The 72089-nt window shown below is 38.7% G+C and overlaps 2 protein-coding genes and 1 pseudogene across 8 annotated transcripts; 2 read left to right on the plus strand and 1 right to left on the minus strand.

Annotated features, from left to right (window-relative positions):
- Positions 1-10271: 10271 nt before the first annotated feature.
- Positions 10272-25727, minus strand: LOC103720081 (annotated as a pseudogene).
- A 12136-nt stretch (positions 25728-37863) lies between these two features.
- On the plus strand, positions 37864-49112 carry LOC103720080. 5 transcript variants are annotated; one of them, XM_008809615.4, is made up of 7 exons: positions 37864-38099; positions 39483-39925; positions 40257-40442; positions 43685-43792; positions 45507-45710; positions 45790-47837; positions 48161-49112. In XM_008809615.4, exons 1-7 carry the CDS (start codon positions 38024-38026, stop codon positions 48693-48695), a joined length of 3600 nt encoding a protein of 1199 aa, XP_008807837.2. In that variant the 5' UTR covers positions 37864-38023; the 3' UTR covers positions 48696-49112. The 5 variants fall into 5 exon arrangements, with proteins under 5 accessions (XP_008807837.2, XP_026665406.2, XP_038972561.1 ...); XM_026809605.2 differs by having other exon boundaries at positions 45507-45626; XM_039116633.1 differs by lacking the exon at positions 37864-38099 and having other exon boundaries at positions 39587-39723; positions 39804-39925; positions 40049-40442.
- A 536-nt stretch (positions 49113-49648) lies between these two features.
- On the plus strand, positions 49649-53373 carry LOC103720079 (inositol polyphosphate multikinase beta-like). 3 transcript variants are annotated; one of them, XM_026809607.2, is made up of 2 exons: positions 49649-50740; positions 52816-53373. In XM_026809607.2, exon 1 carries the CDS (start codon positions 49837-49839, stop codon positions 50731-50733), a length of 897 nt encoding a protein of 298 aa, XP_026665408.2. In that variant the 5' UTR covers positions 49649-49836; the 3' UTR covers positions 50734-50740; positions 52816-53373. The 3 variants fall into 3 exon arrangements, with proteins under 3 accessions (XP_026665408.2, XP_038972563.1, XP_038972564.1); XM_039116635.1 differs by lacking the exon at positions 52816-53373 and adding an exon at positions 52473-52809; XM_039116636.1 differs by lacking the exon at positions 52816-53373 and adding an exon at positions 50899-52230.
- The last annotated feature ends 18716 nt before the right edge of the window (positions 53374-72089 follow it).

Consider the following 72089-nt stretch of genomic DNA (forward strand, 5'->3'; position numbering starts at 1 on the left):
TTTAGAGATTTTTAGAAATTAATTGTAAAATATTATCGTGCCACTGATTTAATATATGCACGTGATTTTGGATTACCAAGTCCCAGGAGCCCCAAAGAGGTGCTTAGATTGTCAGATCATTGATTTCCATGAGATAAGTAATATTTTCCTTTATATTAACTAATTATAATTAGTTAGAAATTTTCTTATCATTAAATGATACAAATTATGATGGAAAATTCAATTTTAATATTGAATGAAATCCCTGCAAATATGGTTAATTAATTGATAATAACAATTGAATTGTATGATGATACATGTTATAATTGAATTAGGCATGTAAAAGCTCGAAAATGGCATAATTGATTGTACATTTTAAAATAATTTAATAAAAAATATATAAATATATATTTATATATATTACCTGATTCTCAACCTTGCTGTGTATGGTCTGGACTTGATTGTATAGGGATCCCTGCCATGGGGGTGATCATGATGATACCCTGCCATAGGAATATAGTGCAGCAACCCCACCACGAGGGTAGTCATGGTGATACCTAAGCAGTAGGGATATAAATAGGCCGCAGTGAGGGCTGTAGAGCTAAAATCGATGGGATACTTAGGTTCAAGTATATAAATGTGAATATGATTATAATATTGGATACATATTGGACTCTAATATGCTGTATTGATTCCTTATATCGAAGTGATTGAAATGATTATTTGTAATTATGGTGTGTGGTTATTATTGATAATAAATGATCTAAACAGTCTTTATAATGATGTATCATATTCTATGTGATTTAACTGGATTGCACTATTAATACAGCTTAGACTAATTTTATAAAGTGTATTTGTTACTTACTGAGCCATAAAGCTCATAATCTTCACATCTACTTTTCAGATTTGGAGCTCGGAGATTAGACCTATGTTGGCATTTTGGAGAGATATTAGAGGCAGGTCGTTTTTGCAAATAGTGAAACTGGTTTGATCAGTATATGTACATTATAAGGTTTCTGGATGATGTATAAATAGCTTAAACACTGTAAGTTTGGGATTGCAAAAATTTAGAAGAAAAGACTCTCTGGTATGACTTATATGGCAAATATAATATATGTAAAATTTTGGGTCAATAAGATTAGTTATTTTGATATTCACTGCCTCCTGCATATGAATTGTATAATTTTTAGGTTATATTGGATTCATTGACGGGTATGTGTCGGCTGTTCACGCGCCTCGATTGGTGATTCTGGGGTTGGGGTCATGACAGTTAAAGTGGTATCAGAGCATAGGTTTAATTTATAAGGCTTTACCTAGGTTGTAGGACATGATTCATGCAGAGTGTAAGTGGGGTAGTCACTAGATGCTAGAATAAAAGTCCTATCTATTATATTATAAGTGGATAATAACGTTAGATCTTAGCTAATTGAAGTCATTATAAGGAACTTTTGGTTGTTGTTTCAGTGTGGATGGAGAATTGCACCTCGTCGTGTCAGGAAGATTGCCAACATTGTTGGTGACTCCCAAACTGGGGAATCTTCATACCAACAAACTGATAATAATAGTCAATAAGAGGGTACTAGAACTTTTATTGAGAATGCTCAGACTGAGCAACAACAGTCTGCAATGCTTAAGATCATGCAAATTGCAATGGGAATGATGAAGTAATGGCAGCTGCAATTTTGAGAACAACTAGAACAGCAGAAGTGGTTCCAATTGCAATAGTTGCACTTTCAACAACAAATGTTGCAATAATTTCTGCAACAACAACAGCAATTGCTACAGCAAAGGAAATCACAGGCATCTAGTGTTGGATCTCAATCTATGCATCTAGTGTTGGATCTCAATCTATGCAACATGCAGGGGAATTATTGAACTGTTGGAGGCCAAGAATTGGCTAAAGTAGATGGAAAAGGCATTTTCTGTCAACAAATGTCCAGAAGAAGATAAAGTAACCTATGCCTCCTATATGCTTGAGGGAGAAGCCTCTAATTGGTGGTGGATGGTATAGACTACACCTGCATTTGATACAAAGCTCTTCACGTAGAAGAAATTCTACAAAACATTTTATGAAAAATACTTTCCTTCCAGTATTGGAGCTTAGAAGGAGTAGGAGTTCACTGCTTTGAGGCAGAAGGGTATGACTGCAGTTCAGTATGAAGTAAAATTTAATGAGCTTGCCAAGTTTGCCCCCAAACTCGTAGAAGATGAGGAGTCTAGGGTCCACAAGTTTTAGATGGATTTAATGGCAGAAATTAGGAAGGGAGTAGCACCTTTCTTGTTGGCCACCTGCGCAGAAATTATGAATACAATATTGATGATAGAAAGAGAAATTAAGCAGAAACAGAGTGATAGAGAAGGTCGAAGAGGTTTAGGCTAGCAACGAGACAAAGTGGGCTAAATTCAACCTGGCATTCGAAGAAATCAATTAAGCAAGAGATAGTTAGACAACCGCAAGGGAGTTCAGATCGATGTTCTAGGTGTGGAAAGAATTATTTAGATAAGGATTGCCCTTTGAACACCGGTGCTTGCTTTAGATGTGGTCAAAAAGGTCATAAAATAACAGCTTGTCCAATGCCAGCTAAGAGCCAGACTTTCTAAGCACCTTCGATGCCCCGACCAGCTCAAGTATCAGCAAGCAGAACCCCTCCTACTGAACAAAGTAGAATAGGAAGCCAAAGACTTCAAACTCAGGGATGAGTGTATGCCATTACACAACAAGATGCTCATGCCTCTAATACAGTTGTGGCAGGCATCATTCAGTACTCAATAGTTATGCATATGCCTTGTTTGATCCTGGTGCCACTCATTCCTTCGTATCCACTACATTGGTTGAAAAACATGATATATTGTGTGAACCTTTAGAAATTGCATTATATGTTGAAACCCCGGTTCGAGACGTGTTAGTTACTAATTATTTTTGCATTACATTAGGAGATAAAGAGCAGGCAGCAGATTTGATAGTGTTAGAAATGAGAGACTTTGATATTATCCTAGGAATGGATTGTTTAGTTGCCTACCATGCCTCAGTTGACTGGCATAAGAAGATTGTAAACTTCTACGTTCTGGATCAGCCAGAGTTCAGTTTTATGGGAAGTACAGGAGCTGCTCCTCCATTGATAGTATCAACCTTGCAAGCTAGAAGAATGTTAAAGAAGGGTTGTAAAGGGTATCTAGCTAATATGAGGGATATGCAACAGGATGCACAAAAATTAGAAAGCATCCCTATTGTACATGAGTTCCTTGATGTCTTTCCAGAGAACTTGTCAGGATCACCACCAGATAGGGAGATTAAATTCTCCATTCATTTAGTACCAGGTACAAGGCCAATCTCTAAACCTCTGTACCGATTGGCTCCTATGGAGTTGAAGGAATTAAAAGAGCAGCTCCAAGAATTACTAGACACGGATTTTATTAGACCTAGTGTATCACCTTGGGGAGCTCGAGTTATATTTGTAAAGAAGAAAGATGGGAGCCTACAACTTTATATTGATTACAGAGAATTGAATAAGGTAATTGTTAAAAATAAGCACCCCTTACCTAGAACCGATGAACTGTTTGATCAGCTATAGGGAGCCCAAGTATTTTCTAAGACTAATCTTAGATCAGGTTATCAACTAAAAATTAAATTAGAAGATGTATCCAAAATTGCTTTTCAAACTCGTTATGGACATAATGAATTTTTGGTGGTGATGTCTGGATTAACTAATACTCTAGCTGCATATATGGATTTGATGAATGGAGTGTTTAAGCCTTTCTTGGACCAGTTTGTGGTAGTATTTATTGATGATAATTTGAGCTATGCAAAGAGCAAGGAGTAACATTAAGAGCATCTGAGATGTGTCCTTCAAATCTTAAGAGAAAAGAAGTTATTTTCTAAATTGAGCAAATATGAGTTCTAGTTAGATAGAGTAGCATTTCTTGGGCATGTGGTATCAAAAGAAGAAATTTCTATTCATCCTAAAAAGGTAGAAGTTCTTGTGAGTTGGAGTAGACCGACCAATGTTTTTGAAATCCGTAGTTTTCTGAGTCTAGCAGGATATTATAGAAGGTTTGTAGAAGGATTTCTAAAATTACTGTACCTTTGACCTGTTTGACTCAGAAAGGAGTTGGGTTTGAATGGTCTAAAGAATGTGAGAGATGTTTCGAAAAACTAAAAAGAAGATTGATATCAACCCCTATTAACTTTTGGGAGTGGAGGTTTTACCATATACAGTGATGCTTTTAAGAAGGGTTAAGGATGTGTTCTGATGCAGTATGATAAAGTTGTGGCATATGCATCCATGCAACTGAAACCTTGTGAATAGAATTATCCTACAGATGATTTGGAGTGAGCGGTAGTGATATTTGCACTTAAAATTTGGACGCACTATGTATATGGTGAACATTGTGAAATATTCATTAATCATAAAAGTCTAAAGTATATCTTCATCTAGAAAGAATTAAACGTGAGACAGAGGAGATGGCTAGAATTATTGAAAGATTATGACTTATCTATCAATTATCATCCAGAAAAAGCTAAGTAGCAGCTAACGCATTGATTAAAAAATCCTTAAGTAGGCATGGATCACTACAAAAAAAATATTTTGGTGGATCTAATAAAATTTAATATTGAAGTACAGAAGCATGAACTTGGGGCACAACTAACACATTTTAGAGTACACCCTAATATGATCGAAAGGATTAAAGCTACTTAAGATAGTGATTCAAAATTATAGAAAATTAGAGGAGAAATGGGTTTTGATAAACAGCCAGAATTTTAAGTTCATGAGGATGGATCCTTGAGGTTTAGGACCAAAGTATGTGTGCCTAATATTCCAAAATTGAAGAGGGAAATCTTGTAAGAGGCCCATAATATTATCTATACCGTACTTCCTGCCAGCACCAAAATATACGGGGATTTGAAGAAAATTTTTTGGTGGAATAATATGAAAAGAGAAATTGCATAATTTGTTGCACAATGTCGGACATGTCAGTTAGTGAAAGCTGAACATGGAGACTGGGAGGACCATTACAACCACTTCCCATCCCTAAGTGGAAATGGGAGCACATCACAATGAATTTTGTGATGCAATCTGGGTGATTGTCGATAGATTAACTAAATCAGCTCATTTCTTGGCATACCGAGTTGATCACACTCTTGAAAGGTTAGTTAAACTTGACATTGAAGAAATTGTGAGATTGCATGGTGTATCTGTTACTATTGTATCAGATAGGGATATTAGGTTTGTATCTCAGTTTTGGAAAAGTTGCATAAAGCCCTAGGAATGAAATTAAACTTTAGTATTGCCTTCCACCTACAGACAGACAGACAGACAGAAAGAATTATTCAAATATTAAAGGATATGTTAAGGACTTGTATCATTGATCCCAAGGATTCTTGGGAAGAATATTTATCTTTGGTGGAATTTACCTATAATAATAGCTATTAATCTAGTATACAGATTGCACCTTATGAGGCACTGTATTTAAGAAAATATAAATCACTGATATGTTGAGATGATGTGAGTAAGAAAAAAGTACTAGAATCTGAATTGGTACGGCAGACAGTAGAGAAGGTCTAGCTAATCGAGAGCATCTCCGTATAGCTCAAAGTAGACAAAAAAGTTATGCATATGTTAGGAGGCGACAACTAGAGTTCTAAATTGGTGTTCATGTATTTATGAAAGTATTGCTTACCAAAGAAATTGTAAGATTTGGGATTTGGGGTAAGTTGAGCCCTAGATATGTTGGTCCATTTGAAATATTGGAAAGGATTGGTGTAGTGGCTTACAGACTTGCTTTGCCCTCTGCACTGGCAAGAGAACATAATGTTTTTCATGTATCTATGTTGAGAAAATATGTACCATATCCCAATTATGTTGTAGTATATGAACCATTACAACTCAGAGAGGATCTAACCTATGAAGAGTATCTTATGCAAATTATAGATCGAAAGGATCAGGTATTACGGTGATGTGTTATACCATATGTTAAGGTGTAGGGGAGTAATCATTCAATACAAGAGGTCACTTGGGAGTTCGAAGAAGAAATGAGGCCAAAGTATTCTTAACCATTTGAGAACGAAATTTAATTAATTAAGAAACCTTAACTATTTGAGAACGAATGTTAATTTTGAGAACAAAATTTAATTAAGAAAGGGAGGATGTGAAACCTAGATTGTGGCTTAGCCCAAGTCCAGAGGCCCACCCTAGTGCCTTGTGGATAAATACGACAGAGAATAGGAGGGAGAAAACTCCTGTTTCTCCTCCTTCCACGCGATCACCCCCTCCTCTACCGAGCTCCCTTCCCCTGCCGCCTCCTTCTCCGGCATATCGCGCCGTTCGTCGTGACCTCCTCTTCCACCATCTTTCCCTCACTCTTGGTCTCTCACCTCTGCCCTCGCTCTCTCCTCCTCCTCCTCCTCCTCCTCCTCCTCTCTTGCTCACTCTCACCCGAACACTCTCTTTCCAACGCTCTCTCTCTTTCCCACCCCAACTCTCTCACCCCTGCTCTCTCTTCCGCATCCTCTCCCACATGGAACACTCTCTCTCTCTCTCTTTCCCCCACTCTCTCCATCCCTCTCTTCCTCTATCTCGATCCCTCTCCCTCTCTCTCTCCCTAAATCTCTTTCCACTTGCGTGAGTGTGCGTTAGAGGGCAAGGGGACTTTTCCTCTCAGTCTCTCTTGCACTTTTTCTCCCTCTCTGAACTAGACATGGTGCTAATTCTCACCTCCCTCCCTGTGACTAGATACGAGGAAGATACGAGGAAAGGTTAATGGCCCACATCCCATGTTTTGGTGATAATTAGGGTAAAACTGAGATTTTAGGATTTTCAAGATTTTAGGAAGAATATTGGACTTTTTGGATATTTTTAAAAAGTAATTTTAAAATATTTTCATGGCATTGGTTTGATACATACATGTGATTTTGGATTATTGGGTCTCGAGGGGCCTAAAGAGGTGCTTAAATTGTCAAGCCATTGGCATTAATGAGGTAAGTAACATTTTATTTTATATTAATTAATTAGAATTAGCTGGAAATTACTTTATCATTAAATAATACAAATTATCCTGGAAAATTTAAATTTAATAGTGAATGAAATCTCTGAAAATATGGTTAATTAATTGATAATGGCAATTCTGTGACTAAAATGCATGATGATAACTGTTATCATCATCAACTGTTATAATTACCACCAAGGTGGTAGCTCAGTTGGAACGGGGCGTTTACTTCCAACCAAGTGGTTCCAGGTTCGAAACGCGCGGGCGTCGATTAAATTTGGGGACCAAATGCTCCACGCCTGGACACGGGGTCTGGAAGTGCTACTGGTCGGCTGATAGCCTGGGTGGTGCCAGGTGTGACGTACTCACACGGAGGGTCGGGTCGGGTAACCAAGCCGGCTCACGGGTGGGGAGGGTATAAGTAAAATAGGTCGGCGTGCCCAACACACGACCCGGTTTACCCGCATCGAACATTCTCCTGGCGGGGTGGGGGGCCCAGTGGGGGCTGCTACGCGGGGTTGGGCTTGTCCCTTCCTCCCCCCCTGCTCCCTTTCTTTTAGCAAAAAAAAAAAAAAAAAAAAATAACTGTTATAATTGGATTAGGCCTGTAAAAGCTCGAACATAGCATAATTGATCGTACATTCAAAAATAATATAATAAAAAAATTATATATATATATATATATATATATATATATATATATATATATCTTTATATGTATCACCCGGCTCTCAGGCCAATTGTGTATGGTCCGGACTTGATTGTATATCCTCACTATAGGAGTGATCGTGGTGATATCCTGTCATAGGGATATAGTGGGACAACTCTGCCACAGGGGTGATCGTAGTAATCCCTACCACGGGAGACATCATGGTGACCTGCCATAGGGGTAATCGTGGTGATACCTGAGCAGTAGGGGTATAAATAGGCCGTAGTGAGGACTGTAAAACTAAAAGGAATTGGGTATCCAGATTCAAGTACATAAATCTGAGTATGATTATGATATTAGACATGTATTAGACTCTGATACATTGCATTGGTTCTTTATGTTGATATGATTGAAATGATGGCATGTGATTGTGGTGTGTGGCTATCATGGATAATAAATGATATAAACGATCAAAGATGTATCATATTCTATATAATTTAACTAAATTGTATTATTAATACAACTTGGACTAATTTCTTAAAGTATATTTGTTACTTACTGAGTCGTATCTTTACATATATTTTTCAGATCCAGGGCCCAAAGATTAACCTATATCACCATTCTGGGGAGATATTAGAGGCAAGGTCATTTTTGTAGATAGGAAAACTGGTTTGATCAATATATGTACATTATAAAGTTTTTGGATGATGTATAAATAGTTTAAACATTGTAAGTTTGGAATTGCAAAAATTTAGAAGAAGAAACTCCATGGTATAACTTGTATGGCATATATAATATATGTGATGTTTTGGGTCAATAGCTTAGTTATTCTGATATTCACCATCTTCTGCATATGAATTGTATAATTTTCAGGTTATATTGGATTCATCGGCGGGTAGAATGCCTTGCATGCTTATAGGGTCATTCTCTATGAGTATGCGGTGGCTGTTAACGCGCCCCGATTGATGATTCTAGGTTGGGGGCGTGACAATGTGTGCGCATTTTCTAGGGCCAAATTTAACCGGGCTAGGTTAGATAAGGCCAAGCCCAACCTGCATGATCTGTCCAGCCTGGTCAAGTTGGGCCCAGTCTTTCTTTCTTTGCACCTGGCCAAGCACGGGCCTCGGTTTTTAAGCTAAAGACCAAGTTGGACCAGGCTTAGGCTTCATAATGTATCTTGATACTAGACCTAGGCTGGACCTGAACCTGGTGCAGCTATGAACACAGTTAGACCTAAGTTCCTCATCAAATTTGTATGTATGCACAAGTTCAGCCTATGGTTGCATGCGATATCTCTACCTTTAAACATAATAAAGTATGTCTATCTTCTTAACGAACTATCTTGAGATACAAATTTTGGTGCGCATTTTACCTCACAGTAAACTAGATTATATCTTCAGAAACTAAGACATGCAGTGTTGAAGTAAAACCCATGAGCTCCGCTTGATGGATTATCCAGGAAAGCTCCATCTAACAAGCTCTCAGACTGACGTATAACACGCAAGTGCAAGTCATTAGCTACGATAACAAAGGCAACTTTGTGTTATGAATCTAGTTTGTGCTACCCATAATTGTACACATCTAGTTGGTCTACCTTTTTTTATTAAACCTCCCATCAATAAAAAAACACAGCAAAGAAGAGAGATGACTGCATATTTTGTGGTCGAATCCTTTTTGAACGATAATGACAGAGAGAACAATTATAGAAGGAAGACATCCAATTTCATTAAACTGCAAGTACTTGGTTACCAAAAGCTTCGTCATGGTCTTTCTAATGCCAATTATACTTCAAAGCTTGCATATGCATGCTCTGTTCATGCAGCAGATGGGGCCAGAGACTTGGAAGATGATTTGATAAACCTACATCGGATGCGAAAAGAAAGAGATCTCGACCTTCCTCACCTCAATAAACTGCAACACTGAACTCAGGAACCATCAGAATTTGTAGCAACCCATATTTAAATGGTAAGACAAAAAGTTGTTCAAAAACATGATCTATTACAAAGGTAGGCCTTCCATACCCACAAATTTGTTCAAAATTTGGCACGAAACCACAGAGGGTCAGTGTCACAGATTGAAAGCCAGTTAGAGCTGATTTCATAAGGATATGGCTCAAAACTTGTATCTTGTTATTTGAGTTTAATGTTACATGGGGTGTTCAACTGTTAAACTCCCATTCCACTTAGACAAGTACAATGTCATACTGCAGTACAGCATCCGAAAGACTGTAGATCCGTAGCAAGATGAGTCAGGAGATATAAATACGAGGAACAGCCATCACTCTTCTAAGCTTTTCAAATTCAAATATGTTAGGTAAAAGAATCAACCTTCGATATTTTTTCAGGACAAGCAGTATAAATCCTGGCAAGCATTTTTAATGCCCCAAAACTGGTTAGCTTGTCAAATGGAAACTGGAGAAAATAGTTAAGGAGGGACAGAAGATGACTCCTGGGTTTAAATTTGATATAGAATAAGAAAGTTTACAGAATAGCAGATTGAATAACGGTGGGAGAGCAGTGCAATTAGTTGGTCTGTTAGTACGCAATCTAGTCTTTTGTGATGAACAGCAGGGCATGAAGACCACTTGGAGAAAAGGAAAGCATCTGTACTTGTTGTACATGCAGAGAAAGCTATGTAATCTCTGTTACAATTCATCGCATGAGACAAAACTGTGCAAAATTTTGATTAATTTCGAGTCTTCTCTTACATCGTCTGCTGAGACAGAGCTTACTAAATTTTTGATAAAATGACTGCTGTATCAATTGATTTTGGGTGCTATAACTTTAAACCTCAACTAAATTGAAGGGTGCACATAAGAGTGCATAAATTATGAAGACTCTGCCTACAATCTCCAACAGGAGACAGATTATAACATGGGGATTGCCTAATTCAAAGATGGAGAAAACAAATGTGTTTGAAAGGGAAACAGGGCTAAAACACCTAAAGGTAAAAGTAGCTCTCCCAGTAAACACTAACAGCCAAAATTCCCGCTATATCTTTGAACCTAGTACCTCACCATGACACCGGTTATGGTGACCTCTATCTACCGACGGCCTCCAGCTTTCCTTGGAGGCGGAGCAGACTCTTCATCATCAGACTGATTGAACATCCCCATACTGCCACATCCTCAGCCTCTCACGTTTTGCTTCATCTTGGAACTCTTCTAGGTTGTCAAGAGCAGCTTGTCTTTCCTTGGTGTCCCACCTCTTCCTTCTTTCCAGTCTAGCAAGACCTTCCTGTGTACAGAAATTTCCGAGTCACCAGACGAGCTCCAAAGTAACTTCAGAATACAATCGAAAGTATCCACATTCAGTTTGAGTACTCGTGCACTATTTAAGACAAGTGAGTGAAGTTAATAAAAGCACCAGAATTAACAGAGGCTGATGATGTTTTTTTCTAAAGCATATAGAACTGGTGCATCACAGCCTAATCCATTTTGGTAGAAATGTTTAAATTATCATAAGCTAAGGAAAGAACATGCACATAAATATTGGTTATGTAGTGTTCTGCAGTACAGAAAATTGGTGTGGCCGGGTCTTAAGTGAATCAAACTATTTTCTTTTTTCATCTTCACTTCTAATCTAAAAGGTAAGCTGTAGATGAAGCTAACTGGTACCAGATTTTGACAAGACGCCAAGCATCATTCAATCTTCATAGAAAAAAGGGATATCCACAAAACCTGAAGCTGGTATCTACCCCTGCTTCAGGTTCCTGGATTTTAGTACAGTATACATATCACGAACATTCTACAGCCTGGAGACCTACTCCATGTCTATCTTTTACTAGTGACCTCGACATAAAATTGAATAATCAAATCTTTTGAATATTTATTTGAAAACAATGGGACACAAACTGTGGAAATTCTTGCTAAAACATTTTCAATAATGACACTTAGTGGTGTACCAAAGCAAGGAGAAAGATGCATCACAGCCTCATCCATTTTGGTAGAAATGTTTAAATTATCATAAGCTAAGGAAAGAACATGCACATATATATTGGTTATGTAGTGTTCTGCAGTACAGAAAATTGGTGTGGCCGGGTCTTAAGTGAATCAAACTATTTTTTTTTTTCATCTTCACTTCTAATCTAAAAGGTAAGCTGTAGATGAAGCTAACTGGTACCAGATTTTGACAAGAAGCCAACCATCATTCAATATTCATAGAAAAAAAAGGATATCCACAAAACCTGAAACTGGTATCTACCTCTGCTCAGCAGTATACATCACATGAACATTCTACAGCCTGGAGACCTACTCCATGTCTATCTTTTACTAGTGATCTCGACATAAAATTGAATAATCAAAGCTTTTGAATATTTATTTGAAAACAATGGGACACAAATTGTGGAAATTATTGCTAAAACATTGTCAAGATAATGACACTTAGTGGTGTACCAAAGCAAGGAGAAAGATGCAGAAGCGGAACATGGTTATCAGCAAACCTCACCTTAAGGCCAAGAATGCTGAAGAAGCCCCCTTTATACCAATTCCAAATAGTGTTTATTTGAAGAATTTATTGAAAGAAAATACCAAGCCAATTTAGAAATTAAACACAAGGATTTCCCATTTTAACTCTGGTGGCTTTTTTAAGAATTAAAGAACATGTGGTGGAAAATTGTTTGAGATGTGATGGAAAATTGATTGCAATGGAATGGGCATGTAGAACAAGGATATAAGGGGGCCCTATCCGAATGGTGCAAGAAAAAGATGGGAAGACATAAGGTAATGTGCATGGATGTTGTGATAAAAGACTTGGAGAAGCTTGAAGTAACATCAGAGATGACCTTAAACAGGAATGCTTGGCAAATATGAATCCATAAAACCACCCCCGAATGGTTGGGATAAGACTAGATGCTTATAATTATGGTTTCTTTGAGAATCAAAGATCCAAAAGAACCTCTTCTCTCTCTTCTTAATTAAGAAAAAAATTGAAAGTTGAAACCCTTTGATGAAAGGGATCATATGCTCAAACCTGCAGCATAGCAGCATTGATACTGGACCCAGCTTCCACATCAACCAAAGTCACGAGAAGAATTGTTCTTGTTCCTTGTCCTCTTACTTTTTCGCCTGAAGTATCTCTTTCCTCGACCATAGCCCTGAACTCCATCGAACTATTCAGAGTGCACTCACTCAAGTATTCTGCAGCTTCCTGACCAAAATCATCCTCTAAATTAGGGACTTTTATGTATGCAAGGCTGCACAGCTGAGCCAAACCAGGTGCTGAGGAGACCGCAGGATCCAGGGGTCGCAAGCGACTATATGGAACCATTTCTTGGTTTCCATAGTCAATGTAGAAGACTTCAAACGTGTTCTTTGGTGATTCAACAGTTGCTCGCGGTCCATTGACTATCTGTTAGCACACATGAAGGGCAGATTTGAAAACTATGATGATTTGAAATTATATTCTTGATCAGTACAAATTGAGCAAAACATGAATAAAACAGGTAGAAATTTTTTCTACAAATGTTCATCCAAAATAAGCTTCTAACAGTAGATTATGCTATATGTAGCATGACAGCAACTTCAATAGAATATAAGTGACCAAGAATCCATAAATATTGACATGTTGTTTTTGGAAATTAAATAGTTTGAGATGATTGCATCTGAAAATGATTTTAAGCAATAATGAAACATTTTTATTGGGGAACTTCTCATTTTCCTGAATAAAGAGTTCAAACTGTGATATTTACCAATGCACCAAAAGCTGGAAAAAAAAAGCATGATGTAACTTAGGTAAATAAAAAGTGCTACGAAGTTCATTGGTCAATCACATATTGACATTGCTTATATGGGCTTAACAGTTTCTGAGATGGAGGTTTCAAGTCAAAATAATGAATTGGATGCCCGTTTTGATATAAATTATAGGGACAGCCTCAGCATGACTTTAGAAACCATACCATAGATATATGACTTCTATCAGATTCTGAATCCAGTCATCCAATAGGTACAAATAATCCAAAAGTTAGAATAACAGGTAGTGGTCCCACAGTTATATCTGGAATTACGAGATGTTTGACACATACCATAGCTCTGTTCCAGGAGTTATCTATGCTGAACTGAGCAAGAACGATGTCACCCTTCACAGGATTGAAAGAACCAACCACTGGAGGTTCTTGGAGGTTCAACGAAGCAAGTTGTTGCTGTATAGCAGCAACTTTCTGATCACCAACCATTTGGACATAGAATTTTCCACCACCCAGGACTTCAGTAACCACCACCTATATGCAGATACCAAAAGGACGGGTGAGTTCTTGAAACTAAAAGCATGGATCAGATATTGCATTATTTTTTGATGTACAGCACCTTGAGCACTTCCTTCTGTTTTGCTTCAGATGTGGAACCATTAGTATCTTCTTGTCCTTCAATATAGTCCTCCCATAACTGGCAAAAAGAAGGAAAATTAGGAGCCATCATTTGATAATCTGAAAAGACATATTTTGTTAATCATTGCTTACTTTCAGCTTCCGTTGCTTTGCAGACTGCTCAGCCCGAGCAAGGAGGGATGCATCTGGGATCCTGTCAGAACCAAAAGAAATTTGGAGCTTTGCCAGTCCAGCTTCCAGAAGAGTCACAGCCATATTGGTCCTGGATGTGGGAAAAATTAATGGCATGCGGTTTATTGGACCGCGTGCACATTTGAAAAAGGAAACGTCCGTTGGGCGTTTTTTTTTTTGGATTAAACGGGCGCGCCCGCTGGTGCTTTAAGGAATAACTTAAATGCGTACGCGGCCGAATCTCGGGCCGCGTGCGCGTTTGAACATAGAAACGCCCGTTGGACGTTTTTACTAATTGAGCTAGCGCCCGCGGGCGTTTAATTACCGCGTGAAGGACGTCGATGCATCCGCAAAATTACCGGAATGCTCCTGCATAAAACCTCTATATAAACCCCCTATTTCATCCTATTTGACACACGAAAAATTACAGAAAAATAGTAGAAAAATTCTGGAGAAATTCTATTATATAAATTTATTAAATGCATAGATTTATCTTGTGCTAGAATAGATTTATTTTGCATTAAAATAGAATTATTTGGATGTCGAATGATATATATATAACTCCTTTTAAGATTTTCCATTAGTTGCATTTAAAGATTTATTTGTTTATTTAGATAATATATTGCTAACAATCCAAAGAAGTATTTGCCCCCACATATGGGTCTTCCGGCAATCCTCCTCTGAGATACGACGATCTTACAACTTCTTCTTCGGCACGTCTCAAAAGAAGTCAAAGCGAACCCGATCGGACTTGTAGATCCAGCAAAGAGCGAAATGAAAAGAATAAAATAAACTGAATAAATATATAAAAACAAAAAACAAAAGTGGCTAAGAGGAGGAAGAATTTCTCCAAAGTTTTTCTATAATTTTTCGTGTTACAAATAGGATGAAATAGGGAGTTTATATAGGGATTTTACGCAGGGGGATTCCGGTAATTTTGCGGACGCGTCCGTGTCCTTCACACGGTAATTAAGCGGCCGTGGGCACTGGCTCAATTAGTAAAAACGCCCAACGGATGTTTCTATGTTCAAACGCGCACGCGGCCGAGTCTCGGGCCGCGTGCGCATTTAAGTTATTCCTTAAAGCGCCAGCGGGCATGCCCATTTAATCCAAAAAGGAAAATGCCCAACGGGCGTTTCCTTTTTTAAATGCGCACGCGGTCCAATAAACCGCGTGCCATTAATTTTTCCCACACTGGACTCCCATAAGGAACCTAGGAATGTGCCTGTCCTATCAACTATTTCTATCTCTATCTGCATAAAGGAAAACATAATTAAGATAAAAAATATATGAAAGGATAGCCAGAAGAGGAAATATGAGCACCTCAACATCACGCTGCAATATCTTCCTCCTCATCATTGCACTAGCTTCATCTGAAAAAGGCTCATTTCGACCAGCGCACCGAACACCAGAAAAGGAGAACGCAATATTACATGTTTCTTTAGGTATCAGTAGTTTAAATCGGTGACCACTGAGGACATATTCAACAACAGCAGTAAGCCTTCCACTTCGTTGCAGAAATGGCAAGAAATCTCTAGCTTTTTTAGCTGAAGCCTGAGTCAATAACATCAGAAATTAATTATCATATGTTACAGCACTCTATTCCAATGCATTAAGAGATGGTTCAACTTCTAACCATGGTCAAGTCTGTTATGTGCATCACTGGAGGATCCCTGGCAGAATGAATTCCTTTCTTTCCATTAATGGCGCGTGATTCAGCTGCCAGCAGAGCATCATAATAGTTTGACCTTTCCTCAAAATCTTGGTGTCTGATGACAGTGGCAAAACCACGTGAAACAACCATCTCAGCAACATTTACTCCTGCTGATTGTTTGCCAGAAGAGGGAGCAGAAGCAGTATCATCATCCTCAGCCATTGACGGAGAGACGAGGAAGACCGACCCAAAATCCATAACTCTAGAATCTACTGAACCAGATAGCATTACCGCATTGGGTCCATCAGCCAGGTTGACCTTTCTTGAGTATTCCATTGACACATTCACCTAGAAACAAATACAAATACACTACTATAAAATTTGTTCGCACACAAGAACAAAACAGTGCGAGATTGCAAACTCAACTTCATACTTGGCGGCCTACAAGACGAGAACGTAAGAATTCCCTAGCCTCAAGGGCATAGGGTGCCGGCTTTTCATCTCGACAGGGATTCCCCATCGTAGGAGCTCTGATACTTGAAAGATTGACTCGTCGCTCAGCTGAAGAACTGCCATAGGTGACAGCATCATCAGCAACAATTACACAGTCCCCACTCACAACCTCTACCACCTAGAGAAAATCAGAGACAAGTGTAGAACAAATTTTTATCACACAATATGATCAAAGGAGTTTCAAGTAAGTAAACCTGTTGCCCAAGGTGACAATCCAAGAGAGGGGGGGGGGGGGGGGGTGAATTGGGTTTTCTAAATTTTCAATCCCTTAATTAAATTGATAGATGAATAAATAGTTTAGTTAATGTTAATTAAGTACATGTAGTGAAGTTAAAAGAACACACAATGCAAACACACAAGAAATATAGTGGTTCGGTGCTCTCCTAAGCACCTATGTCCACTCCCCAAACGTCCCCTTGGAAATTCACTATAATCCCTCGGATTACAGTTGGATTGTTTTCCGCGCTCACAATCCAAAAACCTTTACACCTTGATTTTTCGGGATCACCAATAACCTATGTTGGTTCTGCGCATGGTCTGCCGTACCGATTCGTACCGGCCAGTACGTACTAGTCCAGCCTAAGACCGGTACCGGATCAGCGTGAAATCCGGTACCGGTAGTTTATTGTTGAAGGACCGGTTTGGACCAGTATGGGACCGGTACGTACCGGTACGGGACCGGTCCGGGACGCCACCGGTACGCCGACCGGTACCGGTACACCGGACTTTGGTTTTGCGGGCTCACCAACAACCTACACCGTTGGTTTTACGGGCTGACCAACAAACCTTACAAGTAAATTGAAAAGAAAGAATTTGAAACTCCTAAGTAAGCAAATATAACAATTATATACTAAAAGAAGAGATGAGAAATAGTTATCGCTTTGAGGATGTTCTTCTCTTCTTTGCTAAGGTTACTTCACTTCACAATGAGTTGGTAGAGCTGTTGAATGCACTCTCAGATTGCTCAACCACCTCCTTTTTGGGACTTGAATGAAGAACCTTGATGAAGAGCACTAGGGCTTGCTTTCTTTTGAATATGCTGTTAATTTTTTTTGCAAAAGATGGTTTCCTCTGATGAATAGTGTCTCTTAAATACTTTCCAATCTCTATTGGTCACTTCCCATTCGTTAGATTTGAAAAACTAGCCATTACTAGCCGTTGGGAGCTTAAAAAGTACTTCTACAGAACTAGCCGTTATGCCCTTGCCGTGCTGGGGTCAACCCAAGCTTTTCTGGGGTCGACTCAACTTACTGTTCATTAGCCTTGGGGTCGACTCAAGGTTCTCTGGGATCGACTCAAACTTCTCTGGGGTCGACTCCTGCTACAGTGGGGTTGGCCTTCTCAGGAACCACAGAACCTTGTATTTCGGCTGTTTTCACTGGGATCGACTCATGCTTTCTTGAGGTCGACCCGTGCTACAGTGGGATCAACTCAAGTTCCATTGGGGTCGGCCTTCTCAGGGATTTCAGAGACATGGTTTTGAACGTTTATCCTGGAGTCGGCTCATGTTCTCTTGGGGTCGACTCCACTGGGGTCGGCTCAAGTCTTCCTGGGGTCGGCTCCATCTGGGGTTGGCTCAAGAAAACTTGAGGTCGGCCTTCTCAGAAAATTTCAGAGAGTTGTTTTCTTGAGGCTACAAGTTGGGGTCGGCTCAAAGTTCTTTGGGATCGGCTCAAAGATACATGGGGTCGGCTCCACTCACTGTTCATCAGTGCCATTTTTGCAAGGGTGTGCCAGATGTTCCAAGGTGTGCCGACTCCACTTCCTCTAGGGTCGACTCAATTCACACTTTCCAGCATCTTATGACTAGACTAATTCATATAATCAATAAGACATATTTCAAGTAATTTTGAGTGTATGCCACGATAGAGCTTCATATCCTTAACAATGAAAATTACTGTTTTGCCCTTAAGAGTAGATTTCACTTAAAGGTTTGCTGAATTAGATTTAAAAGCTCTCTATCATTTTTTCTACTACCAATTTTATCTCGTTGTTAATCATTGGAAGTCGTATTGATCTCATTCTCTTAAAATATCATGAATGTATCGAGGGTGTCATATTCATTAGTGATGTATCACGTTAAACTATATTATTAATTTGATATTCACTCAATTGTTGTGTTAATCATCGAAATATCACTATCATCCTCAAAACCATCCACTTACTTTTCCTGTGAAGTGTAGATCATGGATTGCCTTTGAATTTGATGCTGGTGGCACATAGTTCGTCCAAATTCTCAAGCGATCCTTTTTTGCTTGAAGTTCAGCAGCCTTCAGCTTCCGTTTGGCATCATCCTCCATCATGTTAGCACTCCATTCCACAAATTTAGCTAAACCCTGTGCAGGAAAGAGAAATGTTACTCAGCATAAACATTTAGAGAACATATCATTTGAACAAGCCTTAAAGAGTATTAATATTAATAAGATTCAGTTGCAACATATAATAGACATGATATTTCAAAAAAATCCAGCTAGTTACCAAATATTCATTTGGAATTAACATTTGCCATGCAGTGATGGTGCGTAGTCAAATTCAAAACCACAACCCACCATCTACTAGATAACAACAAGATAAAACAAGATGTAACATTTGAGAAGATGAACAGAAACAATTTAATTTCCAAAAAAATGCAGCCAAAAAAATATTATATAAAAATAAAGAATAAAAGTTCATCTTCTTAAAGGTGTTTTTGTTAAGAATGAAAACACATATAAAGAACACAATTTTGTCTTTTCTTAAATGTGCTTTCTTAAGCATGAAAATGCACATGGGAATATTAGGTGTAATTAAATAATTCAAGTATACTCAAAGGAAAGGGAGAAAGACATGGTATTTGCAACCATGAAGTAGCGAGACCAAAGCTGCTTATTATTCCAAGAGAACAGCATGCAAACATCTTTTTATTACTGATTTTCAGAAGGATGAAAAGTACAAGCAGTTCTGCCATAAATACATTATGAGTTTCATATCGGATAACTTAAAAATTTTTTATAAGGAGCTTGTGCCATGGTGCATATGGAAGCACACTGAGCAGGCATGCCACTGAAAAAGTAAGAGTATTGACCTTAGAATTGATTTTGATGATCACAAAACTTTGTGGTATAATTACTAATGTTAGTGTTGCAAGAAAAATGTTATTTTGAAGGAAGCATAGCACGAGATCTGATGATTTTCAAAGAGAAAGCCAAAAGAATAGTCAAGGAGCCAACTCCTAGAAGCCTCGAGTCAACTCTGACACAAATGACAACTTTGGCACAGAGCTCGAGTCGACTCCAGCATTCCAGGAGCTGACTCCCATAGAAAAAGGCAGAAACACACTTTTGAAAGAACAGTACGGGAGTCGACTTCCGACTTACGCGAGCCGTCTCCCACAAAGAATAACAGAAATGTTAGTTTTTGAAGAGCCCGATCTCGAGCCGACTCCCAACAGGCGCGAGACGTCTCCTATCTCAGTCGAGCCGTCTCCCAAAATGGCCGAGTCGACTCCAAGTCTGCTGACACCTCCAACGGCTAGTTTTTCAGGATTTCAATGGCTCTCTTCCACTTCTAACGGCTAGTTTGGGTCTCCAAGGTTCTCCAAAGCTTATAAACACATAGGAGCAACCCAAGAACAAAAGAGAAAAAAGCCTATCAAAAGAAAGAGAGAAATCTAAGAGTACCTAAGCTTCCCAAGTCAAAATCCTCAAGTGAGTTTTAGAGCCAAATCTTTGTGTGAGAAAATCAGTCAGAGCAAAAGCAGTGATTCAAATGAAGAGTTGGCAGCTTGCATTCAAGGCCCTTCATCTACAGTCAACTACTCCTCTTAATAGCTTCAGAGCTTCCATTTATTGTTCAATTTATTTGAGCTCTTTTTTTGTTACAGCATTTAATATTTTGTTTTAATTGCTGCTGTAACTGCTTTCATTCTTACACTTGTAAAGGTTCTTTCAAACCTAAATAGGAAGTTATTGAATCAGGAAGATTCAACAAGGAAAAAAGTTTTGGTTGGTGTGCCTTGGAAAAAACCAACTGGGTTGTTTGTGAGCCCGAAAAACAAACGGGGTAAGGTTGTAAGTTGATGATCTTGTGAAAACCAATTGGGTTCGTTGTGATCCCGTAAAAATAACGAGTTGAGTTGTGAACTCGTAAAACAACCGCATTGCAATCTGTAAGGATTATAGTGAAAATTCGCAAGAGATCTTGGGGAGTAGATGTAGGTGCAGGGCGGCACCGAACCACTATAAAATCTTTATGTTTGTGTGTGCATTGCTTACTTTGTTTATTGCATTTATATTTCAGTCATTTACTTAAGAATTGTTTTATTCTGCTGCACTTAGAAGAAAAGTTTTGAAAAACCTAATTTACACCCCCCCCCCCTCTTGGGCTGCATCTTCTAGGCAACACATGGACATAAAAATTGGCCATACTTAGACAACACTGGACCATAATCAAAAAGATTCACAATTCAAAAAAACACAAGTGATAGTACTTGTGCGAGTTGTTGTAAAAGCATACTTTGTGGATCATGAACCTAGAATCTGCATTAGTGATACTAAATAAGCATGTTCCAACCTTTTGTACCCAGCAATTATTGCCAATTTACTCAACATGAGGGCGATACTACGGATGTAAATGATGGAGCTAGAGTAAGCCATGCCTCGTTATAATCTAGGAGCAAGGTTCGCTGTACCGGTCGGTACCGATCGGTACCGAGCGTACCGTACCCATACCGATGGATACCGGTATCGGTACACCAATGTCGGTACGGTCGGTACCGAGCGTACGGTACCGTACCGACACTCGGTATGCCTATACTAATGCGGCACCGGTACGGGGTTCGGTACCGGTACGGCGAACCTTGTCTAGGAGCATCACCAAACCCATTATGGACCACTTTGGCCACCTCGAAAAGGTCTAGACAGAGTTCAGTAGTAAGATCCACCATAATCAAGGCCGATTCATACACCAAATTTTCAAAAGGTACAACCTTCTTCTAAGTTGTCAATTTCAGCATTTATTTAAAAAATTGGATAATCTTTTGAAATCTGCAATATGGCAACCCAATGAAAGGCCCCTCAAGCTTCGGAAAACCCCATTTGCCATCAAAACACAATAACATGAATTTTGCCATTTTGTTGACTTTTGCCCAAGCTGTCTTCCAAACTAAGAGCAATTAGACCATGCAACAGAACGCAAAATTGATGTAGGAGTTGAAATCTAGCTCTAGGATAATTTGACTTTTTATGTGATTTTTTCTACTACTCACTATTTTATAAAAATATCTCTTTTAACTAGAAAAGGAATCCAACCTAAACTTGGAGACCAAACCTCATTAATATAAATAAAGTCATTTTAATCAATTCTTTTATTGAAATCATGAAAGCTAAAAGCATCTGAAACCCTACTTTTGAATTTCTATTTGTTATCATTATTTTCAAATGAAACGTCCAAGTTGAATGGATTGAAGGAATTTCTTCCTTCACTCTCCAATTGGATCAAGCTAAATTCAGCTTGAGCAAAGCTCAAGACAACTCATTCGATTTTGAGTTGAATTTAAGACAGCTTGTTTAAGATATCCAGCAGGAGACTGATTTCCCTCAAGCCTTCATATTCTTCAAGCTAATTTCCATCATTATATCTCAGTGTTGTTGTAAAAATACATTCTTATATATATAAAGTGTAGTGTTTTTCGATGATAATGTAGAATTTGCTATTTATTGAACTAATATATGATATATGTTAAATATCTATTTATTCTTAATTCGAGCTTAATCAAGGTGAGCCCAAGTAAGCCATGCCTAACTCTAGCTCAGTTCTTTTAGAAATTAAGTGAGCCAAATTTGAGCTAACTTCTGAGCCGAACATGAGTTGCTTACTAACAGCTCATTTGTTTGATAATCCTAGGTGATACAGGCCGCATTTTAATAAACTATCAAACCAAATGAACATTGCTATTATGACACAGTTTCCACATTTTACAGCTCAAAATCGATCTGGGAATGTCTGGAAAAGTTTAGCATATCTAACTACATGGAACCATTGTTTAGATTAAGTATTCATCGCAAAGCCATTTGTGAAAAGTGAGCTAGCATTTGATGATGATGAAGTTCCTAACCAACTAAAGCTACTCTCTCGGGGACTGCATGTGTGATGAAATTTAATTAGAAAAGGTTTTGATGATCAAACAACTACATTTTCACCATTGTGATATGAAAGTACAGCAAGTATTTAGTAACTATTAAAAGCAAAAAAGAAAAAAACTAACATGCAAACCTGTGTTCCCTGCAAGTTTCTAAATAAGCAAGTATTAATTCTTGTCTGTATTAATTCATGTTTAACATATCATCCTATAAAGACAAACCATACATTTTGCACAAGCTCCAGAGCAAGGTCCTTTGCAGTGTCACCATCTGGATAATATACTGAACCAATTAGGTTGCTGAACTTGTCTACACCTTCTAGCACAATTCTTATCTGGCATTTTCAAAATAAGCTGTGATCAACTGAGAACAAATTATGCAGAAGAGTGTGCAGGTTACATGAAACTGGCTTACATCATTATTTAAAGCATGAATCTCTGTGAAGTGTTTGGCTTCCCTCCCAAATGGATCTGGTGCAACTTCAGTTGATGATGCTGAAGAGGCAGCAAGCCTCTGTGCTGATGTTAGCGGTGGACGAGTTTCATTAGTAACTTCTCCATTTGCCGCATCTATAGTTGCTTCATTTTCAAGAATGACATCGCTCACAACCCGTCTTCCCATCGATGGAGCCTAATTTTGACAAGTTACAATGTTCTGTTAGCTTGAAGTAAAAGGACTTACATAAGAAAGAAGACTCCAACATAAGAGCAGCATAAAGCAGATTATTTTGATCCTGTTATGGTGCACTACCTGGATTCCTGCAACGAAAACTTGAACAAACTCGAACCCTGGGAGTAGGTAGACACGCACAGTGCTACCATCACGGACCTGCAACAATGCCTTCTATGGGTCTACCTTTGTTTGCAGCCAGCAGCCCCATTGCATCCAAATTACTAGGATCCCCAATGGCTGAAGGAGGTAGGTTTCTGATTGATGCCTCGGGAGCACCAGGGACCTACAATCATTGTAAAATGAATTAGAGAGAGAGAGAGAGAGAGAGAGAGAGAGCCAGTTCTACATCCTCTCTTCATTATGATGTGATAAAATGCTTGCTGTTTCTGAACAATTAACAGAACAGAGCAAGCTTGATTGTTAGAAACCTAAGCTAGTTTGCAAGGCAAAAGAAGACCCTCCAAAGTCCATAATTGTTAGACCACACTAATGGGCAACCTGGATAAGACCCTCATTCTTTCTGAAATAGGACATTCTGAAATAGGACAAGCAAGCAAAGCCTGTCTAAGGAGGAAAGATGAGAACAAAAGAAATCTGTTCCTATACAGAATACATTACAACTATATTTACAGAAGAAAGCATACTGGCCTTGCTCCAACGACCTAAACCCTGTTGCTTAGCTTGCTCCTCCAGTTGCTGCAGTTCCACTAAGTATGGGCTTGCTTCACCTTTATGTTGACCCTGTTCCCTTACCTGATCAGAGTGGTTTATCCAAACAAGTAGAAAACAAAAGTTGAATGTCAGCCATGATACTGGTACCAATATATTTTGCAAGCCAGTTGTACACTGGTCAGCCTCACCTTCGCCCATCCTTCAGAAACAACTAAAAATGCAACATTCTTATCTCCAAGGAAAACAGAAACAAACTCTCGCCCTATTGATGGAACTGTGTAATCCACCTTGAATATGACCTCCTATAGAAATTAAGACTATTAGTTCTACATTTCTTTCTGAAAGAAAAATGGAAACTTTTGTAACTAAATAAACATAGATATGCTTCAAAAGAAATACCTTTCCTATGCAGAGCTTCCTCAAATACTCCCTGTTGTCCCATGCAAAGGGGCCGTCAACTCCACCTCGATGGGCCTATAACATGATACAGTATAATATCAAAGTACTTAGAATCAGCAGAAAAGGGTAATCTGATGAAATGAGAACAAATTAGTGCTTAGTAGTCCATACATTTAATAAAAAGGAAATCAAGAAACATATGAGAACTAAAAGTTTGAAATTTAGACATTATTATGTTACATTTTTATCATATGATTTAGAGTATTGTCATTATTCTAAAAGTAGCCCTCTTCAATGCTATCTTGTGGTATGTTATGAATATTGTCATGAAACAGATTCCAAAAGAACAGTCTTCTTTAATGCTTTCTGGTCGTGAACTTCCCTAAGATTCCATCTAAGAACAAGCCAACTTTCATTCAATCAATTCAATTTCATCAACTACTCAAGTCTTCTTCATAAATTACTCGATATTTCATGAGAATCTTGTGCGAGTAGACGTACCAATCTAGGAGCAACGAGAGAAGATAAAGTTATGGTCTTTTCGGGTGGGATCTCTGCTTTTGTGCTTCCCATGATCACTAGGCAATCCCCAGAAGGAACAGCTTTCACTCTCCCTCTCAGCCATCCTGTTGCGCCAGCTGCTGATGCCATATAAACAGCTAAGGCCTGCTCCTGATAAACACACGAGCACATCAGAAGAAGGCAAGGAATCTATATATCTATATAGCTTAACTCTTATATCGAGTTTCCAACTTTCTGACACGAAATCTTATTCTTTAACAAAAAGTCACCAGCGAGACACCTAAAACTCCATCTCTTACACTACTATAACATCTAAGAAGAACAGGAGAAGAACATAGAGATTGTAATACATAGCTATGTGTTATTTTCCTCCTCCTATTTTTGCGCAAATATTACTCTTTTTCGTTTTTCTGCAACTTGGAAACAGGACTGTGAAGTTTCAAAGGCAAGCGAAAGAGGGGGAGGCAAAAAAAAAAAACTTTAGTACGAAAATCTTCTCAGGATCGCCAATGTCACATACAGCCCCGATCTTTCGCCGGATCTACGAGACTTCTGCCACAATGTAATCAATCTGAGCAAAAAGAGCTGGGGAACTCCATTGAATCGACGCAGAGACTTCAAAGAAACCTCACATCAACTCGAGATATGGAACAGATAACTGGATCGAGAAAAGAGGGACGAAAGAAACGACCAGAGTTGTTGGCTTTGAAGAAAAAAAAATGGCGAAACAAATCGAAGCACAACGAAGTAGATCGACCACCGGAGCAGAGATCGATGGATAAGTTATGATCCTGAGATCACCCCGCGCGGATAACTCAGATTTCGGGCTTTAAAAAAACGTAAAAAAAAAAAGACAACTTTTCCGTTAACATAAGACGGATCTAAATTGCATTCAATATAGATCTGGAGAGCGGCTTACCTCAAACCGATCTCCACAGGAGACCGGATCTTCTACTGATCAAGGCGAAGCAGGGTGTCCTCAGACTTGGAGAACACCTCGCGGAGGACTCCGCCGGAAAGAGAGAGTATAAATGAGGGAGAGGGCAAAGAAGGAAAGGATCACGAAATTACCATCCACGTAATTTGGGCAGCATTACGAAAATAACCAGTAAGGCGTCAGCAACCAGGGTCCAGGGTGGACTTAGGAATTGTCTTTTCTTTTTTTCTTTTTTTCTTTTTTTTTTTTCTTTTTTTTTTTTGCTTAGGCAAAAAGAGAAGAGGGAGGAAGGAATAAGCCCACCCCGCATAGCAGCTCCTACTGGACCCCCACTCCACTGGACCCCCACTCCGCTAGAAGAGTGTTCGATACGGGTAGAAATGACCGTGTGTTGGGTACCCCGGCCGATTTTACTCATACCCTCCCCATCTATGGGCTCGGCTCGGCTACTCTTCTGGATTCCGGCTCGAATCCCACGTGTGAGTACGTCACACTTGGCACCATCCAGGCTACCAGTAGAGCGATACGCCCTCCCAGTCCAAGTGAGGCCACGCTGCCACTGGCTACCACCTTGGTGGCGACTTAGAAATTGTTTCGCTGGTGAAAACTATGACTCATTCCATGCCCAAAATTTTTTACACAGTCAAATAGCAATAAAATAACAAAAAAATATATTTTAAAAAAATTACGTTTACCATATTTATATTCAATAATTTATAAAATCTCCACCAACAACTTGTTAAATTAGTGATGTTAATAAAATTATTTACATCATATAAAAATTAAAATTATCCTTAAATAAAAAGAAGGATGCACAAGCTTTTTTTTTTTTACATTCTTATTAATAAGTTGTCTCTTGTTTGCCCATAAATTTAGCAACATTTTGAAATATTGACCTATTTGAAAATTTTTGGAACTATGCTTATTTTCAACTTCCAAAAATTTGTCGCTTGCTACGCCTTTTTTTCGTCTTTGGATAAGTAGGTAGCCACCGTAAACCTTTCCTTATTTGAACCTCGCCATTAATATTAAGGCTATGCCATCCTAAGGTGCTGCTAAATGGAATGATCTTACCAAAGTTCATGATCAATCATATATCGAGCTGCTGAATTGAAAAAATTGGATGTTATCATACTATCAGCTATATTCACTGACTGGAGATAAGCGGACTTGAACTACTGATATCTGCCACAGAGTAAACTAGTACCTCTCAGGCCTCCCCAATTAATTCTACCATACTGTTATATGACTTAAAATTATTTTTATTATTTTTGAATTTTTTTGACATGGTATTTGAATCTTATTTAAAACTAATGGTTTGATTGACATTATGTTGAGTTGTGGATTAACATATGAGATAAAAATAAATTTAGATGATAACTTTTTTTAATTATTGTTAGATGTAAATATAATTTATTTTAATCTTCAAGATATTTTTTATTTTACCTTTTTTAAAAAATTAATAACCATCAACATGGGCATTATTAGTTTTCCAGAATTACCTGTTTACCAAGCAAACCAGTCACCTAAAATGGCATTACTTGTAATCTTATAAAAATATAGGACTCACTTCAAAGAAGGGAAAAGAGCTGGCATAATCTCCTCAATCTCCCCTCCCACCCACCGGGATGGGGCGGAAAATTTTTTAATACTAACTAGACAACCAGTGGAATTGGTTGAGTCTTGCCTTTGCTTATTTTACCCTGTTGAAATGCCTGGTGGGGATTAGGAGAGAGAAGGGCCAAGTAAGAAAACTTTAGATACTGAATCAAAACTTAAAATTTTTGGACCAATGGACTGGAAGTCTGGAACTATGTGGCACGAGGTATTGGTATGTGTCATCATATTATTTTATTATTTTCCTCTTTAGATTAGAATAGAATTTCAGGTCTTTCAGCCATTAAACATAAATATTGGACGAAAATCTATTTTGACAGAAGAGGTGGTAGGACATGTTTAAACTACTAGCAATTGTATGGCAATGGATAAAATCCGAGGCCAACTTAGATTGCTAGGTGAGGTTTAGGTCCGCCGCAACTTAATGTAAAAGGTTTCTAATCGGTGGATGATGGCAACGGTGCAATCGCAAGATGCAAATCTGATCCGTAATAAAATTCTCTTGCTAAAACTTTTCTGATAGGGATCCTTCGATGCTTAAGTCAGTCGAATTTTAGAGAAATATTGAAAGAGAAAGTTTCTAGAGTGAAAGTAGAGATGAGAAAATGACTTATTTAAGAGTCTCCTGATTTCCTCTATATAAAGAATGGGTCGGTATCCATTACCAAGATTAATGGGGCATGTTATAACTAAATGGTAATGACTCCTCGCGCAATAACTATATAGTTTCACAGGTTGTGTATGTGGTGATAATTGTGTCAGTTGTATAATTATGGCCAAGCTACCATAATTGTTGCTGAGATTGTGGTTGCATGACCGATTTGCATTAATCGCTTTCCAAAAGTTTTCAAGGAAATACATGGCGCTTCTTCTCTGCTTGCTTCGGCCAGCACCTAAGTAAATTGCCTCGGAACATACCGAGGTTAGGTACTTCAGTCGACTCGAGGTCAGGCTAGTAAATATTCTCCATATCAAAAATTATGTAACATGCTTGTTTAGTTGAAGGAAGTTGGACTCTAAAATAGAAATAAAAATGACTCCCAATACAACAGTTTGTTTGGAAGGAATTGTATTCTCATTTTGATTCGGGAGGGAATGGAAATGCTTTAATCCTTCAAAATCCAATTCTAACTCTTTCCTAGTATTCAAATTTCATTCCGATTTCGATTCCGATCATGAACCAAATACATCCGGGGATATGTTCATTCTGATTTTCATTCCAATCTATTCTGATTTTGATTCCAGTCATGAACCAAACACATGAGGAGATATGTCCATTCTGATTTCATTCCAATTCTAATTTCCGTCGTGAACCAAATGCTCCCAACATATATTTTGCAATTCCATTATAGAAATTTGACCCAAACCCAGTCGAATCATACCACATCCTGGTCATATAAGCTGTGTGTTCTTTATCAATCCATACGTCATAGATGGGATGCATCTCTTTATTTGAATCACATTGCATACACATTATAATAAATGTGGTTATCGAATTTGACCCTCATCATATTCAATGGCACTTGTAATGCATAACATCTGGACAACATCCTCCTTCAAGGGCAATATTGTTTAGCAATAACGCAGTAACTGACACAACAAGGTAAAAACCAATGCAGGTGGTTTGATTAGCATTGGTATAACCATAATTTTAATTTGATTTTTATCTGACAAGTATTTAGAGAAACAACATATTTTTTAAGCATAGCACCTGTTTAGTTCGTTTGTAAATATCTAAAGATTACATGTTCGCATGATAAAGGGACATATAAATTCATCTATATATATAACTTAAGAAACGCTAGCAAGCACGAGTAGGATCTTCATTTTGACAAAGTAAACCAATTAGTTTTTCATCAAAATCATACAAAAAAAAAAAAACAATTTTACATAAAATAATTATTCAATAAAAATGGAGGGTGAAAACTTGTGATACGTAGAGTTTTAAGAAATTTGCTCCTAAGAAATGCCAAAAATTTAAGGTTATATGTCCAAGGGGACCACCAATCAAGTTCTTCTAGTATCTATTTGATGCCTGCCATGCTAGTTTTAAACGATGCCTTTTCAATAGTTTGAAAAGAGTCACATTCTGTGCCAAAAAAGAAAGGGAATTGCTATAATGTATTTATATATTTTTTAGAAAATAAGATCAATATTAGCCCTTCATTGTTTGAGGTTATAATAGAAAAATTAGGTTAACCGATATTCACCTGGTTATCCTTTCAACTCCATACCAGCCAGTAATCTCATCACCCACCATGTCTTCTTACTGTCTTCTTCCATCCAGCACCTCCACCCCCCTCGCCTCCAGCATGCTGGCCTTGGACCTCTTCTCGGCCGAGGCTTCCTTCTTCTTCTTCTCTTTTCTTTTTTAGTAGAATTGGGCAGTGCTCAAAGTCCCTGCAAATTATAATCTTCCCATTTTGCAACAAAATTTGGACCCAGTTAACATCATAATAGATGTCTCAATTATACAATGTCCATGCCCAGTCTAGCTCGAGTTTAATCTACAAAGAATTTGTCCAAATTAGCTCAAGCATGGACCGGGCTCCACTACTACTCCACCCACTGCACCTCAAGGAGGGTCAGGTCACAAGATTGCTAGTGGAACCTCCAGAAAAGGAGGACCCGGTCAAGTCTTTGTCTGGAAGATGATCACAATCATTCAATCATGCTTTGAGATATGTGATTACAGACGATCAAGTATGATTGTGCAGCTTAAGGTGGATTTGTAGAGGTATTCGGTAGATGGCCTGCGTGGAAGCTGGGTCCATGGAATGGCATTCGTGTAGATTTGTCACAAAGTGTGTCTCATTTTTGACGGGACGGGAGGGGTATTCTCGATATTTTAGCGCTCAAGAAGGAAATAAATGAGGGTGGTTCTATATACACCCACCCTATTGCTAAGGACACCCCCAAAAACCAAAAAAAAAAAACCCAAACTAACCTTTAGTGTAATTACCATATTGCCCTTGAAATTTTCTCAGTACACCCTCCCTTCCTCCTCCTCCGTTTCGTTTTGAAAAGAAAAAAAAAAAAACACCCCTCAAACCCCCCTTAAACCCCTCGATCCATTTACATCGTTTAGGCGATCTTTAAAGGAGATTTAAGCCCCATTCGAAGCATGGACAAGCAACTAGTGATTTGGGACGAAGAATCGGCCGCAAAGGTACGTGTTCCACCTTGTTTCGAAATTTTTTTTTTTTCACGGTTCGTGCTCCGTTCGGCACTGGATCGCCGAACAAAAGGCTTCTGTTCGGCTGAACAGTGCCGAACAGAAGCCTTCTGTTCGGCAACCCTCAACCGAACTCTTCTGTTCGGCTGCACAGTGTCGAACAGAAGGCTTCTGTCCGGCACTGTGCAGCCGAACAGAAGGGTTCTGTCCGGCTCTGTGCAGCCGAACAGAATGCCGGCGACGAGAGGGAGAAGGGGGAACGGGGGGGTTTTGGGCGTTGGCGAGGTGCTTTGGGCGGAACAGTTCAAAGGGAGACGGAGGGGGTTTGGCCGCCGGCGAGGTGCTTGAGGCGAGGTTTTTTGGGCGGAAGGGAGAAGCCGGCGGGTGTTTTGGAGGGGAAGAGCGGGGTGGGGGGGGTTGGGGGGTGTAGAGAGCAATTTAGGTGAGGGGGTGGGGAGGGTGGGGGGTAATTTAGGAATTTTTAATTTTTTAGGGGTGTCCTTAGTAAATGGGGGGTGTAGAGAGTATTTAATTTTTTTTTAATTTTTGGGGGGTGTCCTGAGCAATAGGGGGGGTGTATATAGAACCACCCAATAAATGACGAGGGTAGCAATCGTTTCAGGAAGGCGGTCACGCCGTCATCGCCGTCTGATCTGATGTGGAGGATCGTTAGAAGCGATGGGCTGCGAGGCGGTGACGGGCGGGACGAGGATTTGGACGTAAGTATCGTTATGGAAAGCTGCGGCGAACCCGAGGCGGAAAGAAGACAAGATAGCACGTGTAAAGGTCAAGGTCCCTAGATGGCTACATTTCAACGGCATTGCTGGATTCCGACCCAGCTCTCCAGATACTAGCGTTTGCTGGAATCAGTTTTTCCATTATTTGATTCGGGAAAAAAAATAAAAAAAATATGAACAACGAAAAAATAATAAGATGTCTTTTATTTAAATGAATTTTTTAAAAAAAAGAGATGGAAAAATTGTATTTCCATCAAAATTTGATTCCCACATTTCATGAAAAAAATTTTCTCATGAAAAAAATGGAAAAGTTACTTTTCCAGAGACGGAAATCACTCCATCTTTATTTTTTTTCCAAAAAGGTCCTTCAGCATTAAAGAGGCATTAAAGACCTAATTTTTATTAAGAGTATAATAGAAATTACACATAACTTTCTCAGGAAAGTGGATGGTCAGCATAAGCACTCTGGAAATCTGTCACTTTTCCATGTTTAATCAAACATGCCAAAAGTACGTTTTCAGGCATTCTCTGCCTAGGAATCTTCTTTCCAGAAATCATATTCTTAGAAGGAAAAATATTTTTTAGGAACCAAACGAGTCCTAAAAGACCATTACTTTGGTTGAGGGGGCACCAAGGCCTCTAGATTTCTTCTTGCAAGAAAATATCTGTTCTTCTGTAAAATATCTATTTCTAACTAAAGCTTTCCATTTACACCACATTCTTGTTGAATTGATATATGGGAGATACATGCCTCAATTCTTACAAGGCCAAATGGACATTGTATAAGAGTCGGTTCATAAGTATTCCGATGGAGGACTAATGAAGAGCATCCTAACCGAATATGTGAATTGACGGCATGCTGAAAGAAACGACGGGCCGAATAAAGATATAATAAGGAATTCAATTGATTGAGTATAATTATTGGTCCAATCGATGATACAGAATCTTAGGCCTGAGAAGTAGTATTAAGTCAAGATATAGAGCAGCAGGAGACAACTAGTGCCAATTACCGCAACCGTCAGAAGTGAAAACAAATATGGGCAACAATTATAGGACAATTATTTTATTTTAGTATAAATATTGAATTTGTACTTTGTATTAAATTAGAATCATTTGACAATCAATCTAATAAATTTTTATTTTTTGTTTTAGTTTAATCTACTTTTTAGCGTAGGGATAGGTGTAATTAGAGCTAATTAAAATTCGGACGGGTCTGAATCCATAGTAGAAGTTAGGCCCGATGGCTATACCCAGGCCTGGCCAGGCCCAACCATTGGGCTTAAATTCTTGCCCATGCTTGACCCGATTTTCTAGAGTTAGTCCTAGAGCCGATTTTTTCTTTGCTCGGTGAAACCAAACAAAGCCCAACGGCTTACTAGGCTCAGCACATCGGCTCTCTAGGACTAGGATGCATTTTTTGGCCTTTGTTTTGTTGCCCCAATAGATTTATGGGCTTAGCACTAGGCTTGTGGTGCCATCTTTGAGACACACATCTTGATCAAGGCTAAAGATGCAACTGGCAAATTTCAGACAGGTTGTGCCAGTGGTGGTTTCAAGCTTTGCTTATATCTACAAACTCTTAAAAAAGAAAAAGATTCGTAGGTGATGGAAGGCAAAATGGATTGTCTTACTCCAGTGCGGAACCACCCAATTCCTGCCGAGCGAGCCAGGCCTCAGCCCTGCTAAAAGTCGAGCCGACCTCGGACCTCGCTGAAGGCCGAGCCGACTTCAGCTCGAGCCCGAGCCGACTTCGGCCTTATCAATCTTGATCCCGTTGAAGATTCCGTGGATCCTCAGAACAAATCTGGAAAGATATCTCCCGAATCCTCCGCTCGTGGGATTGATCTCCGTGATTCACGCTACCTCCAGCTAATGGCCAGCTGATCATAGCTTGGCCCGAGACTTCAGGTAATGGCCGAGACCCTCACCCTATAAAAAGGAGGTAGAAAAAGGCCTTCAATAAGCCATTATAAGCCATGAAAAGCCATTAGAAGCAATACAAAGAAATTCAAAACACTTAGAAATCTCTCCAAAAACTTTGTTAACTTAGCCATCGGAGGGCCCTCGTCAGAATCTCTGGCCAAGGCTTTGTGCAGGTACTCCGAAGCGCAGGAGGTGGCTCCCCTTCTTTCCTTTCTCCGTCCCGGCCGGCGTCTTCTCGGCTTCCCTTGGCGTGGCCACCCTCAGTTCAAATTTCAACCACAACGGTAGGTTCAAGCCAATAGAAAGAAAATAAAATGTATGAAGCATTGATGTCCAACTAAAAATTATAGCGCAACAATAAAAATTACAAATTTAGACAGCTACACATATAGACGACGTACAAATTACATTGTCCTATTAACATTATAACAAACAAGCATCATTGTGCATTCAAAACTAAGTGAAAGTAACTATAATTCTTGAAGCCATTTTGATGATAGAAGAACGTAGAAGAACATCCTTGTAACTTCTAAATCTCAGAACCTACAAACACAAAATTTAAACACTAACAATTGTTGATGATTAAATATGAATAGTTGTTCGTGTTATTAATAGAATATCTACATGGCCGAACTATCTAATCCCTCTTCCATCTCTTCCTCGTAATCTTCATCCTCACTAAATTCTTCCATGTTAGCTCCTAAGACATCTGATCGTCCTAAAAAATTTTAAAACAAATAAATATGAAACAACAAAAAATTAGTTAGAGAAAAAAATATAAGAATAGGCAAAGATTTAAAAAATTACCTAATGAGAAGCCCTTTGCATGCAACCAATCTTTGTAACATGCAATAGCTTGAATTATCTTTGGTGAAAGTGAGCTTCACCAAGGATTTATCAACTTTTTTCCTATATTAAAGGCAAATTCTGAAGGGACTGTTGATATAGAAATGGCTAAAATATCACGAGCCATCGATGCAAGATTGGAAAAACGACCTGAGGCATTTCTCCAATATCCTAAGATATCTAGATCAGTATGTAGCCCAAGATTTTGCTCCTCCAAGTAAACATCTAATTGTGACTTTCCATGATCAGGTTTTCACTTTTTACTCAAAAACAATTCATAATCTTCAAAACCATCATCTCCATCACTCTTCCCAACATCATCGCCACTAGAAGTTCCAACCGTGGGAGAAGAGATTGAAGTTAAATGTATCCACTCATACTTCTCAAATAAATCATACACAGTATTCTTAATGTTCTGAACTATCTCCCTAGCACCAATCTCCTTGCAAAGTTTAGAGTAACAATATTCAATGAACTCGAATTTGCAACGGAGTTCCAGAATTGTAGCACAAGACAAGATCAAACTTCACTCTGACCAATGCTTGTTAAATTTAACATGCATCTCTCTAACCTTATCAACCATGAAATCATGTGGGCTATTAGCAGTCTCTATCAATTTCCTATGAATCTACCACATCCTCCTAAAATAAATATTTGTTGTTGGCTGCTTACTAACAAAAACCTGGATAGTTGCATCATAAATCACTTTCAAAAACTTACGAAGAATAGCTATTTTTTCCACTCTTATTAGAAAGTGCAAATATTCTAAATTCTTTATCACACTATTCCCAGTGATCTAAAATAGACTCGAAATAAATAGCACGGTCCAGCATTAAAAAAAGTAGAATTTCATCTAACACAACAATCAAAATGCAATCTTTTTCTGGTATTCAAATGGAAACCTTTTTCAGCAGTTTCATAAAACTTCTTCTTCTTTGGAATTGAATTTTTTAAATGCTTGGTCACATTTCTAGTTTTACAAACACCATCAATGAGCTTAAGACCAGCTTGCATAACAAGATTTATAATATGGCAAGAACAACAAATTTTAAAAAAATACCACTATGCAAGAGAGATTTATTTGCATGAAGACGAATCTTAAGAGAAGTAGCTATGGTGTGATTATAAGATGCATTATCCAATGTCAAGGTAAACACCTTACTATCAATTTTCCATTGAACCAAGCATAAAGCGACCTCATCAGCAATGAAAAGCCCAGAAATGCTGCAATCTAATTATTCTTTGTGCAACTTCCAATTATTGTCAATCCAATGTGTGATGATGCAAGTATATTCATCTCGTATGTTATCATTTTTCCAATTATCAGAAGTCAAACAGATTCTTTCAGGTGCTTTTTTTTTGGTAAAATGGTCACTCATGTTAATCTAGCATGAGTGCAACCAATTGAGTTAACATACAAAACGTGGCATAAAGATGGGGGTACAATCTCAGTCCATGTCCATGAGACCTCTCTGGAGTGATGGGCAGCAAAAGAAACAACCCAATCAGCCGCCTTATTCGCCTTTCGGTAGGTGTTTTCGCTAACACCTCCTTCACAACATTCATTTCGTCCATATAATATTTCAATGCAATTCTCCTAATAGTGTGCCTACTTATGGTTTTATATTGAGGACACATAGCAGATACCATAGACTTAAAACTAGGTTCCTCACAAGTTATAAAAGGATGTGCACCGAACTAGACAATAAAAATGCAAATAGCTCTATGAACTTCTTTTGGATCAAACTTCAGATTTTTCAGATGCAAAGATGTGCTTCCATTAATTGTAGTATTAGTTGAAATAGTATAATTCCTTATGTCATGATGAAAGCGTTTAAAATATCTTTTAACATGGCGCCCCCAATGAGATGTACCACTCTTGGAAGCAGCTAAAAAAATGTCCTTAGAATACTTGCATCGTGCTTTCAATATATCCTTGTCTTTGATTGGAAGCCTGACCCTTTGATTTTGCCTTACTATCCTTGACACTACCACCGTTGTGCTCATTATCCTCCAAATCAATAGGTGAACTTGCACTTGCCATTGACATATGTCTACTACAACAACATAATCCTATCAAGAAATTATACAACCAATTATGCAAAAAAATTCAGTTTATAAGAATTATCCTAGTTACAAACCATCCCCTCATGCCCCAAAGCACACAACTGATTTTTTACTCTATGATAATAAAGGAGATCAAAATAATTGAAGAGCCAAAAAAAAAAAAGGAACACAGAGAGAAATGAAGGTGAAAAAATACAAAACAGATATAATTAAGAAACCCCTTGACAATAAGATTTAAAATCGAGAAGGCAGAATGAATGCTTTTCTTGTACTTCATAGGTTCAAGTACTGGGATGAATCATTTAAGATTGCCAATGCTCCCTCCCAACTTGAAGTTTTGATTTGGATTCTATTTTTTTTTTCACGACTTTGTTCCAGTCTTTAAATGCAATCAGGCTCATCAGAGAAGCTTTTTTCTTTTTTCTGTGATCTCCTTCCTAAATCAATACTTACCCTCTCCTACAGGCCATGCTCATAATTGGCCTATACCTAGTACGTGCGAGCAGGTAATAACTCAGTCTGGTTCAACTAATTCCTTTTAGTCATGGTTCGATCAATTTCACATGGTATCTAGTGGGAGCTTGATCGGTTTACTACTATCATTTGAATCTTAAGTTTGGTTACATGTCATGATCTTAGCCGATCTCTACCTATCCTCTTAGGTCTCATTAGGGAGAGCTTTTTGAGGGTCAAAAAGTACTTTTTCATCCTCCAAAAGTATTTTTGAATGAAAAAGGGTGTTTGGTAAAAATTTCGGAAAGCTATTTCAGCTTTTTCAGAAAGTTAAAAAGAAGAAGCTCCATTTTGAAGCTTTCCGAAAAAAGCTGTTTTGAGCTTTGTCGGGAAGCTATTTTCTTGACCAAAATACTAATAATAAAATATAACAATTACATACTTTGTCCCTTCATAAACCTAAAAATCTGCTGGAACCCTAACAAAGAACCCTAACTATAGATCAGACTCCCTTCCGTGCAAAAAAATGTATTCTTGTTTTCTATTATTATATTATACTATAAATATAATATCATATTACATTATATCATAATAAATTAATATGTTATGTTAAATAATTTAATATTATATTATATTATGGAAAATTAATGTACGCTAATAATTATAATATTTTGTACTTTTATTATTACATTATACTATAAATATAATATAATATAATATAATATTATAATACATTGATATGTTATGTTAATAATTTAATATTATATTAAATTATTATGATGTAGTATACAATGTTATATTACTATATTATAATAATATTATATTACATTACAGTAATATTATACTATATCATATATTAATGTATTAATACATGTTATATTTTATTATGCTATGTTGTATAATATTATGCAATGTCCTTTATGATAATTTTGTTATATAAAAGTACTTTCTCAGTTTGTTTATCAAACACATGTTAAAGTGCCATAACATTTTAAAAATATAGTTACCAAACAGCAAACAGTTTTTTATAAAATCTTTACTTCAGAAAGCTCTACTTCCAATAGCTCTACTTCTAAAAGTTCTACTGCCAACAGCTCTCCCAAATAGGACCTTGGTTACAAGCTTTCATGTTTGCTTTGTGGAATAAAAAGTTGATCCTTTTGGTCTATTTCTCATTGCCAAGACCAATTTTCATTATTATCCAGCCTCTGACGGTGCCACATGGCCATCATGTAACCATCCTTCAAGCTCCCATTGTGGATTAGGGGAGGATGCAATGTGAAAGGTAGAAATAAAAATTGACCATCAAAATCAAAAATTTTGGGTAAGATAATTCTCTCGCTCGGTTTATTTCCATTGAGAGACCAGAAATGGGAGGGGAATTTAACCTTTCAAGGGGCCCAACCCGGAAGGCGAGCCCGAACCGCCAGGAAAAGGCACTCCATTTCCCCAAGGACACCAAACCGGCAAACCCCATGTTATGATATCGTCCCTCTCCTCTGCCCCGGCCCTCGCCACCAAAACCCTCTCCTCCTCCTCCTCCTCCTCATCCGTTGTATTTGGGCCGCGCATAGCAGAATCGAGACGAGGTCGAGACGGAGAGCAAGGGAGCGATGGAGAAGATCCCCGCGGCTTTCGCCATGGAGTGGAGCATCGAGCTCGAGAAGGGGCTCCGTTCCAAGACGCTTGGTCAGCCATCTCCATCCCTTTGTCGTTCTTTGTATTATACATCACTTCTTGGTTTCTAATATGCTTCAGCCTATGCATATCGAAGTAAGCGAACGAGCAGTTCTGGGCGGATTTGATTCACCGAATACCAGAAGTATACTCCTGTAATATTTTTCAAAGCACTCGACTAGCTTTTCGGTTCTTAAGTGATGTGATCTAGCAACTGAAAAACCTACTTATCTCTTTAGAATCTGCTGTAATTGATCAATTTTAGTGGGATAACTTCCTGCACGAGATCTGTTGCTAATTGATCAATCAATTACTATCTTCAGTTTTCTAAAGTTATTCAAAACTTCATTTATCCTAGTCCATCGATTTTTTTATTTTTTTTTAAATTTTGGCGAACTTTTCCTGAAATATTAGTCTTTGCCTTCAGCCAAACCATCCTTGAGTGCCAGACTTGTCACCACGAGCTCGCTAACAGAGACACCAACTCATTCTAACTAATTATATGTGGATTGCCATGTCACTTTTAGGTGATCCCTGGTGATTTATGTTATCTTCCAACAATTTAGTTTTGGTTTTTTTTTTTTTTGTCTTTTTGGGTTTCAACAATTTGGTTTCAATTGACAAAGTATAAAGGAAGTAGTACCAAAGAATGGGTAGTCAGCATTCTGGAGAAGAGCGGAGGGTAACCATCTAGAAAGTAGTCAAATTAGAAACCAGCAACTAGAAATGTATGATGGAAAGATAATTATAGTGAGGTTCTTGTTATAGTTAGTTGCAAGATATTCATGAACTGATAGTCATAATTATGTCGGTTTGTTGGAAGTTCTCTCTCTCTCTGTGTGTGTGGGTGTGTGTGTGTGTGTGTGAATTGGATAGGGTCGAATGGTTCTGCTTGAGCATTTGATGATTGTATTCAGCTGGTGGACTCAGGGGAGTATCTAGCAACAAAAATATGCTGGGACTAGTGCATTAATTGGGCAATAAACGATATGAATGGAGCATAATGGTCAGAATGTTCAATGTTGAAGTAGATGTCTGGTTAATTATTGGAGGTTTGGTTTGGAATGAGTACAACTAAAGAAAGCTGTGAAGGAAGTAATTAGAACAGTTGCCATGACAATGGCCTCACTGATAAAAATAAATGCTGACAATGTAATTAAGGTGATTCCTAGTAGTTGGGACAAATTTATATTAAGGTGATTCCTAGTAGTCGGGACAAATTTATATTAAGGTGATTCCTAGTAGTTGGGACAAGTTTATATTCATCTTTCTTGATTCCATATAATTGTCATTATGCACGATACTTGTGACATTGTGATTAAGGTACTTATTTATTATGTCCCCTTATCTTAGTTCCTTTCAACCATGTTAAATTATTTTCGTGAGTAATTTCAGGTCAACATGTTAAGGCAATAGAACAAATTGGACCTAGGCTTCAAGAATGGAGCAAGGAACCAAACATTACAATGGCAGTATTAGATATATATGGCTTGGTACCTGGGGAGGACAGAACATTTGCTAACACGATCCTTCTTCGGCTTGCTGATGCATTTAAGCATGGGGACAATTATACAAGGCGCTGCATCCTGAAGGTTTTTCTCTTGGAGTTGAAGCACCTTGACAAGAAGGGCAAAAGGTATAATGGTATTCTGGCAAAGCAGAGGGTACCTAATAATGTTGAGCTGCTTAAAAGAGTAAAAATAGTTTTTGACACAGGTGATATTGAGGCTAAAGTTTTGGCTTTGCATCTATTTGGTTGTTTGGCTGATCTAGCAAAGGATAGTCTTCATATACGCTATACTATACTTTCGAGCTTGCAGTCGTCCCATGTCTCAGAGGTGAGGCTAGTTTTTCTTACCTGCATTTTTGTTAGAATTTTCTTAATTGCTAATATTAAGTTACATAAATTCATTTCAATCCTGTTTTATTTTTCTCAGTTTTGTATGCATTTTGATTTTAAGGAACCTTCATTAAGAATCCATTCTCTCATCCCCAAAGAATGAAGGCGCACAAAATTAGCCTGAATATCAACTTTCTTTGGATTTGATGATTTTATGCTGGCATCGTGTACCAGAAGATCCTAGAAAAGTTCTATTGCCATTGAAGACCTAGAGCACCAGTACTTCATAATTTATATGATATTGTGCCTTCAATTCATTCTCTATGCAGGTAAGGGCATCGTTGTTTGCTGCTGGTTGCTTTTGTCAATTTTCGGAGGATTTTGCATTCATTGTTCTGGGAATACTGGTTCACATGATTTGTGCACTACGAATGTCCTCTAAAGTGAAATTTGCAGCAGCTCATGCTTTCTCTAAAATGCAATGCTCAGCTTCTGTAGCAAGCAGAGCTTACAAGGTGCTTCATCTCTCCCACTGCTATTAAAGCTAATAGTAGATGCATCATTAGCTAAACAGGGAGATAAATTATTTTGCCAAATATTTTGAAATTATGATATTGTTATCAGTATACCAACCTCATCAGTCTAAATCCTTTTGCAATGATAAGTTTCAAATAGAACATGCTAAAGAACTAGTGTTTTCCAAATCATGTGTAATTGTTGAATAATTAATGAGCAAAAGAAAAGTAATATTAAGACTAGAAATATTATTGCATTGTTAGAGGATAATAAATAGTATGCCAATGACTGTAAATCTTTAAAAATAATTATTGCTTCATTTTCTGAATATTCTAGTATTCATGTTTGTCTTCCAAAATATCATATGACAAACATCTGGCATGAGGGCATGAATGTAATTGCTGCTTCGAGGAGTTTTATGAGCTGCCACGATTGTTAAGATACATCTAGTGCCTTTGAGATGAGAGTGGGATATAATGTAGTGTATCCTCATCACTTTGGAGCAAGGTTCGCCAAACCCCTATCATGACTCGTATGAGCTAGCAATTGGTTCAGTAGGTACTAGTATATATCGTACCGAGCCAAGATTTACTGGACTTGAAAGATCTGGAAAAGAGGAGAGGAGAGAGGGAGAAACCCTAACCCTAACCCTAGAAGGAGGAGAACTAGGGGGAGAGAAGATGAAGGGGAGAAAGAGGGAGAGGGGAAGGGGGAAAGGGAGAAGGAGAGGGGGGGGGGGGTGGTGGGAGGAGTACAAAGAGAGAGGGTTAAGCATCGATCGGGGATCGAGAATCGTATCAGATTGAGGGAGAGGGTCATGCGTTGATCAAGGGAGAGTAGAGCTGTACATGGGTCGGGTTAGATTGAGGCATGCATGACCCCGACTCGACCCAATTTCATGTATGGGTCTTGAAATTACACTCGTATCCAATCCAATAGATCATTGGACCGGGTCGGATCGAATTGGGCCCATGATAAATATTTTAGACCTAGCAGATTGTTCGAATCGGGTTAGGGTCATAGATGACCTAGACCCAACCCAAAATACTCGGATCCGGTTCGGGTCTGGGTCAATTCCAGTTTGGGTCTATGTCTATATTTGTCAAGATTATATGAAAAAAAAATTATTTTTACTTCTGAATCAAATTGAATTTGGACTACCATAGAATTGTTTGCTAACATGGTCAAAACTCCATGAATTAATGTTTATTTAGAATTGCGATATGCTTCAATAGGTCAATAACCTCAACAACTAGCTTTTCTTAATGCAATGAGATTAGTTTGAGCATTTTTTTTGTTAACAAAGTAAAAGAAGAAATGATTTGGAATACTTTTTTCGGTCAATTAGGGATAAGTTGAGTCGGGTCGGGTAACTAATAGGAGACCTAAAATGGTCCCATATAGCATATTGGATCGGATCGGATCGGGTTGGGTCAAAGTTTATGAAATCTAGATTTGACCTGAGTTGTGGAATGGGTCTAATCTTTGAATTTGACCCGACTCCATGGATCTTCAAGAATGGGTTGGATGGGGTGTAAAGGAAGAGTTTCCGAACCTTCAATCGAGGGAGACGGAGAGCCAGAGATAAGCTTCGAAATGCCGGGAGAGATATTGTTAGGAGAGAGATCGTATAGAGAGAGAAAGAGAGAAGAATACATAGAGGGAGAGTCGGAGAGAAGCTTCAAGAGATCCATTGTGCCTTATATATATCTATATATGTATATGTATATAAAAGGGGATTAAATCAAACAGCCGAAAATCGATTGGTCTGGTTCGGCATGCCCCAAATCACCCAATTCAGTATGGTTTGGCGGTCCATACTCTGGAGGCTATATATGGGATGCAAGGATGGTTGATGGAGGGAAGCTTTAAGTGCAGTGAATATCTCGCTGTTATGATGCATGAGCATCAGCCTTTTTTAATTGCTATAGTTAAATTATGTTACCAAATCATAGGTTTAAAATGAGAAGCACACACTTGCATCAGTTGCATCAGTTTTCATGGAATAGAACTTATGAGCCATATTGTGATTCTGTACGGTAGAGTGATGGAACATTTTGGGTCAAACATAGACAACAAATCTTTGTTTTGGCACTTATTATGTATAAAGGATAGAATGTATCCAGATTCTGTTGTTGAGTTCGAGAAAGTTTATAGAGTATTACTAGAGGTAATCTGGAGGGCAATAATGGAAAAATCTTTACTATAAGCTTAAATTAAAATTTTTGAAAGCAAGCTTGGAGGAGCATTGTAAGTGTTTGGAGTATTTTTAGCAAGACAATGTGATTCCTACTATGGTGGTCTTGGACCTAGGCTTGACTTTAAGCTTTTGCTATAACTCAGTAAAGTTGCCATGCTATCTGCTGAGGTAGTTTTTGTTAGTGAGATGAAAATAAGTTTTGAACGCTTAGTTGGAACTATAGCAAAAAAAATTGGGAGGATAAGGACTAAGAAATCGACAAAACTTATTATAGATTAAATAGTGTAGGTTCTGTGAGAATAGAAGTGATAAGTGGGCCTTACTGAAATTGATGACTTACCTTTTGCAGTTCCTTTTTTTTTAATATTTTTGACTAATAGTATTTTGGATTTATGGAGAGAGAGACAAAGGCTTAAATTGTAAAAGTAAAGAGGGGGAGGCTGTTGTCTGATCACCATGTCTTTTAGGTTTAGCAAATACTTGTTTGACATAGGTTAGAGTGTTGGCAGCTAAGATGGTCTACACAGATAAGATAGGCATAGGAATGATAATATGGATGTGAATGTATTGCAAAATAGGGTCGCATATTTAAGAGTTTAATAGAAGTTTAGGAGGCACAATATAATTGTGGGAAGCTGACTGTGATGTTGGATGTGCAATAAAGATCTGACATGACATGGAAAATAGAGCATGTACCTAGGAATTCTGGGCCAATTTTGTGAAAGGCTTTGAACATGCTTGTCTTAGAATAGGATTTTGCAAGAATGGCTGGCGAAGAAGGAAAAATAATGGTGCCTTTAAAATGGTGAGATTAAGCTTGTTGGTTATGGTCATGGTTAAACTATATTTAGGGAAGATAGGTAAGAAAGTTCATTTTAGGGGCAATGAGGTTGATTTTGATTCCAACACTCTGAAACAGTATATGAAAATAAACTAATATCAATGTTAATGGCATAAAAGTTCCTATCTGTTTTAGATGAATCCATTCATAGTTTGGTGATCTTCTGTATTATCTTCTCGTGAATTGCTAATTTGTTGCAGGCTGGTAAGCAACTGCTGCTGGGTTCATTACAGGATGAGCTAAAAGCTGAGATGTTGTCATCTCTCTCAAAATTGACTTTCAAGTCGACTACTTTAATTGCTCAACAGGTATTTATCTATGCAAATATATCCATTATAATAGAGAAGATGTGAAGCACATTTTTATTTTTTTCATATTGCTTTTATTTTATATAATGTCAGTACATTTGAACTGTTTATTCATGTTCAACTATGAGCTCATCAATTCCATGGAGAATTACCACCTCTTATTTTCCAATCCATTTGAATTGAACTATTTAGTTAAAATTGTGATCCTGTAATAATGATACATTTTTTCCATTTCAATTACAAATGGTGTACATTTAATGCAATATTTATTTCACAAAGCTTATTTTTATGATGAATTTACACTTTATGAATTTATTTGTAGGTCATGATTGACATATAGAATGTGTGGTTTTTGAAAGGCATCTGAAATAGATCTTGAACAATCTCAGAAAAAGAAATATGTTAGTTTAAATTGCCAAGAAAAAGCTCTCTTGTGTTCTTTTTGACCATGAAAATGCCTCCATTCCTTGGTTTCAAGGTTGTAAAGACCAGTGCTGGTACTTGTGCCGGTCACCTGCCACATGGCATGCCATGTGTCAGTGCCCAAGACACACACATAATTAAAAAAATATTAAAAAAGGATTTGATGGCCATGCAGACCCATACCAGATGCCAGTGCTGACTGGCCCAGACTGGCACTCGAAACTTTGCCACACGCAGACATGCACATATATAATTAAAAAAAGAAAAGCTTTTTTTTTTGACTCATATCAGGTGCTGGTACTGAGTAGCCCAGACCAGCACTTGAAACCTTGCCTAGTTTAATTAAAAAAGAAAGCTATTTTGTTGTTTGCTACTGTGAAACTGACTCAGCTTTTATATTGATATTATTTGTAGTTTCTGTGATTTTTTCAGAAGGATCTTAGTTTGGCATGAGTGATTCCTGGTTACTTGTGCTATTTAGTTATTTCTTAAAGTGTCACCACAGACACATACATATAACTAAAAATATATTTAAAAAAAAGATTCGATAGCCTTGCAGACCAATGCTAGATGCTGGTACTGACTGGCAGAGACTGGCGCTTGAAACCTTGCCTGGTTTAAATTAAAAAGAAAAGCCCCTTTTTTTGTTTGTTACTGTGAAATTGACTCAGCATTTTTATTGATATCATTTGTAGTTTCTGTGATTTTTTAGAAGGAACTTAGGTTGGCATGAAAGAATCCTATGCCAGTTAGCCTTTTCTCAAAGTGTCACCATCCACCCTGTTTTTCAAGTGAGGTGTTAATGAGTTTTAGAAAAGCAATATTGACTTGTCATTTTGCTGCTGAAGTAAGCTTTCTTAAATACATAAATATGTGCAATATTTCTATAGAAAGAAATTCATAAATAATGTGCATTTGGTCTTTCGGATGGTGTTCACAAATAGAAGTGCTCCACTAAATGACATTTTTTGATACTTGGGATTGTTTGACTCTGGAATTTGAAGCTGGATTTCAAGATAAAGTCAGTTATATGTAAATCAATCTCTCCGGTGGTTATAGTTGGGTAAACATGCAGTCTTCCCCACCCTTTTTGATTACATGTTGTATGAATGCAAGATTAAGTGACATGTGGAGAAATTTTTTGCATCCTCTAATGTTGCCTTCACCAAATCTAGTGCTGAGCTACGACAATCTCAAGAATGCTTCATTTTGGGTTTTCTATTCACAGAGAAAGTACTCTTTTCGAACATGCTGCTGATATTCTATTTGATCCTTTTTTTTGGGGTTGCAGGTAGACTTGCTCTTATCATTTGTAAGCCATGGCTCTGCTTCTTTGTTGAAGGCTAGAGCACTCAAATGTTTGTCCTTTCTGATTGGCAGCAGTGCCTGCTCTGTTTCTGTCAATAGAAAGGTACTTTCTATGTTGATCCGTATCATTGATGACGATGATATTCCAGTTGATTTTCAATGTGAAGCCCTCAGGATATTGTGCAAGGTGCTTGTCAATAAGCTTCTGTTTTCTACCTGGTGTTTTTGGTGCTATAGTTACTGACTGGTATATGTCTAATTCTCAGATTTTCCATGGTACGTGCCCAGATATGCCTCATATGGATCTGCCTGATCTATTTAATGTGGTTCTGACTGTGAAAAATGCAGCACAGACATCTGATAAGGCAAAGAGAGGTCTTGCTCTTTGTCTTCTTGTAGATATCTTGTGCAGAATTAAGAGGACAAGGAAAGGGCATGGATCACTCTCCTCGGAAATGTGGCATGCTATATGCTCCGAATTTCATGGGAGTCCAGAAGCTACAGTTTTGGCTTCTTGTGGAGATGGCCTGTCAAATATTGTCTGCCAAGTAACTTCATTAATTATATATCACATTTCCTCCCTGATTAAGCAAACTACTGTTGAGTCTGATGGAGAAGTGATACATACAGGAAATTTGACATCCGTTGGTTCACTATCTGAAGTGAAAGAATGCAAAAGCTTTCTCAGTCTTATTCTTCATCTTGCTGAAGAATATCCTTCTGCAGGTCTCATTGCACTAGATAGAATAAGATATCTGATACAAACTCTGGATAGTACATATGACAAATTTAACATGGAGAACTCCAGCACTTCTGGAGAAGTTTTTAAAGCAAAATGGGGTGCTGGAAAACCATGTGTTTTTGGGCCTCTAGAATCTGATAGTATGCAAATTTCTTTTGCTTCAAAGCTTGTACTTTGCATGTTGAGGTTTGCGAATGCTTGCCTCAATTTAGTTAATGAGTCTGGTGCAGTCAACAGGGAAGTTTGTGAGACACTGAAGCATCTAGCTGAATACATGCAAAAAAGTAGGTTCTATGACTGCAACTCATTCGAAATTTTCTGCCTCTCCATGCATGCTTACTTAGCTTGTTGTTGCTGCAGAATGACTAGTGTCAACCAGCAGGATTCAGATCATTCAAAAGTTGGTGCCAATTTAGGCTTCTTTCATAATGTTTTCTGGGTTGGAATGGAATGGCGGACACTTGAATTTACCAAGAATATGCTGCAAAAAAGAAACTATTGGGCTGCATACAGAGTTGGAAAGTATTCTTGTTGTGAAGGGCTATGGTTTGCAGCAGCTTTCACGTTTAGGAAATTGACAGGTGGTGTACAATCAGATTCCTCTCGTTGCTGGCTCAAATCTTTGTTGTTATTAGCTGGTGGTGAAAGCGAAATTAAATTGCTTCTCTTTCCTAAAGCTGGTGTAGAATTGATAAGTGGCCTGCAAACTGAAGGCAATTGTGAAAGGTCTTTTACTTGTGTTGAAGAAGAAATGAGCCGACATGTTGGGGAGAAAGCAGACTTGCATGATTTTGAGGGAAAACTTGCAAGGGTTTATAGCAGAATATGCTCTGCAGAGGAAACTTTGGCAGCTTCTGGGGCTTCAGTTGGTGTCTACTACTTCCATAGGTGGTTCATCAGTCTGAGAGCCAAATTTCTCGAGATCTTGATGGATATGCTTGGATTGCTGAGTTCACATAAATTTACTGAGGCAAACCCAGCATTTGCACAAAATAAGAATCCTCTCATGCTTAGTTTTGCTTTAAGGCTGAATAAATTAGCAAAAGACTACGATCTTCTTGCCACATCTTTCTTGGACATTGACTTCTGGAGTTATAGAAGCATCTCTAGGCTGGCTCTTAGTTGCTCGATACTTGCATTTTGCTCTGCCTTTGCTCTGCACTTCTCAAACACAGACTCAGCTCTGTACAAGAATGTCCTGTCATGCGGCCTGGGAAACTCTGAAAAGTTTTTGAAGGCAGTTATTATAAAAGATATGGTTGAGCGACTTTGGGATATGGATAGCAAGATTACCATGCAGCTTCAGCAGTTTATGACTTCTTTCTGGGAAGATATGGACCTCTTTCAGTCCAGAACACGAGTTAAAAGTTCTGGTCACATAGAAAGAGCTTCATTAGAGGTATTTGAGATTGCCATATCTGGTGTCCTGCAAAACCAAAAAGATTCAAGAGGAGTGAAAGATGAGGAAGATCTACAGCCACTTTTCGTGCGTGGACTGCAACTCTTGTCTGACATGACTAGAAATTTGATGGAAATACCTTTTCAGGTTCCCAAATACTTCTTCAGTGTTAGGTATGCATGTAGTGACAACTTAAATTTATAATTTCCCAGTTCCCATCCACTTACAAATTTATAATTATCATTCTTGTTGCTATATAGATGATTAGGTTATGTAAACATCTGCTAAAGCATGCAAAGGTTCAAGTATTCAGATTCTTCTTCTTTTTCATATGTGCATGATTTCCTGCATCAGTGTCTATCCAGATCATATTATATATATATGAAAAATCAAGGTGTTGGTTGCTTATTAGGCCCTTTTTGCAAGTATAACGGGTCTACAAATCTCTGTTTATGCAAACCATTTTGACCTGATGATATTATGGACACTGCTGCAGGCCTTGCATAGGTGCGGAGCTCTTTGTCTTCAATGCAGACTCCAGAAGCAAACATGATTTATCTGTCTCACCTGGTTTCCAATTGTCTCTAAATCTTTGCATTCAGCTGAAGAATGCAATGATAGAGCCTCATGTTCAGGTTGCTAAGATGCATTGTGTTCTTGCTGTGAGACCATCTAATCGGTTATCCATTGGAGGAAAAGAAAGACAAATGCAATGTGGCTTTCATCCTCGCAAGACTGATGAAATGGTCGAGTTGAATGAGATGCTACTGCTCTATATAAAAGCAGAGACTAGTAAAGCTGACATGATGAATAGCGAGGTTGGCAATGGTGTTGACTTGGCGACGGCCTATGCTTGTTTCGAACCAAATGAAAAAGGACAAGGATTCTCATCTTGTTTGCTTAATGTTTCTGCATTTCCTGAGGGCTCATATCAAATAAAGTGGCATAGCTGTTGCATTGATAATAGTGGCTCTCATTGGAGTTTGTTGCCCCTTAATGCCGGTGCTATCTTTACCATTAGAAAGCCTTGATGATTTATCCTGTGATTTTAAGATGCAAAAGTTTGTTATCTGGCTTCAAGTAGCATCAGGATCGGTTTGTGTTGGAGACCCATAAGTCCAGTTGTAGCATACTCGTCCTATATATTTGGTACAGATTGCCCTTATGTGGTCGGTTGTCCACTGAGACCCTGTAATGTCTGCTTGGCAGACGGCGGCACGTAATGCTGGTAGATTGTGGATTTTTCTCCGGACTGCTCAGCAAAGAAACGATAGAAGTGATTACTTCTTGTGGTTAACAACAGTATTTATGTACTATGTTGCCGGTAAAAGCAACTTCATTGTTGCTTGTTTTTTTTTTTAAAAAAAATGGGAGTTAGAGATGAGATGTCAAAAAACATGTTTTACTGGTTGGTGGTGAAATTGAAACACGAATCTCTTCCGGATGAACTCGATGTCCTAATTTTTCCTCTTTTTTTTTCTTTTCAAATTTCTATCTTGCTGGAATCATGATTGCAGGCTTACAGGAACGGTGCCATAGTATTCAGTTGCTTTGCTCGGTGGTTCGCTAATACTTAAGGTGTGTTTGGTTTGAGAAAATCCAGCTCTGAAGTGGAAATAGGGCTGAGTAGTTTCATTTCAGTATTTTGGTTGGGTGGAGTTTTATTTTTATTTTGATTTTAGAGAAAATAATGATGTTCTAGTTCTGCAAAACTTTATTCTGACTTTTTTTTGGGTATTTAAATTTTATTTTAATTCAGATTTTAATTTTGATTTTATTTTTTTGCTGAAAGATTTCAATTTTGATTTCAGTTATGAATTGAATGCATTGAAAAATATAGCTATTTTAACTTTTTTTTCCGATATTTAAATTTTATTTTAATTTAGATTTTAATTTTGATTTCAGTTATGAACTGAACACGTCAAAAGAAATATCGCTATTCTATCTCTCATTTCTTTTTTTCAAATTCCCACTCCAATAGCGAACCCTCAAACGGTCTCAACTTGAGCCCTCGCCTTGTTCTCACTTTCCCCGTTGGCGTCGTTCGCACGCGCCTACACGCAGTCGCCAAAAGAACGCGCTCTCCCAAAGCGAAAAACCAAAAAAGGAAAGCGCTCTCGTCCCCGGAGAGACGTGGCCATCCATCTCCCCAGCCGCGCGCCACCACCCCCGATGCTGAGTGCCCCGGAGCACCAGGTGGCCGGCCACCGGGCCGCGGAGGGCCAGCTGGGGCCCCTCGTCGACGGCGCTGGACTATTCTACAAGCCCCTCCAGGGCGACGACCGCGGGGCCCACGAGGCTGCCTTCTACTCCTCCTTCTCCTCCGACCCCCGCGTCCCTCCCCACGTCCGCGCCTTCTTCCCGGGCTTCCACGGCACCCAGCTCCTCCCCGCCTCCGACGGCTCTGGCCCCCATCCACACCTCGTCCTCGACGACCTCGCCGTGGGCCTCCGCCGTCCCTCCCTCATCGACCTCAAGATCGGCGCCCGCACCTGGTACCCCTCCGCCTCCGACGAATACTTCCGCAAGTGCCTCAAGAAGGACCGCGACAGCACCAGCCTTGCCCTCGGCTTCCGCGTCTCCGGCGTCCGGATCCACCAGGGCGGCGACGCAGGCTTCTGGCAGCCCGATCGCGATGCCATCCGGCGGTTCACCGCCAAGGACGTCCGGCGAACGCTCCGGCAGTTCGTGTCCTCGAATCCGTCCTCGGATGCGGACCCGCCGGACTGCGCCTTCGCTTCCACGGTGTACGGGGGGTCGAACGGGGTTCTGGCGCAGCTGCTGGAGCTCAAGGCGTGGTTCGAGGATCAGACCCTGTTCCACTTCTACTCGGCGTCGGTGCTGGTGATGTACGAGATGGAGGAGGTGGAGGCCGGGAGGGCCGGCGGCGAGGTTAGGGTTAAGCTCGTGGATTTCGCTCATGTGATGGAGGGGAATGGCATCATCGACCACAATTTCTTGGGGGGGCTCTGCTCGCTGATCAAGTTCATCTCGGAGATCCTCACCGACCCGGATGAGTGCTTGGTCGAACCCAAGAAGGCGCATCTGAGCTTCGAGAATGAATGCTGAGGGAACGGTAACAGCATGCTACTTGATATTTTTTTTGTAGCTCATTTTCATCACTTGGAATCATTGATTTGATTTCTCTTTCTGATACTGTCGACAATTGAGGTTAACTTTGTGTTACAAACTTTCTGCTTTTAATTTGAGGAATCTTTTACTCTTTATCTGTAGGTATTGGAAACTTGTGCTTGTGTTTTAAGATGTCGCCTTTACTTTAATTTCCACGAGCAAGATGGAAACTTTGTTTCTCCCCTGTTATATATTGAGTTAGATGTTAAGAGTTTTGTTTTTTTTTTAAATGATATATCTATAGTAAAATAATTTGAGAAATGTGAAGTCTAGCAAAAACTCAAACCAGAACACTTATCCCATGACTTTTGGCAACCTGATTTATGAGCTAGAAAAACACTTGTCATCAGATTGTCATGTACCAGTTTCTGGTCTTCATTATATGATATTGCATTCTTCTAGCCCAGATGATGCTAATTTCTCATGAGTTCCAGCCAGAAAAAGCTGTTTTGAGGCATTATTTAAATTTCTACCTGATCATAGTGAACCTGGAGATCTGGCATCGATGGACTATAAGTCTTGTACGGTTTGGATTTGGAAATCAACTGACAAATTCATAAAAAAATTTGTTCCTATGGTAAGAACTTAGGACCTTCAACTTTCAGAAAAGCCTTGTCATGTTCCATATTATGGAACCATTGGCGAGTACAACCGAGAAAATATCAATTCTTTATGTCAAAGAAGCATGAACTTTTGAAAATATGAACTACGGTTGAATATCTGCTACCATTTATGAAATATTGTTTAGTCTTTACACGCTTGAGGATGCTTTGTTATACTATGTGGTTTAACAATGGCAGTTTGTGCATTAGATAAATTAGAAACATTCGTGAGGGATCAAAATTAGATACACTACATTATTATATGAGCATAACCCTGTAATGGGTGTCCAAACTTGGTGCCAGTAAATCTGGCTTGTTCATCCAATTCACTAAGTCTTAAACAACTGATATTTAATAGTATAAAAGCCTTGATTTTAGTGTTCTTTCCTCTCTTGAGTTGACGCTATAATAGATGTAAGGGACTTGATATTGAATTTCCGAGCTTTCTCCAGAAATGACATCAAAAGAAGAAAAATACATAATTATTATTCCAAGAACTTTTCGATTTTTCTTATTGTGGTTTCTATAGCAAACTAGTTGGTAATGCAAAAAGATGGAGAGAAAGGCAAAAGAACAAAAAGCATACATACTGGCTTCTAAATTTTTAGGAGTTTTTATTATTCGCCTTTTTATTCTTCCCTTAAGTTGGAGAGAATGATAACCGTATGACCAGCTCCAACTCATCACACTCTCAGCAATCTCTAGACTCAGTGAAAAATTCAAAACTACTTGCTAGTACATAGTCTCTATTTGTTACAATGAATATAATCTCCAATTGCATGTTGATCTTATCACAAATGTAATCTCCAACTATACAATTTTATTATAAATACAAAGCTCATTTGTTGGTTTTGGCGTCAACGCCAAACCACTCAAAATACTCTGTTTTCATGGTATCAGAGCATTATTAAGCTAATTCTTTCGATCTCGATTACATGGTGTGGAGATCGCAATTTCTTCCTATTCTTCAAAGTAATGACCTTACGGGCATTATTGATGATTCCGAAGCATGTCCCCCTTTGTTTTTGTCATATGCCGACAAAGCTTCTAACATAACAAATTCTGCCTATTTAGTGTGGCAGACAAAGGATCAAACTTTACTTAGTTGGATCATTTCCTCTCTTTCGAAGAAGATCATGTCTACTGTCTGTGGCTTAGACACTTCTTGCCAAGTATGGACTTCATTGGCGAGTCAATTTGCTTCACATTCAAAGTCCTATCTCTCATCTGAAGCGCCAGATTCAAACGCTTTATCAAAGTTTCAAAAGTTGTTCTGAATATCTCAGCACTGCAAAATCCTATGCTGACCAGCTTGCAGTTGTTGGCAAGTCTCTAGACAACGAAGATCTAATTTCATTCGTTATTAGTGGTCTTAATCCTGCATATCATGGTTTTATTACTACATTTATTTTTGCAGCTCGCAACAAGGTTTTCTCCTTTGAGGATTTCAAGTCAGAATTACTTACTGAAGAATTGCTTCTTGAAAATAAGCACTCTGCTGCCACTTCTAAGAATGGTGCTTTTGCCATGTATGCTTCACATAATGGACGACAAACTCAGCAAAAGAAGACACATTCTTCATCCAAAATCAAAACAAACGCGGTTCTTCATTCACTCCAAAGAGGCCAAATAATCATGTCTCTACACACAACCATCTTCCTCGTGTTGCCAGCAAACAAAATCATGAGGGCAAACTGTGTCAGATATGTGATAGTACTAGTCACACTGCACTTGACTGCTACAAGCGTATGGATTACGCTTACCAGGGGTGTCATCCCCCTAAGAAACTAGCTGCCATGGCTGCTGAATCCAATGTTGTCTATGATGATGAAGAATGGTATGTGGATAGTAGTGCCAATGCTTATGTGACACCAGATGCTGATAATATCTTAGACCCGCAGCCCTTTAATGGTAATGACTCTGTCCAAGTTGGAAATGGCTCAGGTTTGACCATAAAAAACTGGCTCTTCCTTTATTTGTTCACCTTCCTCAAATCTTAAATTATCAAATGTTCTCCATTGTCCTTCGGCCTCTGCCAACCTTATTTCTATAAATAAGTTTTGTGGAGATAACAATTGCTATTTTATTCTAACGAGGTCTTCTTTTACCATTAAGGATCTATTGACTCGGCAAACTCTGTTCCAAGGGGCAAGTGAAATTGGACTCTATCGTCTTCATCTCTGTAAGCGTCATCTCAACAACTGCAAGGGTTTTATAGTCTTCGTAGGTGTTCGTACTTCACTTGCTACATGGCACACCCGTCTAGGCCATCCAGCCAAACCGGCGTTGTAACAAGTGATTAAGTATCAAAATCTTCCGCATTTAGAGGGTTTAATAAAATCAGTGTTTGCTCCTCATGTCAACTTAGCAAGGGAAAGTAGCTACGTTACTCGGATTCAACTCGAAAATCTGAACGTCCTCTAGAACTTATCCATACTAACGTGTGGACTTCTCCTACAAAATCACTTAGTGGTTGTCGATACTATATGATTTTCATAGATAACTTTTCTAGGTTTTCTTGGTTGTATCCGATCTACCAAAAGTCTGATGTCTTTTCATGTTTTGTCAAGTTTAAAACCCTTATTGAAAATCAGTTTTCATGTTCAATAAAAAAGTTGCAATCCAATAATGGAGGTGAATACCTTTTCAAATAATTCTCCAATTTTCTAGATGAAAACGGCATTTTTCATCGTCTTACTTGTTCTCACACCTCTTAGCAAAACGGTGTTCCCGAGAGGAAGCACATGCATGTAGTCGAGACCGGCTTAACATTACTTGCAGAATCGCATCTTCCGCAAGCTTATTGGGTTGATGCTTTCTTAACAACGATGTATTTAATTAATCGTTTGCCTTCACGAGTCCTAGATAACAATAGTCCTTATTATAAGCTGTTTAACAAACATTCTGATTACTCTCGTTTACGTATATTTGGGTGTTGTTGTTACCCTCTTATGTGACCTTATATGGAACATAAATTATCTATTAGGAGTAAAAAATGTGTTTCTTGGTTACAGCTTAAATCAATATGGCTATAGTTGTCTAGACCTTTCTACTAAATGTGTCTTTGTATCACGCAATGCTATTTTTGATGAAAATTCTTTTTCCGCCACTGACGAGTCTATTTTCACTACCTCGAAGACATCTTCTATGAGTCCAGCAACAACCCCAAGTCTTTTGCCACCTCTTCAGGTAAGTCCAACCCAACTTGAGACACCTACTTTACATGCAACCAATCCCATGCAACGTCCCTTGGAAACTGAACCACACTCCTGTTGTAACCATGCCTCCTCACATTGAGACTTCCACACAAACACCACCTAATCCACCTCCCTCTTTCACTGAAACAGCAATAAATGCATCTCCATCTTTACTTGATGTCCATACACTCCCGTCTCCGCCACATGTTTCCGACAACACCCCTCCTAGAACCATCGTCACCCGATCACAAATTGGAATGTTGCGACCCTATCAATTTCCAGTTATTTTACTCCACAAAACACCCATTTAAAGTGCTATCTTCTGTAGTTATTCCAGCTGAGCCTACATGCTACTCTAAAGCAACCTCACAACCTCTATGGCGGGCTGCAATGGTTCAAGAGTTCAATGCCCTGGTACACAATGAGACTTGGATGTTGTGTCCGCAACCTCTTGCACATAAAGTGGTTCACAACAAATGGGTTTTCAAGATTAAACAAAAACTAGATGGGACTATTGATTGTTATAAGGTGAGGCTTGTTGCTAAGGGATTTGATCAAACAAGTGGTATCAACTATCATGAAACATTTAGTCCGGTCATTAAGCCGACCACTATTCGGCTTATTCTTGTACTAGCCATTCAATTTCGATGAAAAATTCATCAACTCGACATCTCTAATGCTTTCCTACATGGGTACCTTGATGTGGTTGTATATATGGAACAACCAAGAGGATTTGTCGACTCTTCTCATCCGGATTATGTTTGCAGGTTGCAGAAGTCGCTTTATGGACTCAAGCAAGCACCTCACAACCTCTAAAGCAACCTCACAACCTCTATGGCGGGCTGCAATGGTTCAAGAGTTCAATGCCCTGGTACACAATGAGACTTGGACGTTGTGTCCGCAACCTCTTGCACATAAAGTGGTTCACAACAAATGGGTTTTCAAGATTAAACAAAAACTAGATGGGACTATTGATTGTTATAAGGTGAGGCTTGTTGCTAAGGGATTTGATCAAACAAGTGGTATCAACTATCATGAAACATTTAGTCCGGTCATTAAGCCGACCACTATTCGGCTTATTCTTGTACTGGCCATTCAATTTCGATGGAAAATTCATCAACTCGACATCTCTAATGCTTTCCTACATGGGTACCTTGATGTGGTTGTATATATGGAACAACCAAGAGGATTTGTCGACTCTTCTCATCCGGATTATGTTTGCAGGTTGCAGAAGTCGCTTTATGGACTCAAGCAAGCACCCAGGGCTTGGTTTATTCGCCTTGCTCATTCTCTTTTAATTCTTGGATTTACAAAATCTTTGGTGGATTATTCTTTATTTACATATCATGCTCACAGTATTCATGTCTTTGTACTTATCTACGTCGATGGTATTATTGTAATTGGAAACAACACTCGAGTCATGTCATAGCTCATATCTCGCCTAAAGATAGAATTTTCTATGCATGATCTTGGCTTCTTGAGCTACTTCCTCAACATTGAAGCTTATCGGGATGATGTTGGACTACACTTGCGCTAATCGAAGTACATTTTTGATTTGTTTGATCGCACTAAAATGCTTTGCTAAAAACCCTACGGTACACCTCGTGTTTCAGGTCCAAAAATATCTATTCATACTGGCGATCCACTTTCAGACCCATCTGAGTATAGGCGCATCATTGGAGCCCTTCAATATTGCACTATTACGTGCCTCGACATTGCATACTTTGTCAATCAGCTAAGCCAATTTATGCATTTTCCGACTACAGTCCATTGGATGGCAGTAAAGCAAGTGTTGCACTATCTTAAAGGCACTGCTGAGTATAGTCTTCACTATACACCTGGAACTCTTCAGCTCAATGCATATTGCGACGCCAATTGGGCAAGCAATCCAGATGACAGAAGGTCCACCACCGACTATGGAGTTTTCCTTGGGTCTTGTCTCATTCATGGACTGCTAAGAAGCAAAATATGGTATCCCATTCAAGTACGAAAGCTGAGTACCGGTCCCTTGCTATTACAACAGTCTAATTATACTGGCTTCGGATGCTACTTCGGGATTTGCGTATTTCTCTGATGTCTCGTCCTCAGATTTATTGTGATAATATTGGCTCGCTTGCACTTGCATCGAACCCTGTATTTCACGCATGGACGAAACATGTTGAGGTCGACTACCACTTCATCCATGAGAAAGTTGTCAATAAGGACATCCAGCTCATTTATATTTGCACTTTGGACCAGGGTGCAAATATATTTACTAAAGGTCATACTGTGAAAAGGTTTAAGTATTTGCGTGGCAAACTCATGATTCGTCCACTTCCCATGGGTTTGCAAGGGGGTGTTAACCGTATGACCAGCTCCAACTCATCACACTCTCGGCAATCTCTGGATTCAATCAAAGATCCAAAACTACTTGCTAATACATAGCCCTATTTGTTACAACGAATGTCATCTCCAGTTGTATGTTGGTCTTATCACAAATGTAATCTCCAGCTATACAGTTTTATTATAAATACAAAGCTCATTCGTTGGTTTTGGCGTCGAAGCCAAACCACTCAAATACTCTGTTTTCAGAGAATATTCTGAGTATTACTTGGGTCTAGTAGCTGGCCTTTATCATGCGTACCATTCATGGATTCTCTCCGTAATGGTTTGGTGCTTTATTGGTGGTCCAGGTCTAGGTTGTTATCTCATAAGGACAACCTGAGGACAACAATCCAATTATTTCAGAGGACCATATGCACCTAGAAAGTAGAATGGGACTAGCATATTTTTTTGAAAGAAAGCATCTACGGGTTACCTTTTCAGAGTGATAAGATTGGGCACATTCCTGTTCCACCCCCTTGACGTGGTTCTGCATGGTTGGCTTCCAGGAATAATGATTAGATTTTTTTTTTCGGGTTCGCTTTGAATTTAAATGATGAGATGTACATCACTTAAAGCTTTATAGTTAGTTTTCCTTTTTTTTTCAGATACCAAAAAGTGTTAGAGGATTAGGGCTTTTGGTAGTTCCAGGGATTAAAAGGAGAGAATTGCTAATATATGTTTTGTTTCTCTTGCAGACTTCTTTTCTTTTGATTTGTTAGAGGTGGCTGATGATTTATCTTTTTATTGCAGATACAACCCATGTTTTTCAAGATATGAAGTTCTAATTTAAAAACTTTTAATTGTTTTACTATAAAATGCAAAAAGAATCAATGTATTATGTGCAAGAACAATGGTGTAATATCAGATTCCTACCATATTTAGAGATCAACATCCAAGATGAACAAAAATCTGACATACTCCTTTGACTCTACTTGAGTTGTCCTATTTACTGTTAATCTTAATCATTTCGAGCACCAAAAGACATTGTAATAAAGCTGTAGTAGCTAGGCAACATGTCTGTTGGCTCTTAATAAACCTAGATTTTCAATCGGGCCGTATTTCAATTTGCCACAAGGAGAAGAACTATAAAGTCTCCTTCAAAGCTATGTTTTCTGTTTTGAAAAAAAATGTAGTTTGCTCTGTATCATGATGGTAAATCCCAAATGTTCAACCAAAATTTTCCTATGCATTAACTTGGCGTGATACCGGGGCTAATTTTATAGTTCTTGACAGAATTTTAGGAGATGAATGCGGAGAGAACACCCCCTTTTTAAACTTCTATTTGGTCTGATATCTTGATAGCACTTAGTAACTGAAATTGATTAATTATCACCTTGACATGTCTCTTTCCCCTTCATTTACCTTGTGTACTGGTTGTGGGAAGTCCTGAAGTTACAGAAAGACCTACTCTTAAATATCACTTTTGCCTAAAGTTAAGCTTCTCAAGTTCTATACTGAAGGGGGGGAAAAGCTATTAATACAAGCAGAGATGTTCCGTATATTCTTCTAGAGAATCCAATTTAGGAGATGTTACTGTAATTTTCTGCATCAATTCATTTTTGTACAATGTAATTTGTGTGTCCTACTTAATGTATTCTCGATCATCATCTTGGCCTTGGTATTTTGTATGAACATTTTGACACATGGTTTCCTGTCTGTCTAAGATTTTGTCTTGTAATCTTATTTTGTGCCAAATCCTGGTGTAGATTACTGAATTATGGTCATTAACAAATGGTATTTCTGCCTTTATCTGTAATAACCCTGTTGCCAGATCTAATGACATCTAGAGGAGTGATAAATCCATCAGTGAGTAGTTTCTCTCTGGTTTCTTTGGCATGTTTATTGCCATATAGCATTAAGTTGTAATATTTGAACTAGCAATTACGCTTTCTGAAGCCTGCATCCGGATATAGCACGGCTTGGAGCACTATGTGTGCATGCTTGGGGAAATCTTTGCTGAGTACTTCTGTTAGGTAAGGGTAAGAGAACCATAATTACTCAACCTTGAGCTGCTCCCAATTTAAAGGATCCTTTACTTACATGGTCACATTTGTTTCAGCTGCTAAAGAAAGTATATTAACAATAGCTTGCGAGAATTCTGCAAGATGGCTTCAGTTATTTTTGCATAAGGTATGCCAAATAAATTGCCTCTGGCGATTGTTATTGTTTAGCCTAAACAGAGGTCGCACTGCACAAAGTAGTTAAGCTGGCAGATTTTTTTTAAAAAAAATTTCGTTTAAACCTAGACTCTGAGATGAGTTCTTAAATAGATTTTACCTTGTTGCGTCTGGATTTGTGCTAGTGATATCCTTGAGCATCTTCGTAAATAGCTACTCAGGGTAGCATCATAGCTTGATTCTCAGGATTTGATCAATTGCATCAACTTCATTTCTCCCGCTAAGTAAGGACTATTTGAGTAATAGATTGCGAGATAAACACCATTGCAAAAAGTAATCCTTCTTGTCAAAACTTAAAAATGGGGAGATTTACTGTTCTCTCAAAAGGACTGATGACTTCAGTTGCTTCGGCTGAGCCTCGGTTGGTGGAGACAGGCATTGGAATCAAAAAACTAGTTTCAGCATTGGAATAGGTAACTCATACTGCAAGGATAATCATTCTTCTATAAACCATCTGCATAGTCTTTGTTGACCAGCCTGCTACAAAGTTGTCTAAGAAGTGCCATGTCAGCACCACTCTCAATCAGACATCCGTAGTTTCGAGGAAAAAAAAAAGGTGAAGCCATAAGAATTTCTGAAAAACCTCTGTTCAACGTTTGAATCAAGAGATGAAACATTTTAACTTGGCCGGAATGGTCAAAGGGCATATATATGGTTGCAAGCTAATTAATTTGAACATTATATATCCGACTCTCCTCCCACTGTCACCTTTGCCTGTTACCGCCCCCTTCCCTCTTTGGCACTGCCCCCTTTCCGGACTCTCGCCTCTTGCCTTGGCCCCCTTCCCTCTCATCTCATCCATCCTCCCTTTGCTTCTACCCCCATTCCCACCACCAGCACCACCTAAAAAAGGGTGCTGATTATTCTACAAAATAGAAATGCTGATTTATTTATTGCTATCTGCAAAGCAACCTAATCTTGAATAGTGTAGTTGTTTCCCTCCACATGTTGTGAAGGACACTCCCACGAGTCTATCTTTGGGTTTGCAAAATTGGATTAGCTTCCCATAATTAAGGGCTTGGGAAATGAGTGAGGGAAACTTTGGACCATGGGCTGTCCTATTTTTCCCACCGCTAAAATATCTCTCAAGCAATCCCAGAGAAGAGACTTGAGAGAGAGATTTGGGGATCTGTTTTGGCTGAAATTAAGAGAAAGAAGACAGATAGAGGAAGAAGGAAGTCATTGAAGTAGAGTCTGCTGTGTCGATACCATGCACCGTATCGGTTGTCCAGCAGCACGAGTCGGTACATATCCGTACGGTGTCGGGCCTATACCGACACAGGCGACCGTAAAAGAGAGGGAAAAAATAAGAGAGGCCGATGGAAGGTGGCAGAGGCCGGTGCTAGTATAGGTGGCAGAAATAGAGGTCCGGCCGCAGCCTCTACCACCAGCACCGTGGGACTGCCTGTGACTCAGGGGATGATGAAGTTGCGGCATCCTGAATTTCTGAAATTCTTTCAACCCATCATATCCATCCATTCAACTGATTTTTGTACACATTAAGAAGTTTTCTCCGCAAGGGCTTGCCATCCATCATCATTAGTGAAGATTTTTGTGCCCTCTTGTTGCTTGTACCTATTGGTGAGGCGTATCTTTATATCCAAGAGTTTGTTTTTTCACTTAATGTTGCATGTGTCTCGTGCGGATACTAGAGAAAACTTGCGTCCCATTATTTCGATAGAGTGGACGAGTCTTGGCTCGGCATTGCTTTGTGACGTTTCCGTCCAAAGATTTTCACATAAAAATTGCGGTGTACTTTGTACCAGAAAAAGAAAATTTGTGGTGTGCTCTTCCCTTTGATTCTATTTTGCCGGATTGTTTGCTTTTTTCTTGGATTAAGCGGATATATTATACAGCCATAAGGTTAAAACGTCCACGGGAGTTGGAAGACAAAAGATTCTGAAATGGAAACAGTGGTAGTCCACATGAAACTTCTGATTTGACTGTTTGCATTGATTGGTTCTAGCTTGCAATACTTGTCATATTGGTGTGGTTTCTTTGATCAATTGCATCAAGGAGAAGGCATGGTTCTTAGCAAATTGATCCTCCCCTACTTGAACTTCATTTAGACAAGCTAAGCTTATAAGGCTTGATTGCTGGCCTCATTTGGATTGGTTGGGGCTAGGTTGGGTTGTGTATCAATTGACTCGAATTCAATGGTCACTATTAATACGATCACTCAATTGTTGGTCCATGGTTTGTTTCCAACCCTTATTTGTTTGATCTCTTTATGCAGTCAAGCATCTCTTTGAACAGAGTCCTTGCATGTAACTTTCTTTTTCTCTCTGCATGTATATCCTTTTTTTAAAAAAAATAAATATACCCTCTTCATATTTCAAATAATTAAGGAAAAAAAAATTAATCCTCTTGGCACCTCCCTCTCCTTCTGGATTGGACGGTCAGTTACCCATAGCCGCCGCCGCCGCCACCCCCTCTGCTCCTCTTCTTCCCTCCCTTCTGTTCTGTTTGGAATCTAATGAGCTGTGATCTATTTGCTTCACTGAGATGAAAAACGAATCATGATGTAGTACTCTATCATTTCGCCTTTCTTCTTTGATCTGATAAAAAATAAAAAAAAAGAGAGAGATTGGATTGTTATTGTCCTAGGGCTAGGATCGGAGAATCTAGGGAATGTTTGTGATGAAAGCGATGAATTTAAGGACTGCCTTTTATCTTTTATTTGATAGGTATTGTCGATTGAGAGCTTAGAATTGGCACATGGAAAATTGGTCGATTGAAGAACTTTAGTGGGAGCTGACTTTAGAATGGAAATGGAAATGAGTGACTCCCGTTCCACCTCAAAAAGTCTCATTTCCATTCTAGTTCTACCTGGAGAGTCTCATTCCTATTTTAGTCCCAGGAGGGATGAGAAATTCATTCCCTACTATCTCCTAGTATTCAAATTCGATTTCAATTCCGATTCCGATTTCGATTACAATTCCGATTTCTATTCTAATCTATTCCGATTCCAATTTCAGTCGCGAACCAATTACGCCCTAGGATTTCTTTTTATTTTTAAGAAGAGAGTTTTGGTTCACCCTGTTTCACCTTTTCTGGTAGGTAACGAGGAAGATGCTTAGGAGGAGTTAAAGAATTGGAGGTAAAGATGCTTCGAAGGTTATGTATCAAGTTAATGGTGAGCATGCATTTTAGAGTTATGATCTGGTTCGTATTTTCTACCTGGGATTAGAAGGGCCTTAGTGCCACCTAATTACATAATTTCTCGAGAAAGAAAGCAAAGGATTTCAAGATTATAGATTATTTATCCTTCTAAATGGAGTTTCATAAGATAACGACGGCTCATAAGGCTCTTTGGGTTTCATCTCCTATGGACCTACTTGCGCTGTTTGTTTCCTTTCACCTCTTGGATCCCTACAACAAGAACCACAACAACAGCAGCATTAACTGATGAGCACTTTTGCTTTATGAATGAGAAGATCAGTTCAGAAGATACCTCCCTATCAAAGCACGTACGTACATACATACATACATACAAACATACGTACTCACATATGTACGCACATACATACATACATACATACATATGTGCGCACATATATACGTACATGGTTTTAAGGCAGCGAAACCACCTACCTCTTTGTTATTTACCAACAATATCTTTGGAGTATCTAGTAGCTTGTGGTATACAGTAAATAGGAATAACTTTCTTGAAGGTTCTACTACATCATTCAGCTTGATTCCTCACCTTTAAACTGTTAAAGATGTCTTCTTTTTCTCTGTGGTGATGGTTAAGATAATTGAATAATCTGAAGTTCTTTTATGGAACTGTTAATATGTTACAGGTCAAAGCAATAAGTTTGGTTGATCTGTGATTGTTGGGCTGGGCAAGGTGGATCCTTGGATACAGATCAGACTAGACAAGTGAGTTATGTAGTAGAGTACCTTAATTAGCTATGCATGTTTTACTTTGGAAGGCAAGTCAAGGCCACACATAGTAGACATCCTGTTTCACGGTTTTATCATATCCACCTGATTTACCTGATCAACTGAGTATTAGTCCTGCATTCCATATGGAAGATTTATTTCCTTACTGAGGCATCTTTGAGCCTTGTGCTTTATTATCTAGGGATCCTGCAGGTACTTCAGTTCTTAAGGCGTCATATTTTCCTCCACAGCAAGATGGGATTGAAACGGTTTTGGACAACAAGATTGTTACTTCTACTTCTGATAGTGGCTTCTATTGTTATTTTGTCTAATAAAAAGGCCACTCTTTATCTGATGTTTCTTAGATTATAGAGGATGAGTTTCATGCCTAATTAGATCCAAAGCTTTTCGAGTGGTACGTGTAGTCATACTTGCCGAAATCGAGTTTTTTCCAACTAGGACAGTATGATGGTGACCATCTTATAAGAGTTCTAGGCGCACTACTGTAGGCATAAGTATAGCAATCAGAAAACTTTTATTTTATTTAGGCTAATTTTATTTTATTTATGTAAAGACTCTTATTAGAATTTTAGGTCTATAAATACCTACTGATATGTAATTGAGAACTCAATTATACATTATTGACCTTTGAGAATATTGACTTGCCACTCCCTCTAATTTTTCTTCGCTTCTTCTGTCTCTTTTCTTTTCTCCCCTTCTCTCTGTCCTGCATTAGTTAGTCCTTGGGAAAGCAGTAACGGAAGAGAGCTAAACCTGATGGATAGTGCGGAGATATCAGGTAATGGAGTTTCTAGGGTTAAGGCATGTACCTACTTTTGTTGACGGTAGTCTTATTTCCCATCTTCAAGTCTCCAAAAAAAAAAAAAATTCTGCTTCCATGCGAAGTGGTGAGATCTATGTTGCCTACCCACTTGACGTTGATATGATATTCACCCAATGACCTCGCAATCTCTTAATATTCGAACTATTCGAGTCAGTGTGGTACTTGAGACAATGTAATTGGCTTTGTTAAGCTTTAGTGGGCTGCTGCAATCATCCATTGCCTGCTTACTGCTTCAGTGATTGCGTAAGCCTTCTACTTTCTCTGTACTTGCACCTTTGCGGGTTGTCACCCACCAGGCTTTCTCAGACGAGGCGATAGTGTGTAATAATGCAACATAACTCGGAATTTCAGAAAACCATGGCAGCATTTGTCATCATCTTGCTGGTAAAATTGATTGAGGGGGTTGAAATAATGTAACGATCAATGAAATTTGGATAGCCAATGTGCAGTAATTAAATAATTCATATATTGAATGAATCATATTATATGCTGTAAATAGTGTAAATTAATGATAGATAGCTTAATTATTGATACCTGAGATTGGCCTATTGATGTTTTAATTTTTATATGAAACAAAGGAAAGACTTTATCGGATAATGATTAGTTTTCTGAAAAAAATTGTTGGAGTGGACATCAACGAAGAGACAGGTGATAGACGTAAAGCGAAAGTTTGTGAAACTTTTTTTTTTTTTTGGCTAAAAAAAGGGGTAGGAGGGATGAAGGGACAAGCCCACCCCCGCGTAGCAGCCCCCACTGGGCCCCCGCCCCGCCAGGAGAATGTTCGATGCGGGCAGAAATGGCCGTGTGTTGGGCACCCCGACCGGTTTTACTCATGCCTTCCCCACCCATGGGCCTGGCTCAGCTACCCTTCTGCGCTCTGGCTCGAGTCCCAAGTATGAGTACGTCACACCTGGCACCACCCCGCTACTAGCGGTCCAAGAGCTGTCCTATACCTCATGTCTAAGTAGTGGCCGAAGCCACATTTTAATCGTCGCCGCAGCGACTCGAACTTGGGACCATGAGGTTAGAATCCCCGCCCAGTACCACTAGGCTACCACCTTGGTGGCAGTTTGTGAAACCTTTTGGAAAACACTTGCTTCACCTTAGCAAAAAAAAAAAAAAACACTTGCTTTTAGCCGCCGACCGGAATCCGAGTCCTCGTCGGACTGCTAAATGCTGAAGAAGTTTTCATGAGACTTGGGCTTAAAGATATAATTGGTCTAAATAGGAAATGGATTAGTATGTTGTGATTTTGTCAAGTGGGCCTAGCTGTATTATGGCGTTTAAGGTGGGCTGTAATTAGTATAGCTAGTAGGCAAATATTGTATTAAGAAATCATGGCAACTCCTAGAGGGTCTACTGTATTCCTGGTAAGTTAGAGTTGGAAGCTCTGAATTTTGCTAGGAGGAACTAATCTATTCCCTGAGGTTTGAGGTTCAATTCTCCCTATAGGATTTTGCTAACGGGTTGGATACCAAAAAAACCCGCCCGACTACCATTCCTAGTAGGCTGCAGATTAATTCCATCTCTAAAGGATAAGGTAAAACATCTTGAAAATAGAATTCACCATCCCTAAAAGATAGGGATTGGATGCGTTTACTTGCCATCTCATCTATTTAAGCTAATTTGCATTCAATGCAAGCCATTTCATCTATTTAAGCTACTTTGCATTCAATGCAAGCCATTTCATCTATTTAAGCTACTTTGCATTCAATGCAAACAGAGAAGATCTTATCAAGCCGGTAAGATCGTCCAACATCCAACTACCCCAAAAATAAAAATTAAAAAAAAAAAAAAGAAAGAGCTGCGTTTGGTTGTTGAATGAAAAAATTATGGTAGTTGGATTAAATAAAGTAAGTTGGAGGGGAAAAAATTTAGGGTAGTTGGATTGAATAGAGCAAGTTGGAGGGTCAAAAGTATGGTCAAATTATTCAGCCTTTCTAGTTGAGCAAGTTATTCATGGGTTAAGTGGCATAAATTGACTAGGAGAAAAGTATAGGATTTACGATGTGCCAAATTTTCTAAAATATCTATTTTGCATTGCTAAAGTTGTTTAGCCCTTATGCCCAACAGTGTTTGGTTGAGAACAGGTGGAATAATTGGATTAAGAGCTGGTCTAGAAGCTAAACCCTAGTAGAGTCTTTTCTTTGAACTCTCACTACAATTTTTTTAATCAAGATCTCTGTTGTCCTTTCTTTAATTCTCTTTAGAGAGCTCCTATACCAGAGAAAGTAGAGATATTTATGTGGTTGGATATCAAAGGTAAACTTAACAAAAGAGATTTTGGCAAAACAAAAGTTGGGTCAACGGTTATTGCTCTTGTTATACCCGGAGAGCTCTTCTATATTTGATTCTTTGAACTCTTTTCAATGAATTCCAGTAACCTTAGGCACTCTGTTACATTCAAAAAAAAGAGAGCCTTTTATTCTTTCTTATTTCTCAACCCAACACATCCATGATATGTCAACTTGTGGATTACATGATCGAGTAGTTCTAATTATCACAAAAGTCCTTTTTTCTCCTTGTTTTTATTTGGAGAAAAGTTTGCTTTCTATTAATGGAATTGAAGGTACAATCAAATAGAGATTCAATAGCTAAAAGAATATTTTTTATTTTTTGGATCCTGTCTTTCTTCACAAAGAAGGAACATAGATAGAATCAAATAATTTCCTAAGATGCTTTTTCGAATCTTCATCAATGCCCCAGCTATTCATGAAATATGATATGTAGATGAAAAGCATCTACTCTAGAAGAAATCAAAGAATTTGTTGGAAATCCTACAAGATCAATTCATTCTTTTTTCTCTAACGAATAGTCAGAACTTCATTTGGACTTGAATCTAATTGAGAGATCTAATAAAGATCAAAATTTTTTGAAGAAAAACAAAATATGTTTCTCCCTTCCATGTGACCGAAAAACAAGAAAATGGTTGATATGTTCAAGATAATTATATATTTACAAAATACCATCTCAATTCATCTTATTAAATCAAATGCAAGATGTGATTTGGTTTTAAAGGATGAGCTAGATTTGGACAATTTCAATAAGTTTTCATTCTTGAAAAATTATTTTTTGATAAATTTCATGTACATAACAAAAAGGGCATATGTTACACTATGATTTTGATTCGGAAGAGAGATTTCATGAAATGGTAGATCTATTCAGTCTATCAATAATAGAGCTGGATTTGGTACATGATAGGAGATTTGTCCTTTTTATTGATTCCTGCGAGTTGTATCCAAAAAAAAAAAAAAATCATGCCTGAAGTCTTTCTCCGCTTTTTATTCAAGATATGATTTTGCAACAATTCAAGATTTCACCTAAAAAGACCGACCAGAAGTTTTTATTTGAATTCGTTATAGGCCATATAGCTGGAAGATATATCTTTATAATGACCCAAGACCCATGCTATAGTGTCCCTTTAGTCTACATAAAGCATGAGCTGGGTCCTGCTCTGTACCATTTTAATAACAAACTAGAACTTCACTTAAAATGATTAACTGAAAAGTATTATTTTGATTTCTTAATCTTGTATAAGTATCCAAAATATATCTAGTGCATAGTCAATGTGAGACTAAAAATATGCCCGCACGGATCTTTATAGTCCTACAACATTAATTTTCATTGGTTGGAGAATTAATTTAAAGGTTGGACTTGTTAAATATAGATATTTTTCTAATTTCTAGACATAAGGAACATGGAAATGGTAGGATTGCTCTTATTGCAAATGTTACTAAGAAATGCTAGACAAATGCAAATTGATGAAAATAGCTTTCTTTGCTGATAAACTACATAATACACAAGTTACTTCAAGATTTTAAATATTGATACCAAATTTCATACCTTTTTTCATTTGAATGTACCAACAATCCATATCGGAAGTTGACAATTTCAAAATGTAATTGAGCATGTGCATCACTCATGTATGAAAGAAATGGACTCCCGATGGGAGTTGTCTTCTTCCTCGACTCCCTATGAGAGTCTAATGCCGAGAGAGACAATAGATCGAGCTCGATCTTAGCTTCTATTTAGCATGACTCAGCTTCCCATCAACCCCCATCCTGTAAGTGGGTCCAGCCCACCTGGAGAGGCCCAGAAAGCCCATTAGGGCTTTACCTTTGTTTGCTTTTGCAGGACCCTGGGAGTGTGCGCGTGAAAGTTAAATAGGGAGGCGTGAATCAATGGGGCGGCACATGAAAACCCCAAAAACAGAGAGAGCGGCTGTGAAGAAAAAAAAGGGAAGGTTCACGGCGCGTCAGATCTTGGGATTGGGCAGAGGGCACAGTGACAGAAATTGGCACGCCAAACGAAGAAGAAATAAAGGAAGAAAAACAGGTTCTCTTTCTTTCTTTATTTTTTTTATTGGGTGTGGTTTTTCACACAATGATTTAACAAATTGGATTTCTATCTAAGAGTTGTGTTGGATGCTATAGGGAGTTTATAGTATTCATTTGTTAGGGATCTCATTACATTCTTAGGTTCATCACATTGTGGTGGTTTGGGTGAGATCATTGTTACTCTTAGGGAGGTGATATTGGAGTTTTTCCAATTTGTTATGAACTCAAGTTTTGGGCATAAACTTGAGGATTGTAAACTCTATATTTATTATAGTGGATTGATTGGATTTGCCCCGTGGTTTTTTTCCCTCTATACTGGAGGGTTTTCCACGTAATTTTGGTGTGTTTTTCTTTCTGCTCTTCAGGTGTTTGATATATTGCCAGTGTGAATATTGCCTCTAGTTGGTTTTGGTTTTGCCCTAGTTTATTCCGCAATATCCCTGTTTTGGCCCCAACAAGTGGTATCAGAGCTGAGGTTGTGTGGGTGTGGAGATATTGTGGAAGTAGATGGAGAATTCTTCTGGTACTATGATGAAACTTAGTGCTTCTAATTATTCTATTTGGAAGCCTATGATGGAGGATATCCTTTACTGTAAGGATTTACATGAGCCCATTGAAGGTGCTAATGCTAAGCCAAAGGACATTAGTGATAGTGACTGGAAGAAGATGCACAGGAAAGCTATTGGGTATATCAGACAGTGGATTGATCTCAGTGTGTTCCATCATGTATCTCAAGAGACAGATGCCTACAGTCTTTGGATGAAGTTAGAGGGTCTCTATGAGAGGAAGACAGCCCAAAACAAAGCCTTTGCAATTAGGAGGCTTGTGAATTTGAAGTTGAAAGAGGGAAAATCTGTTGCTGAGCATTTGAGTGAGTTCCAAGACTTGGTGAATCAGTTGACCACAATGAAGATTGTGCTAGATGATGAGTTGCAGGCATTATTACTGTTGAGTTCATTACCCGAGAGTTGGGAGACTTTGGTGGTGTCACTTAGCAACTCTGCTCCTGATGGGGTGCTACAACTTACTCTGGTGAAAGATAGCCTGTTTAATGAAGAAACAAGAAGAAGAGACATGGGTAAGGACAGTGCACAGGCTCTTGTTACAGAAAATAGGGGAAGAGGTAAGAGCAGAGATTTCAAGGGGCGCGGTACTTACAGAAGTCAGTCTAGTACAAGAGGAAAAATCAAGTGCTACTACTGTAATAAAGAGGGTCATATGAAGAAACACTGCAAGGCTTGGAAAAAGAAATTGAAAGAGGAAAAGAATCAGAAGAAGGCCAACAATGAAGACACCACTGTTTGTGTTTCAGATGAAGCAGTAGCAGTTCTCTGTGTGGGAGAGGACCAGTGTTGTCATGTTGCAGATCCTGATGTGGAGTGGGTAATTGACTCAGCATGTTTCTGTCATATCACTCCAAGGAGAGAGCTCTTCACTACTTATAGAGCAGGTAAATTTGGCAGGGTGAAGATGGGAAATGACAGTTATGCTGATATTGTGGGAATTGGTGATATTTGTTTTGTTACCAATGTCGGATGCTCTTTTACACTCAAGGATGTGCGACATGTTCCAGATATGCGTTTGAATTTGATCTCTACTAATGCTCTTGATATAGCTGGGTATGATAATTATTTTGGCAACAGAAGATGGAAACTATCGAAGGGGTCCATGGTATTTGCTAGAGGAAAGCTTTGCTGTACACTTTATAAAACACAAGTCAAGTTGTGCGGTGGTACAGTGAATATGACTGAAGACGATGCTTTACCAGATCTGTGGCACAGACGGCTGGCTCACATGAGTGAGAAGGGATTGCAGATTTTGGGAAGGAAGTCCCTCATTCCTTTCCATACAGGTATGTCATTGAATCCATGTGATTATTGTTTACTTGGCAAGCATCATAGAATTTCTTTTCAAAAAGCCTCTAGTAGAAAACCAAATATATTGGATTTGGTATATTCTGATGTATGTGGTCCCATTGAAGTAGAATCCTTAGGTGGTCGTAAATATTTTATTACCTTTATTGATGATGCTTCACGAAAAGTGTGCGTTTATGTTTTAAGAACAAAAGACCAGGTATTTCAGTGCTTCAAGCAGTTTCATGCCTTGGTGGAGAGAGAAACAGAGAAGCAATTGAAGTGTCTTCGTACAGATAATGGAGGTGAGTACACATCTAATGAGTTTGAGAATTACTGTTCAGAGCATGGTATTAGACATGAGAAGACAGTTCCTGGTACCCCACAGCATAATGGTGTTGCAGAGAGGATGAATCGCACCATTATAGAAAAGGTCAGATGTATGTTGAGGATGGCTAAACTGCCTAAGTCATTCTGGGGTGAAGCTGTACTTACTGCGTGCTATTTAATCAACCGGTCTCCATCTGTTCCTTTAGGTTTTGATATTCCTGAAAAAGTGTGGACAGGGAAGGATGTTTCCTACTCTCATTTGAAGGTATTTGGGTGCAAGGCATTTGCACATGTGCCTAAGGAACAACGAGCAAAGCTTGATGATAAGGCTATTCCTTACATATTTGTTGGTTATGGAGATGCAGAATTTGGCTACAGGCTATGGGATCTACAGAAGAAGAAGATCATCAGAAGCAGAGATGTGGTTTTTCATGAAGACCAAACCTTGGCAGATTTTGAAAAAGTAGAGAAGCCCAGTCAAACAGTTGAAGGTGTTCCTGACTTTACATCTATCTCTTTGCCTCCAGAAAGTGCCACTGATAGAGAAGAGATGCAAGTTGAAGACCAAGGTGATGGGCCAGTTGTTGATGAGGACGATTTGTTTGAGCAGAGGGAGCAATCTACTCTGCCAGAGAGTGTTGAGCAGGGGGAGCAGCCTACTGCGGTAGAGCCTCGGGTTAGGAGGTCTACCAGGGAGCGTCGTTCATCAACTAGATACCCTGAATCAGAGTTTGTTTTGCTTACTGAGGAGGGGGAGCCAGAGAGCTTTCAAGAAGTGCAGACTCATAAGGACAAGCAGAGCTGGGTGACGGCTATGCAAGAAGAGATGAGTTCTCTACAGAAGAATGACACTTATGAGTTGGTAGAGCTTCCTAAAGGTAAAAGGGCTCTAGGAAACAAATGGGTGTTCAAGCGAAAGATGGATGGTGAAAAGTTAGTGAGGTACAAAGCTCGATTGGTGGTAAAAGGCTTCAAGCAGAAGAAAGGTATTGACTTTGATGAGATATTCTCTCCAGTTGTCAAGATGAGTTCCATTCGAGTTGTTCTAGGTTTGGCAGCTAGCTTAGATCTTGAACTTGAGCAATTAGATGTGAAGACTGCTTTTCTCCATGGTGATTTGGAGGAAGAGATCTACATGGTTCAGCCAGAAGGATTTGAAGTAAGGAAAAAGAGCACATGGTTTGCAGGTTGAAGAAGAGTCTGTATGGGTTAAAGCAGGCTCCAAGGCAATGGTATAAGAAGTTTGATTCATTCATGGTGGGTCATGGCTATACCAAGACAGAGGCAGATCATTGTGTGTATGTCAGAAAATTTTCTGATGGTAAATTCATTATTCTCTTGTTATATGTAGATGACATGTTGATAGTAGGACAAGATGTTCAGTTGATTCGCAGTTTGAAGGTAGAGTTGTCCAAGTACTTTGACATGAAAGATCTTGGTGCAGCACAACAGATTTTGGGTATGCAGATTTTTCGTGACAGAAAAGCTAAGAAGCTGTGGTTATCACAGGAGAAGTATATTGAGCGAGTACTTGAAAGGTTTAACATGAAGCAGGCTAAACCAGTCAGTACACCTCTTGGTAGTCACTTCAGACTGAGTAAGAAGACTTGTCCTTCTACAAAGGAAGAGAAAGATAGCATGGCAGTAGTTCCTTACTCCTCTGCAGTCGGAAGTTTGATGTATGCCATGGTTTGCACACGCCCA

This window comes from Phoenix dactylifera, unplaced genomic scaffold, assembly GCF_009389715.1.
Source record: "Phoenix dactylifera cultivar Barhee BC4 unplaced genomic scaffold, palm_55x_up_171113_PBpolish2nd_filt_p 000117F, whole genome shotgun sequence".
Taxonomy (NCBI): Eukaryota; Viridiplantae; Streptophyta; class Magnoliopsida; order Arecales; family Arecaceae; genus Phoenix; species Phoenix dactylifera.

Coding starts and splice junctions, on each gene's coding strand:
- LOC103720080 (XM_008809615.4), top strand. CDS start 38,024: ATGGAGAAGATCCCCGCGGCTTTCGCCATGGAGTGGAGCATCGAGCTC. Junction 40,443..43,684: donor TAGCAAGCAGAGCTTACAAG/GTGCTTCATCTC, acceptor AATTTGTTGCAG/GCTGGTAAGCAACTGCTGCT. Junction 45,711..45,789: donor CCCTCAGGATATTGTGCAAG/GTGCTTGTCAAT, acceptor TCTAATTCTCAG/ATTTTCCATGGTACGTGCCC.
- LOC103720079 (XM_026809607.2), top strand. CDS start 49,837: ATGCTGAGTGCCCCGGAGCACCAGGTGGCCGGCCACCGGGCCGCGGAG.